Below are 71,897 nucleotides of genomic sequence, written 5' to 3'. Positions count from 1 at the left end.
ATTAAGATAACTCAATATCTTCATACTGTGGAACTTATCTTCAAAAGATTATCCATTAAAAAAGTAACAAAAAGGCGGAACAGAAAGTGAATAGGATTACGTTGGACGCTAGTCACACCATTCTTGAGCAGTTAAATACTGTCGCAATAGCGTGGAATTTCTCGAAAGAAATTTTCTACCTGTATTTTAAACGATTTTTAGTAGCATGTGCACACAGCCGTCGTTCCAAGTCGTTGCGCTGGCAGTGCCCGTGGGCAATCTGAAGCCCTTGGTTCTGATTGGTTACCCGAGCGGGCAAGATAGGCCCATCTTGCTCCCTTGGGATTGCCCGACTAATAAAGCTCGTAAATTTTAGTCAATGTCGGTGATGGAGTCGCAAAAAAGTGGCAGAACGTAATCAAAACAAAGGAAGTAAAAACGGCTGTAGTTTGTTTATTGTGCTGCAAACAGAGTTGGCTTCCTTCCCCACCTCTCGAAATCAACGAGTTATTCTTGATTTTTAGTAGACCCAAAGTTATCGCAAAAAAATGTGGAGCCCTTTGAGCATGGGTGCACTGGATAAGTTTTGAATTCTTTTTGTATCTCTATGGGTGGTAACAAACAAACTTATCATTCTAAACGTACCCATTAATTGTGCTATTTATTTTTATAACTTCTTGGTCTACTTGGTATTTCTGTAAGCTGAGCCCATCCAGCTAAACTTATCTTAACTTTGGGTTGTATTTTTTTAAATTTAAAATTGAATTTCATTGACTATTCGTTCAGTTTATAACTTGACACATTTCATTCGGTCAAGCTAAAGAATGTTATATGACATACCAATGTCATATAACATAGGTTTAACTATATCACAATAATGTTCCACTGATAAGTCGTTGAGCTATGTCATGATTAATAGATGCTCTCTATCACCCAAATTTGTATCAGTACTGAATAAGTTGCAAAAGTTATTCGAATCAATTACGGTAATGGCAGCCTTACTGGAACAACACAGAGAGTTGGTAAAATGCGGGGACTTAAGCAACTCTAAGAAGAGACTGTGTAGTTCGATATTGAACGATAGGATCGAAAAAGATAATGATCAAAACGTCCATATGTTGAAAATTGGATAAAAGGGCAATTTACTTTAACAGTCAATTTTCTTTTTCAACACTTATAACAAATATTTGTTTTTCCTTTTCTTTTACCGGCATTCTTCAAAATCAATCGATCTCCAGGCTGTAAGTAACATTCAATGTATTTAGTTACACATATGGCAGAAATTTTATGTATTTACAGGCCAGGAGGTATTTTGAATTGAGCTATAACTTTAAATCGTTAATTTCTTACTTCTTTTAACTTTTTTTTCCTCATTTGTTACCGGATAAATCAGTTGGTAAGTTTTTACTTTCATTATTCAAACGAGCTTTTATCGATAACACTTTTTACTCATTTACTCAGGCGCTCAAGGTTGGTGTCGGCTCAGTTCTAAATCGCCGTCAGAGCTCATAAGCATATGCGTAGGGCAAGTTTTTCACATATTTCACACAGAGGCTTAAAGAGCTAGTTATAAGCCATGTGAAAATGCTTTCTTAGATAGCTAGCAGTGCCCATGGGTGAGATTGAATCCTGTCAGTTGACAATGGAATCATTAAATAAAGAGCGATAGTGACCAGTCAAAACCAAGAAAACTTAATCGAGCACACGCCATTATTGTTGGCATTCTTGATTCTTGTTGAACTGAACATTTTTCTGTAAAATAAATACTTTATTGACTAAGCTTGTTCAGTAATGATGGCTGGATATTAACCTAGTTCTTGGCCTTATCAGCCCTGATGTCCTCCCGCTAGGTCAATAAAGCATGTGTGGAGTGGATAACATTTTTGCGTGCATTACAACTGCCTCTCATTTTCCCTATGTAATCCGTATGTTAAATACCGGTGAAAATTGTTGCAAGAAAGTGACTAGCATCATTACCATCGCCTGAACTCCCGAACTTTTGGACAGCCAGAGAAGAACGCAATTTTAATTTAGGCAATGCAATTCACCAGTAATTCAAAGAGAGTTATTAGAACTCCAGAAGTGGTTAGACTATACTTAAGGTCCATTCGATCATTGTTCGCCTGGCGGAGTTTTACACTTATTTAAAAATAAATTTGTTCCTGGCTGTTATTGCTACAACTTCGAGCTTGGTAATTTTACTTACCTCGATCGCATTAATTTACTTTTCTGAATGTCAGTCGCATTGTTAAAAACGAATTAAACTTACCAAGAACTTTTTGAGAGGAAATAATTTTCTTCGAATTATTTAAAGTGTACTCAGTACAAATGTCATAAAAGATTCAAATTATTTTGATTTGCACAACGATCAATCGAAAATGTGTCCAGCGGAAGTTTGATTAGTACTAGTAAACATAATCAGTCCCCCAAAATTGCCTTTTATTTATTATATTTTTTTCGGAGAGGGTGGGGGAGGGGGGTAAATTTTGAAAAAGAAAAAGATTGAATTATAAAATCGTTCTCTAAAGTAACAGTAACGATTTATGAATTGTTGTGCTCTTCATTGCCTATTATCATTAATGTCTTTAATACCATATCTGGTAAAATAATTAAACAAGCAGTGTTATCAACAGTAATGTTAGCGAAAATCAACATTTTTTTCCTTTGATCTTTGTTTCTCTAAAATCTGCGATGGATTAAAGAGCGTAAGTATTTTATCTTCTTTTTCATGTAGTCTTGCCCTATTTTGAGTATTTCTGTCAGAAAGCCCAGCTCATTACTCACCCACCAGCCTTCTCCTATGACCTTCCACGCCTGGCGTGGAAGTGGGATGGTTTAAGGTGTAGAGGAAAATTCGGTTGATCTTTATCATAATTTCTTTTAGCTGTATACACCTTAGCTTTGTCTTTTTACCTATGTTTGCCAACGCCTTGTGTGCGGTAATTTCCCTGCACGCGGTGGAGATATCATATTTTTGATCCCCTTACTGTGCTTATGAATTCAGCTGGCTTGCTTCTGTCAGTTGTTCCTGGCTCAAAAGGGACAAAATGAATGATCTTATTCAACCTCTGTGCGCCTGTCTGTGACTCCATCGCACAGCTATCACCACGATAAAGAGTAATGTTGAATGTAAACCATAAGCCAGAGAAAAGTATCAAAAAAGTTAAGCGTTTTGGCCTGAGAGAAAAAATTAAAATGCTTAGTTACATTCTTTTTGCGTTGTAAATGAGAACTGTGTCTTACGAGTTAATGGTGGTTTGTGTGTTAATCCATTTGCTTTTTTTCTCTTTTCAATTTTCTTTTAATCTGTTGCACTGACCCACATTTGACAAATCAGACTGTAAGTAACGTTTTCTTTGCTTAATAGCGATCAAACCACACTTTCTATCGGTTAATCGGCGTATTGAACCACTTACTATGTTGGGAGAACACGACAGTAGTTTGTAAACCATAAGTCAGAGAAAAGAAACAAATTATTTCAACGTTTTGACGTTACAAAAAAAGTTCAAATGTTAAGATGCATTCTTCTTGCGTTGTAAATGAGAACTGTGACTTATGACTTAATGGCAGTTTGTGTGTTAATCCATTTGCTTTTTTTCTCTTTTCAATTTTCTTTTAATCTGTTGCACTGACCCACATTTGACAAATCAGCACGTAAGTAACGTTTTCTTTGCTTAATAGCGATCAAACCACACTTTCTATCGGTTAATCGGCGTATTTAACCACTTAGTATGTTGGGAGAACACGACAGTACTTTGTAAACCATAAGCCAGAGAAAAGTAACAAATCATTTCAACGTTTTGAAGTAAGAGAAAAAGTTAAAATGTGAAGTTGCATTCTTCTTGCGTTGTAAATGAGAACGGTGTCTTATGAGTTAATGGTAGTTTGTGTGTTAATCCATTTGCTTTTTTTCTCTTTTCAATTTTCTTTTAATCTGTTGGACTGACCCACATTTGACAAATCAGGGTGTAAGTAACGTTTTCTTTGCTTAATAGCGATCAAACCACACTTTCCATCGGTTAATCGGCGTATTAAACCACTTAGTATGTTCGGAGAAGAAGACAGTAGTTTGTAAACTGTCAGCCAGAGAAGAAGTAACAAATTATTTCAACGGTATGACGTAAGAGAAAAAGCTTAACATGTTAAGTTGCATTCTTCTTGCGTTGTAAATGAGAACTGTGTCTTATGACTTAATGGTAGTTTGTGTGTTAATCCAGTTGCTTTTTTTCTCCTTTCAATTTTCTCTTAATCTGTTGCACTGACCCACATTTGACAAATCAGCACGTAAGTAACGTTTTCTTTGCTTAATAGCGATCAAACCACACTTTCTATCGGTTAATCGGCGTATTTAACCACTTAGTATGTTGAAAGAACACGACAGTAGTTTGTAAACCATAAGCCAGAGAAAAGTAACAAATTATTTCAACGTTTTGACGTAAGAGAAAAAGTTAAAATGTTAAGTTGCATTCTTTTTGTGATGTTAATGAGAACTGTAACTTATGAGTTAATGGTAGTTTGTGTGTTAATCCATTTGCTTTTTTTCTCTTTTCAATTTTCTTTTAATCTGTTGCACTGACCCACATTTGACAAATCAGCACGTAAGTAACGTTTTCTTTGCTTAATAGCGATCAAACCACACTTTCTATCGGTTAATCGGCGTATTAAACCACTTAGTATGTTGGGAGAACACGACAGTAGTTTGTAAACCATAAGCCAGAGACAAGTAACAAATTATTTCAACGTTTTCACGTAAGAGAAAAAGTTAAAATGTGCAGTTGCATTCTTCTTGCGTTGTAAATGAGAACGGTGTCTTTTGAGTTAATGGTAGTTTGTGTGTTAATCCATTTGCTTTTTTTCTCTTTTCAATTTTCTTATGATCTGTTGCACTGACTCACATTTGACAAATCAGTGGGTAAGTGACGTTTTCTTTGCTTAATGGCGATTAAACCACACTTTCTATCGGTTTATCGACGTATTAAACAACTTAGTATGTTGGGAGAACACGACAGTAGTTTGTAAACCATAAGCCAGAGAAAAGTAAAAAATTATTTCAACGTTTTGACGTAAAAGAAAAAGTTAAAATGTTAAGTTGCATTCTTCTTGCGTTGTAAATGAGAACTATGTCTTATGACTTATGGTAGTTTGTGTGTTAATCCATTTCCTTTTTTCCTCTTTTCAATTTTCTTTTAATCTGTTGCACTGACCCACATTTGACAAATCAGACTGTAAGTAACGTTTTCTTTGCTTAATAGCGATCAAACCACACTTTCTATCGGTTAATCGGCGTATTAAACCACTTGGTATGTTGGGAGAACACGACAGTAGTTTGTAAACCATAAGCCAGAGAAAAGTAACAAATTATTTTAACGTTTTGACGTAAGAGAAACGCCTTGAGCAACTCTTACGCATCTTTCGTGCTCTTCAACCTTCCTGCGTGCTTCATATCTCGATGAACGCAGCTGACGTATGAACTTATTGTTAAATTTAAGTTCTACAACAAATTTACGCTCTCGGTGAGTCTTTCCGAATCCATTCAATTTGGACATTTGTAACGTAAATTGCACAATAGAAACTGAAGGAGTTTAATGAGAAAAGTTCGCATTAAATCCCTGTGTGTTTCGTAGGAGTGTGCCATTCGAATTTAGTTTTTGTGGAGGAAAGACCAGAATTACACACGCCATTGCAGCAAACAAACGAACAAACTCCAAACTAGTTCCGTTGTTTTTCAAATGTTCTTGCGCTTTTTTTTCCTTACGCACTCCCTAATTGACAGGTGTCAGATTGTGACAGATACTTGTGAAAATAATGTTTCAAAGTTTCTTTGGAAGCCTTTTAAATCACCTTTATCGTTACGGAAATGAAAGTGTTTCGGTGAGACATATCTCTTCAATTTGCTTCACCTCTATTTTAAATACCATTTACTCGCTCAAAATATGTTTAGTTTATGAAAGATTTTGCCGTATTTACAGTCCTAAATCATTCGGGTTCTTTCGGAAAGAATTTCGTCAAGTTTAAAAAAAATAAATATTTATTTACCGGCTAAGGGTCGGTCCGTATGGTGAAAAACTGTGACCTCGGTCTTGAAATGTTTTTCATCATATGGACCTCCCAGCCGGCAAATAACATACATATATCATTTGTGTTTCTGGTTCAAAAGAAAAGGTTGGAAGTAAATGTGGGTGAAAAGTGAAATTTACTGACTATCATTGTAAATATTGGGAAATCAAGGCAATACTGTCTTAAAGAAAACATTAATGATTCCCTCTTTATCAAATGAGACAAACAGGAATGAGTTTTGAGTGACATAACTAAGCCAAGACTGCCACCGTCATTTTGGATATGCACTTGGGTAAATTTTGGTAACGTGCTAGGCAACGTATAATCAAGAACAAGATAGAATTTCATTTCAGGCCTATTTATCCATTTTGTGATGTATAACTTTCGCATTTTCGTACGTAATATCTATTTAGAATCTTCAAATTGTCTTGAAACTTAAAAGAAAATTGTTCTTTAATAATTCACTGGAAATCGGTAGCCAAAATTATTTGTTTAGGTGTTATTTGATTTTCGTGTTAACCTGTAATTTCGTCAGTAGCCGGGACCTTTTGTTGCTCCACACAGGAAAACATACGATACGATATGTAATGATCGATTTTGTCCCTAAAATCACGCTATAACAGAAAAAGCTTTTGAGCTCCTGTAAAACTCCGAGCGCTTCGGAGTTAGCGATATTTTTAATAAATCTTCGGGTTATTTTCAAGCTCAAGGATTGTAAATTACAATTTTATGGAAAACGAAGGTTGTTCTCTTATTTAATTGTGAATCCTCGCACGCCTGTCGCTAGCTCCGCTTGTTGAAACTAATACGAAAAAAAATAAACTCTTTTAAGATTATCATTGGCTTCTATTTCACCTCCCCACTATTCTTAGCAACAAAGGTCGCCATTTCGTTTCTTTATTACTCGCACAAAAACTATCAAATGGCCTCAAAAGCCTGAAATTGCATGCGCGCAATTCACGAGTTAAAAACGAAATGTTAAGTTACATTCTTCTTGTGTTGTAAATGAGAACTGTGTCTTATTAGTTAATGGTAGTTTGTGTGTTAATCCATTTGCTTTTATTTCTCTTTTCATTTTCCTTTTAATCTGTTGCACTGACCCACATTTGACAAATCAGGGTGTAAGTAACGTTTTCTTTGCTTAATAGCGATCAAACCACACTTTCTATCGGTTTATCGGCGTAATTAACCACTCAGTATGTTGGGAGAACACGAAAATAGTTTGTAAACTATAAGCCGGGGAAAAGTATCAAATAATTTAAACGTTTTAACGTTAGAGAAAAAGTTAATGTTAAGTTACATTTCTCTTGCGTTGTAAATAGGAACTGTTTTATGAGTTAATGGTAGTTGTGTGTTAATCTATTTGCTTTTTTTTCTCTCTTTTTTTTCTCTTTTCAATTTCCGTTTAATTTGTTGCACTAACCCACATTTGACAAATCAGGGAGTAAGTAACGTTTTCTATGCTTAATAGCGATCAAACTACACTTTCTGTCGGTTTATCAAATTAGTTAAACGTTTTGACGTAAGAGAAAAAATTAAAATGTTAAGGTACATTCTTCTTGCATTGTAAGTGAGAACTGTGTCTTATGAGTTAATGGTAGTTTGTGTGTTAATCCATTTGCTTTTATTTCTCTTTTCGTCTGCCTTTTACTCTGTTGCACTGACCCACACTTGACAAATCAGCTAGTAAGTAGCGTTTCCTTTGCTTAATGGCGATTACACCACACCTTGTATTGGTTTATCGGCGCAATGAACCAATTAGTATGTTGGGAGAACACGTCAAAAGTTTGTAAATCACAAGCCAAAGAAAGGATTAAATAAGTCATAAGTTTTTACGTCAGAAGAAAAATAGATTGTTGGGTTATATGTTACTTGCGTTGTAAATAAGAACCATCTCATGAATTAATGGTAGTTTATGAGCTAATTTATTCGTTATGGTTTTTCTCTTTTCATTTTCCTTTTGATGTTACACTGACCCACATTTGACAAACCAGGGCGTAAGTAACGTTTTCTTTGCTTCATAGCGATTAAACCACCACATTTTCTATCGGTTTATCGGCGTAACAAACCACTAAGTATGTTGAGAGGCACCGTCCCCCTCCCTCGAATTTGTGTCACACAATAGGCGCCCCTCTTGAGTAAGCACTCTCATTCCAATAAGCGCCCATATTTAGTTTCAGTGATAGCATGCTCATCTTCCTTGAAATTCTCAATTAAAGCCCCAGTACAAAAACAACCATCTGCATTTTCTCAAGAAATAAATAAGCGCTCTCTTTCAAATAAGCGGCCACTTCTGAGGTAACAAAGGTAAATACGCACCCGGGCGTTAAAATCGAATCCTTACGATACTTAACCTTAGCAACACGTGAGATAAGAAGCGATAAAACAAAACAAAAAATACATTTGTCTGTTAGCGATGACAACTTTAAGGAATGTGCATTTCTAACTGATACATATTTTTTTAGACATGGTTTAATGCTACCCTGGTTCAAAGATTTTATAAATGTAACCGAGAAATGACATTTCATAGACCCAAAGTTTCGACACTGCCGTCTCGTGCCTTCATCAGGGTTGATCTAATGGCTGCGACAAGAGGTCCTTTTATATTCTCACTAATTACCTGCCTGAATGAAGGCACTAGACTGGGGTGTCGAAACATAGGGTCTATGGATTGTAACTTCACGGTTACATTCATTAAATCTTTTAACCAGAGTAGCATCAAACCATGTCTGATTGTCCATCTGGTTGGCTTCTGAACTTTAATATAATATATGTTTTTTTTTTTTTTTTCTTGTTACCTACCTTAACTCGCAAACAGATCGTAAGTATGATTTTTTATAGTAATTTGGAAGGTTTCAGTTGTTATTTACCTGCCTACAACAGCAATAAAAATCATGTAGCACAACGTTATTTAGTCTTGGCAACAGTTTAAATTGCATTTTTTTTAGTATCATTATCAAGAATAAATATATGAATGTGAAATCATAATTGCAAATATACATGTCCTTTATATATATATATACATTTTTTTCGTCTTGCTTCCGAACCTATGATTGGAAATTGAATTACGTTGTCTTTAACTGGGCTCTAATAAAGATTAATATTCAAGGTGGAAGTTAAGCAATAAAAGATCCTGTATGATCCCGCTGTCCAATTTGGTTAAAGCTTTAATTCTATGTGTAGTAGACCACAAAACTGAGATTTCATCGCTTTGAAACTAAGAGTTAAGGTCATTATTAGATAAATGTTTTTGCACTAAACCAATCTGTTGATCAGAAGTTCTGGACGACTTACAAATGAATATAAACCCACTCGTTACTGAACTAATTTAATTCATTTGTTTTTCTGTTGACTTTTTCATTTCACTCCTTGGCCTTGGTATTTGACGAAAACGATTAGGACGTAAGTACAAATTTATATTTTAATCTGTAAGGATAATTTATTCCTGGTTTATGTCTTGATATGTTAATAGACTTTGACAGACAATTGTTACGTCGAAAGAGCATGTGTTCCGGGATCGTCCATTCACTGGTGTTCAAATAAACTCCTTGCTTTATGGGTTAATAAAGTAAATGGTTTGAACCCAGGAGTATCAGTAGTTCGTGTAGTGTGATCGTCCAGGTGAGTGTAGTTCTGAAAAGAACTGTTGTTGGTGACTGACGTTTCGACTATCTGTGCGGTAGTCACCTTCAGAGTCAAGTGTTGAGGCGGCTCTTTCTCGTCAACGAGACTTATCAGAACCTGCCAAGGACAACATCAGAAGTAGAATTGCTTCAACGATACAATCAGCCTCTATAACTGACAGCAACTTAACCAAAGACGAACAACAAGCACTAAAACGACTGAAAAACGACAAGAACATTGTTATACTACCAGCCGACAAAGGACGTGTTACTGTTGTTATGGACAAGACTGACTACTATGACAAAATGGACGCACTTGTTAACGACAAACAAACTTACGAATTACTTAAACGTGACCCGACGCCTGCACTACAACGCAAACTTAACAACAAACTACTTACGCTCAAAAAGACCGAAGCCTTTGACACTCAACGCTACTACCGGCTGAGGTGCTCTGTACCACAACCGCCTAAACTTTACGGACTACTGAAACTACACAAACCTGGGATACCTATGCGACCTATAGTCTCATTCTGTAGGTCCCCGACGTACCAACTGTCGAAATACCTTACGACGACACTGCAACCACTGACTGACAAATCGAGACGTAAACTACAATCAACTGAGAACTTTATTGACGCTATCAAAGACGTACAGATACCTGACGACTACAAACTTGTGTCTTTTGATGTGAAATCACTGTTCACCAGTTTTTCACTTCAATTGGCTCTACAGTGTACTGAAACCGCCATCCAACAGTCTACTGATGCACTACCATTACCGATAGAAAACATTATGGACCTACTTAACCTCTGCCTTACATCGACTTACTTTCAGTACAACGGGAAACACTACAAGCAGTTGCACGGAACAGCTATGGGGTCGCCGGTCTCCGTTGTTGTCGCAGAAATTGTGATGCAAAACATCGAGGAACGCGCCCTTGCAACTTGCCGACAAACCATACCGCTTTGGTTACACTACGTTGACGACACATTTACCGCCGTACACAAAGACGAAATTGACGCTTTTCACGATCACCTTAACAAACAAAACACCGATATTCAGTTTACCAGGGAGATCGAAGAAGACGGCAAACTTCCTTTTCTCGACTGTTTCGTAGGCCGAAACAACAACGAACTACGAACAACATTATACAGAAAACCGAGGCATACCGACTGACTTCTTGACGAATCATCCTACAACCCGAATTCCCACAAAGCTACGACTATCAAGACATTGACAAGACGAGCGCAACTTGTTTACAACACACCGGACAGTTTATCTGACGAAAACAAGTACCTTGACCGTGTTTTTGACAAAAACAACTACAACACTGACTTCATTAGACGAAACACTCACAGGGTGACCGACACTACAGAAACTAACAGGGACTCCACATCTATCACGACTACGGCTGCTATACCCTACATTAAAGGCACTTCTGAGGTTATCGCGCGGATCCTACAACCTTACAACATTCGCGTAGCTCACAGGCCTATTACTACTTTACGACATTTGCTGACCAACGTTAAAGACAAAGACGAACCCAACAACAGACAGGAAGCGATTTATAAGATCGAATGCTCCGACTGCCAGGCCTCCTACATTGGTGAGACTGGTAGAAACCTTAACACGCGACTAACTGAACACAAACGAGCAACTAGAAATGGCGATGTAAACAATCACATTTCTGAACATCACCGACAAACTAATCAAAGAATCGACTGGGACCCTGCTAAATGCTTAACATACAGTACAAACTATTTTCAACGACTGACTCTGGAAAGCTGGTTCACTAACGTAGAACAGAAGCCTCTCAACAGATGTCAACAATTACCAGTACCTTACAAACGACTCATTAACGACGTGAACAAACCGACAAACAGACCGCCAAACAACAGACGGATCGAAACCGACCAATGACTGTTAACAAACTCTACACGAGTCTTCCAGCCAATCACATCACGGCTAAACAGACCAATCACGTTCAACAGACCAGACTTTATAACATCATCGACTGATATCTACTGCTCACTTGACTCTGAAGATGACTATCGCACAGATAGTCAAAACGTCAGTCACCAACAACAGTTCTTTTCAGAACTACACTCACCCGGACGATCGCACTACACGAAATATTTATGGGTTAAGTTGCTGGACATTATTTGGCCATGTATCGGATAAACTAGACCCGTGGCTTGTGGTTAGCTGTGATATGAATAAACATCCAAACACAAAGGAGCCGGTAATACCCATGGGAATTGTAAATCGTATATTGGTTATAGTTTTGAGATTATTGAATGTGTATTTTAGCCTCATTTTCCGTTCTCTTGACCCGCTTATTTTAGAGTTTGTTGATCCTCCCACACATGTAACTAAAATCACTTATTTCTCTTTCTCTTCAATGCTGAAAACTTAGCGGGTAAGTTTCCTCGTTTGGTTGTAGAAATAGCTACAACATACATATATACATAATGCATTTCCCTTATACCATGCTGATAAACCGAAAAAAGGAGCAAAGTTTATAGACGTAGGCTCTGTCAGGAGATTTGAAAAGGATCATTTCCTACATTTTCCGGGACAAAATCAAAACAAATTTAGTTTCGCCAACGTTTATTTAAAACTGAATTAAGAAATGCACCCTTTCCTTAACAAAATGTAACGTTTATCTTTTGGACATTGTCTTATGTCGGATCCTGCTCTGGGAAATAGACGCTAATACTCTCCTCAAATGCGAAAATAGATTTCTTGAAACCGATTCTTTCTACGAAGAGAGTTAGAAATTTAGTTGTGGAACTGCAATTGGGCTATGCCATTTGTATCATTAACTGCACATCTTTTTTTATCTCGTCCTCTTTGCCTAGCAAAACCTGAAGGTAACTATCAATATCGTTCGTTCCTGTAACTAAAGTATACTCTAGTGTGTCAATATAAACTCAACAAGTGGTAATCTTATTATCAGGTAGGGAATCAGCAGGTGTATATCAATGACCGTTAGCGATCGCTGATACTATTGAAATATTTTCATTGAGAACGATGTTAGTTTTGTGGGTAGCTGTGTTAGCATAATATGTAATGACAGTAATTGATGTCTGCCCGCCAATACCAAGGTCCTATAATGAAAGACGTTTGTGTGATCATCATTAGATATCATTGATGTCGGTTGGAGCCCATTGTCTGTTTGATTTACAAAACCTGTTATCTGATAATTTACTTTAACAGAGAGCATTAACGTAGCAAACAAAGCGCAAAGTTCAAAATAAATAAGTAAATGATTAGATTAATAAATGTCTTTGTTTGAATTATTTTTCCCTTTCATGGTATTCTTTCCGGATTTATAAGCGGGTGAGTGCATGTTCAGTTGATTACACGTTTGAAGAGTATGGTGTGTGTAGCCTGTGGTGTGTATACATGGTTAAGCTGTTTATTTACTCATTAAATGTGCAAACTTTCTTTTCATGTTCGCCTTACATCCTCATCCTAACTATTAACAGATTGTAAGTAGGCATGTTTTAACTGTTATTTATCAGTAGGCATAGTAAAGATGGTTGATCAAACGAATAGTTCCCAATAGAAAAATGGAGGAAAGATAGAGTGTTTCTTTGTGGATCAGTATATCATTGTGCATAGGCCAGCATAGAAACAAACTTTTAAGTATTACAAGGATTAAATTCCAACGTCTCAGGCCTCAGCCATCTTCTGGTGGAGCTTTAACAGCAAAAGTTAAGAATTCAAAGCTGACGATATTGAAATCCTAGTTTGTTTCTTTAAAATATTTTTGCACAGCCATCTATTTGAGAAATAGAAAAAATTGGCATTTTCCCGGGTTAAATGAAAAATTCCTGCAGGATGTTGGGAGAACACGAATGAGGTGAGATTGGGAACGGCAAGGCATCAATCTTTTAAATTTGAAGGCTATAGTTTGAAGCCTCCTTGGACATTAGGAACTCACGTTATCAACGAAAATAAGTATTTATTTTAGTATCCTTTATGGCAAACTTCAGATTTATGAAACAAGGAAGCGATTTCACATATGACTCTTTTCCCACAACGTATCGTTTTCAAAGGTTGCATGGCCTGGTCATCGTGGAATGGAGGCTGCAAAGAGTGCGGCCAGTACAGGCAAAGAGTCGGTAAGTGACAAGACGAAAATTTCAGTATTTGTAACTCAAAGGCGTGTTTGTAGGTTTTCACTATTGTTTTACAGCTTCAAAAGACTGCATGCACATTAATAAGCTTTTATTGAAATGGATGACTTCTTTTGTATTGATGGCAAAATAGACTGCATTTAAAGTCATGGGCATTACGCATTGGCCAATGGATTCATAACCAAACATGTAGGTTTAAGTTGCATTGAAAAAATGCATTGTTTGTCAGTTTCTCTATTCCCTAGGTGGACAATTTGGCGGAAAGTTCAATACTTCTCCTAAATAAATAGTTTCTCTTTATTAAAAAAAGGGCTGACTTAGGCCCAATCATCATTACTTTAAAAAAAATTATATAAATAACCTTACTTCTAGAATTCAACTGTTCCAGAACTCAGGAATCACGGCCTTGTAAATGTAAGTGGTTTCATCCATGAGGATAAAGTAAAAGACTGAACTAATTTCCTGTTTTTGAAATTGCAAAATGTTGCTCGACTGTCCTTTCATTAAATACCTCACTCTTCAAAACAACACTTTTTCTGCCGGAGTTTTATTATTTCCGATTAGATGCTATATTTATATTTTCTCTCGCAAAACGAAGGAAATTTTGTTCAGTCGTAAAACGAAAAGACAACCATTGCACCTGCTGCACGGCAGGCGCGATTTTGGCGAGCGAATGCTTAACATTCTTAGTATTTTCTTATCGCTGCCGTTTTTATTTTTACAACATCAGGGAGTTGGGGATGAGAAGAAACTTTTACGGAGGGCGACGGTTAAAAGAAAGGATAGAGGAGGGAATGGGGCATTAGTTATACATTAATCATTGCTTTCCTTTTCAAAAATAAAGGTCCTCCTGAAATTAATTCTCGGCGAGAGAAGTCTGTCACATTTAATTCAACCCTTCAAGTGGATTGTCTTGTGAGGGGTTTTCCTCAACCAGAGGTGAATTGGACAAGAGATGGAAAGCTACTTAATACCACGAACAAGCTCACCATTGAACAAGTGACTTATGGAGACGCTGGTCAATATACATGCAGTGCGAAGAACAGTGAAGGGAAAAGTGAAGCAGCTTTTCAGGTTACTGTTACAGGTAAATGTTAAATTACTTATTCTCTTCCAGTTACTCTTTTCGTTTTCTGCTTTTTTTTCTTTTTTTTTCACCTTTTTTGCACTGTGCTTCTTAATTCTACGTCCAGGTCCTCCTGAAATTAATCCTTGGCTCATCAATCAGTCGGTTACATACAATTCGCCTCTTCAGTTCAATTGCTCTTTAAGCGGTTTCCCTACACCTGAGGTACTCTGGACTAGGGATGGGATTAATATTGGCAAAAAGAACACTCTCACGATTCGTCAAGCGAGGTTTGAAGACTCTGGCGAATACACATGTAGCGCTAAAAACCCCACTGGAAGCAAGAAATCAACCTTTTGGATTGAAGTGAAAGGAGGTACAGTTCTCATTCATATAAACGAAAAAGAGTTATGGTTCATGATTTGAACAAATGTTCAATTTCGTTACTGCAAAAATTCAAGAGTGAAGACGATGCTCATTTTTCGAATCAGATCTACGAGTTCAAACCACATAAAAGAGAAAACTGATTAAGGATAAAAAGATATTTTAATGATGCTTTGATGATATTTGAAAAACGGGTTTAGATTAACCGGTAAATCAAACATAATGACAGAACTTAGAGAAAACGTAGATTCTGATTGGTCAGAAAACCGAAAAATTTTCCTGTCCTGCGAAATAATGCCATACTAGACGATATCTCAGATTTTAAGTTATCGAAAGCCTTTAGTTTAATAGAATAGAGGGGGACGCTTTGAATGCCGCGATAAAACGAGAAAAATGTTATTTTCTTAACATTTATCAAGTTTTCTATTTATAAAATTTAGTTTTAGTTTGGTCGCGCCGTTTTAAGCTTTATATTTCGCTTTCACTGCATCCTAACAGGAATTTGCTCATTTTTTCACTGTATGAGCCAATGGAAAAGCATTTGAAATGTTTTTCGAGGCTTCCACTTGAGATTCATGACTTCCTGCCAAGCTATAACGCCTACTTTCTCTTCTCAATTTAACGTTGGGTCTCATATTTATGCTGAAATTTTTATTTTAATTACTGAGCAGCGCCCAAATCATGTCACTCGAGGTTTTCTAAGCCCGAGAATAAAGGTGAGAACAGACTAGCATGGACTCCATGTCAAACCCATTCATGCTCCCATTCACTGTGAACCCATTTCAAAGCTGGATGCAATCAAAGCGGCCCTTGATGCGTATGAAACCATTGGCCAGCTGGTAAGGGTATCTCTACCGAGAGCGAGAACCAACCCCCACCAAACCGGGAAAAATACGGAGCTGCTTAGACCCTTCTTAGACTCTCAATAAAGCCATTCGATGTCCGAAGTATATCATCCCCACCTTGGAAGAAAACATCCACTAGCTGCATGGAAGGAATAGATGTCAAAGAGGCAAAACATCCCCTTGTCCCTATGATCATCTCTGATTACCATAATGTTCACACCATGGGGTCGCTACAGATGGACTAGGCTATTATTTGTCATATCCTCTGCATCAAAAGAACGGCAGCGCCAAATTGATATGGTGCTTGATGGCCTCCTAAGCTTCGGTATTACTCACGGCATCTTAATCCCTGGCTGTGGCGCCAATGACATGGAAGCCAGAATCGACCACGACCGCAGCCTTATCGCTGTGCTTGAGGGATTTGATTGAAGGTGAATGTCAACAGGATGAAATTCCTTATTTGCAAAGCCACCTTCATGAGCCATGTTACCACTACGGATGGCCTCCAGCCCAGCCCTGTCACAGTTAAAGCTATGATCACCATGCCCACTCCAACCGAAAAGCAAGCAGTGCGCCGATTCCTGGGGAATATTAATTACCTGGCCAAATTCTGTTCCGAACTAAGCAGCGTCACCCAACTTCAATACAACCTCACCAAAGAGGACATGCCGTTCCTGTGGTCAACAAGGCACCAGCAAGCCTTTGATTCAGCAAAAGCCCTAGCCACCTCTGCAGCATGCCTGGCATACTTTGACGTAACTGCGCCACTGATCCTTCAAGTGGAGGCCTGAGACTATGGCCAAGGAGCTGTCCTCTTACAAACCATCAAACCACACAGTAGCAGCGCCCTTGACGAGTCTGCTCTACGACCCATTGCGTACTGCAAAAGGCCCAATCACTACCGAGGAGTGCTATGCGCAAATAGAAAAAGAGTGCCTGGCCATTGTTGAAGCCCTCAACACATTCGAGGAATTGCTTTCAGGGAAATCCATCAGAGTCTATACAGACCACCAACCCTTTCAGTCAATCTTCAAGAAGGACCTCGCCTCAGCACCTAAGTGTCTGCAAAAGATGTTGCTTTTCCTACAGCGTTTCAACTTTACTATTGTGTACAGAAAAGGTTCTCTCTTGAATTTAGCAGACAATCTATCCAGAACCCCATGTCAAGACGAAGCCGTCAACCCATCCATGTCGGACACCTTCCTAGTGTTTCACGTTCATCTTGCTCGCTTGGACCCCACCCCACTGGCCCTCACCAATACCACTCTCGAGCAACTACGCAATGCCGCATCATCATGCCCTGACATGCACTTGCTGCAGCATTACCCCCTTAACGGTTGGCCATCTGCTAAGAAGCTCCTACCCCATCAACTCCAAGCATCCTGGCACTTTCGTGAAGAACTCAGCATTGTAAATGGTATTCTTAAGTTCTTACTTGCGCCATCGTCCCTACTCTCTCAGACCTAGCATGCTGAGAAAAATCACTACTCGTTTTGCTCGAGATGCAATTTTCTGGCCTAACATGTCTAAAAACATAGGAGCATATTCTCAGTCATGCCCTACCTGCTTTCAGTGTGGAAAGCAGGCCCCCATCCTGTGCCTACACGACCTTGGCAGTTCATCTGGCGAGACATATTCGAGTTCCAACATACGCAGTACCTAGTCACCGTAGACCATTACAGTGATTTCTATGAGTTGGACCAGCTGATAAACACTGAATCCACCACTATCATCGTGCTCACCAAAGCCCACTTTGCCCGCCATGGCATCCCAGTAGGTTTTCTAACAGACAATGGCCCGAAAGCCAAAGGAGTTTAATGACTACGACCTTTACTATAACGAGGGCTAACAGAGTGCGACCTCACAAGAGCACTCCATATCCTCAGTGCCTCGCTTTTGGAACATTTTTCTTCTTTTCCTTGTTATTATCTTGCTATTATTGAACAATGGGTCACATTAATTTTTTATTGGACTTCGGAGACATTATTTGTTTGTATTTGTATATGTATATATATTTTTGTTTTCACAAGGGGGATGCCATGTCACCATTGGGTTACTCGCGCATGATTACATCACATTCTAAAGTTCCCGTATCAACGCGTGCTCGGGGGGTGTGAATAAATTAGTTCATAATGTCTGCCCACGTGTTTATTCATCGTCAATGAAGATAGTATACTGCTTAACAAACGCAGTTATATTTTCCATCTCCTTTATTTGCAAGTGTAAGAATAAGTTCTTTAAAGTCAGAAATCTCATTCCTTAATTTGACTATTTCATTATTGTTTTCTTTAATGTACGCCGAGTGCTTTCCTTTCAGCGGTTGCTTATTAAGTTGTCTCTTCTCGTGAGATATCGCTTTCGTCTTCTTCACGAAGACTTGGCTTAAGGTATTCCGCTTGAGAGTTGACAAACGCGGACATTTGTGCAACTGTTTATAGTGGCTACAACAATACCGGCGGTATCGACTCTTCACGAGTCTCTTCAGCTGTTGTTTGAAGATGGTGTTGCAATAGCAAGGTCTTTCAGGGAAAGGTAGAGTGGTATTCTTAATTTCGTTCCGAGTGGAAATTGCTTCTGTGACGTTGACCTTTTTATAAGTAGATCGTTAGGCTTGAGGATCGAGTTTCCATTATTCCTATTGGTCCTTTATGTTGGTTTGGAAACCAATCAGGTGCAGGGATTTGAATCCTACCCGATCTGAAGGTGAGAGTCTGTTTTTAAGAAGACCTTTCCTGCTGCATAATTCGCTTGAAAAGACTCATAATTGAAATTTGCAACGGTTTCCCGAAGTGTTTGTTTTCGCTCCCCTAAAAGGGAGAAGATTAAAATGTTATTTTTAAGCTATATTTTGTGTATTGTGCATTTGTATATTAACTGGTTATGCAGGCTAGTGTGTTCACACATAAAGGACGGGGTCTGTCTTGAAACTACCAAGATGAGAATAAAGGTAAAGACAGACCGGCACGGACTTCCCATCGCACTATCGCCTTCAAATTATGTTTTTTGCTCTCACAAGCGTGTCTCAATAAGTTGATTGCAAACCCTTCGGCATCGCGCCAAATACCAAATTAATGAGTTTACCGTAACCAAATGTTACCTTGAGCATTCGAAATAATTACAGAGAAAGGTAGAAATAGAGACTGCACCACTGCCTTACATACTTTATTTGGGTAAATGATCCGAACTCGTCGTCTGTGGTTGTTTATCAAATGTTTTTGTTTAAAACTTTGTTAGTGGATGGTGGCTGGAGTGAGTGGAACTCCTGGAGTATCTGTACCAAGCCAGTTAGTGGTATACAAACCAGACAGAGAGAATGCGCCAATCCAGAACCAGCATATGGTGGAAAACACTGCGATGGGACCGGAGCACTGCTGAGAGAATGTAGCCACATGTCCAGGTGCCAAGAAGGTAAAATACAAATTGCAGCTTTTCTGATTTCAGTGGATGAAAACTTCTTTGTTGAAACAAAAAAGAACAAATACAGGAATAAAAGTTAGAATAACAACAAACAAATGGAACTGCTGAGTTTGAACATTAATCACATAATCATCGCAAAGTTTGTGAAATACACAAATTATAAAAAGTCAGGAGTTCATTATAAGTCAGAAGTCCTTCATGAATGCACAAACTCTGTACCTGTACGGAATTCACCATGCTTTTCTTTAAAGAAATAAAACAAATCTCCACTATCATTTGTACTACAATAGGGTAATAAATTTTTGGTACAAGATTTCGCTGATATTCGTGGTCGCTCTGTAAGAAGTCTGCACTATATGCGCAATGGCGATTACGAATTTCTTTGGGTTGCCCGTGAGCAATACCTTTTTAGTCAAGCCAGTAAAGGTAACTATCATCTACTGGCAAGAAACATGTTTGACAATGCGAGGGCCTCAGTTTTGGCATTGACCAGCTGGCAAAGAAAATCATTTTAGCTAAACAGGAAATTCTTCCACCATAAACTGAAAAGAAATCTTTCAGCAATGCAAGGACTACTGTTACTAGGTAATTATATGGCGACATCATCGACACAAGAATTTACCTAAGCTTAATTAGTCCACGTTGTTTACTGTTATCCTTATTTATCTATTGTTGTTTTTTTAATATTTGAAGAATTTCCCCTGCGATTTGAAACAGAGAAGAACCCATCTGTCGGTACAATGAAGATATTCTCAAACAGCAGTTGGAAAAAGCTTTGTACCAGTCAATGGGATGAAGCAGATGAAAATTCAACCTGCATGGCCATGGGCTACTATGACAACGGCGTCTTTGCTAATTACACATGGTACGCAGAACGTGGCAATGCTTCAGAGAGGTCCACCGACTACAACTGTACCATTCCGACCAGATGTCAAAACAACTTGGAAAATAAACAACAAATTTGCAAAGGTAATAATAAATTGCACTCATTTAATATCCGCATGATCTCCAAAGATGGTAACTTGATAGATTTACTCACACTCCGGAGATTAAAACTTTCCCGAGATCAATGATTGCTCATCTTCGGGTATCTTTAGGTTCTAAAAAGGTATGTATCGCTAAAAATCTGGCGGGTTTGTTTACACCCTTAGACGATTATAGTTGAATTGCTGCCGAAAGAAGAACCTAACTGCGCAGTTATGCATTTCGGTTTCATGAACTTCACAACCTCTAGACCCTTCACTAAGTTTCCTTAAATTTTTTCCATCCTTCTAGTTTCCTTTTTTCTTTCTCTTTCGTGCAACTAAGGAATTTTACAATTTTCACCATACTTATACTTAACTAAATGCCTTTTTCTTGATAATTGCATGAGAAATGCTTTAAAAATGACGTTCTAATTTAAAATGTAAATCACCCTATTGTGTTCTCCGAAAGTAAACGCTTTTAGGCTAAGAAGACACGTCTTGAATGTTCCAACATTTATTTAAGAAAATCTTGTTTCACAATTTAAAGCACAGTCACGAAGCAACGTAAAAGAGGTTCGTCGTAAAACATCGCTGCAAGGAAACTATGTAAATGTCGTGAACTACATCGGACAAAGAACGATACATCCAACGTACGAATACTGAATAATTTACACCCAGAATTTCCCTTAAAACTAAACACTTAGACTGGCATGAACTATTTATTCTTTCGTGATTTAAAGGCATTCTTGATTCTTGATAACCAGTATTTTCCATCTTAATGGATTAAAATTTTTGTAATTCCATAAGTTCCTGTTCGCTTGAATGGCGCAAATGTGGAGTATGGAGGAAGAGTGGAAGTGTTTTACAAGGGGAAATGGGCAAAGATATGTAGGAATAAATGGGACTTTAACGATGTCAAAGTTATTTGTCGTCAACTTGGCTTTGAAGAGGCTTTAGCGGAATTTATTGGGTCAGACATAAAGGCGGAGCGAATACCTTTTGCAATGTCCGATGTCTCTTGCACTGGAGAGGAGTTTGAACTTGCATCATGCGATCGCATCGATGGAAAGTTAAATATTCCACCTCAATGTCAAGCGGATGACAAGGGTTCTCAAGCGTTGTGTCAACCAAGTAAGCAACTAAATTTTTAGGTCTGATTAGTTATTCTGATTTTCGTGATTGTCTTTCTTCTTGCCACTGACCTTCTAAAGTAGAGGGTTAGGGTTAAGGATGACATGACTTGGTTTAAGGGTAACATGAGTCGACTTAAAATGACTTAGATGATTTTTATTTTATCAACCGAGTTGATAATGTAAATTTGCCCCCGTAAAGAGTTTCAAAGCTATTTTTCGAGCGTTAGCCCTTCGTCATGGCGGGTGTTATACTCCCCCACCGACGCAACGCCATAGTTTCTCTAAGAACTTACCCTCCTTATAGATGATTCAACTTGGTCTTGAGGTGAAATGATGTTAGCTAGGGTGTACATGACTTTCATGAAGATGATATGACTGTTCATAAGATCACCTGACTTCAGTTGAGGGTTACCTAATGGCTAACATGATTTTGTTTGGAGTATTGTAACTTAGTTTAAAATACGACATTGTTAAAAAAATTTCTCAATTTAAGCTTTAGCACAGGTAAATATATTCAACTTTTCTATCTCTTCTTGTAGTGTTAAGTACAAAAAATTTGATTTATTTTGATAAAGTCTTCTAAACTGAACAATTTTTTTTGCAGAAAACCAGAAAGTGTTGAAAAGAGATGAACTCTATTTTGATATTGGTAGCAGAGAAAAGCTTCACTGTTCTATACACAATAAAACCACTTATTCTAGGTGGGTCATTAATAGGCAAAAGCTTGAAATAACAAACTCTACTTCTGAAAGGATCAGGGCTGAAGACAATGGTGATCTGTTCATTGATGACGTGCAGCTATCTGATGGAGGAATATATGAATGCCAGAGATTGGAATATGTTCAATATTACATTGTCTACATTAATGGTATGAAAACACATCTTTTTATATTGTAGAAATAGGCTTAACATGCAGGACATTGCCATGTAAGACAAGTACACTTCTGACTTTTCAACAGTATAGCTATGATATTGGTGCTTTTCATTACTTCTTTCAACAGCAAGATTTACTCAAAAGACGTTGGACCAACAAACCTTTATTGCGTACACGTCTGGCATTATAAGCTGTAGTGCTGATGGAACACCGAGTCCACAGATTTCTTGGAGTAAGAAAGGAGGAAAGTCCTTGGACCCGAAACGATTCACTCAAGTATCCAACGGCAGCCTGCGTATTGGTTTTGTAAAGCCTGAAGACAATGGAACATTCACCTGTACCATGAAACAAACTAAAGGACCACAGAGGGTCACAAGCAGAGATAAAAACATATTAGTGACAGTTATAAGTGAGTGACCAATGATATAATATATAGAAAGTCATAAAGTCAGTTCTTCAAATGTAATGAATTTAATTACTCAGTTTCAAAACGTTTTGGCTGTTCATATCCGCAGCCATGCGAAGCGACATTTTATCATGGATATTTTTGTTGATTACAGTTGTTTCAAAGTAGGGTGTCATGTTAAAAGAAATTATACTTAAGTTATTTATCAACAATGTAGTATCCTCGTCATAACTCAGAGTAAGTGCCCTTTGATGAAGCTTATAGTTTCTTTTCAAACTGGTAATGTGCTTAAAACGACTTCGGTTGGTCATGGTGACGAATTCAATTTCTGAATGCATTATAATCGTTTATCTCGCCATTAAGTTACTTTGGATGTGGATTGTGACTTTTTGACTGCATATTGTGTCTTCTTCGTGTTATAAGGTCGGTAGATATGCATGACCTTATGAACACTCTGTTTGACTGTGATTGGCTAGAATCCCACACAGGCCAGGCCTCGATTGCCACACTTTGATTAAATGTTCTTTCGGAGTCCACTGTCGCAAAGTTATTCTGTTTTTTGTTTCTTGTGGTCCGCATCCATGTTTCCGGGATGTCTACCCCAATGTCCAATTTATGTTGTAACATGCAAAGTCTTACGTGGATGAATAAAGGGGTAAGTTTCTAAAGAAACTGTGGTGCTGTGTCGGTGGGAGAGTATAGCAGGTAATTTAGTGTTAACAACTGGGTTGAAAACGTAAATTAGCCACCGTAAAGGGTAAAAAAGCTGACGTTTCGAGCGTTAGCCCTTCGTCAGAGCGACTAGCAGTCCTAGTCCTAGTCCAGTCCTAGTCGCTCTGACGAAGGGCTAACGCTCGAAACGTCAGCTTTTTTACCCTTTACGATGACTAATTTACGTTTTCTTACGTGGATGGCCTCTTTTACCCTGCGTGTATAATAATAGGATCACAATCAATGTACTCTACTGCAGTCCAGAGCAGGTGGTTTCCAGGTGTCTTCTGAAACTGCAGAGGCCTTTGTCTAAGCATGTCGTCTCTCGATCTGCCATATTACTCGTTTAACCACTACTTGCATAGGACTGCATGTCCCGCTGATGTAAACTTCGCATTACTCACAGCGAATCTTTTAACCTCGGGCTCTTGTTTTAAAGATGCAGTCCCATGGATGGCGAGTGACTTGTTACTATTTATAACATCAGTGAAGTGAATGGAATGCTTTCGGTTCTTCAAATGCTGTAGCAAACTATCAGCGTTTTCGCGAACCAAGATTATAGGGTGATAAGGTTATCGATTGCTCCTAAAACTCTATAGTAATAACAGGGTAGACCATACTCTCCATGGCTGCCCCTTCTGTCTTTCGTAAACTGGTCCGAGATAATAGGAGTATGTAGACTTCAATACGAAGTTATGTCCGCGATCTGACAAATGATTATATTTCATATAGAGCGCTAGTGTCATTATCAAATGTTCATTATGTTAAGTTATGGCGTTTAATGTGTTCTGTGTAAATGATATTGGAATACCTCCGATTTTCCAAGGACATGTTATTTATTTACCTCCTAGTTCGACCAAAAGTGGATATTTCTGGAGCAAGCAATCTCATCATAGAAGGAAACAGTGTGAACTTGACTTGTAAAGTTGTGGAGGGTCGGCCTGAACCTCAGATCACATGGCTCAAGAATAATACATTGCAAGGACAGAGTTTGTCTCTCTTCTTTTCTAAGATAACAAAAGAGGACGAAGGGTGGTACACTTGTAAGGCAGAGAATGCAGCAGGCTTTGACACCAAAGACATTGACATTTCTGTAAAAGGTGTGTTCGTCAAGTGTACAGTAATTCTTTACACAACTTGATTAGATATTTATTGCGAAGAACTGGAAAGTCTTTTCACTTGTTCGTTTGTTCCTGCTCTTAAAATATGATGGTTTCACGGCTAAGCTAGTAATATAGCCTGACTAACATGGTTTTTGGAAGCATTTGTTTGATATGATCAATAAATGGTTCATCGTTTTCTTCTTTTCAAATTTTTATTTATTAATTTGTTTAAACATATTATTTTTCTTTTTGTGGGTGTGGAGGGGGGGAGCGTTGGGTGGCTTCTTATTTTGCAATTTGTATTTATATGCTTACTTTGCAGTTCCACCCCATGTTAGTGATGAGTTTAGAAATCTCACCATTGCATTGAACTCCACATTTACAAAAAAGTGTTATTTGAGAGGTGACCCACAAGTATATGTCAACTGGACCAAGGATGGAGTGCTTCTTAGTAAAAACAACAGCCTGGTTATTAGACAAGTGACGTTTAAAGATAAAGGCTATTATGAATGTAGTGCTAGAAATGATTATGGAAAAGCAAACTTTTCCTTCTGGATCGATGTCACAGGTAAACTCTATATTGTAGTTTATGTCATTTATCAAACTTGCAACTTAACAAAGCGTTTGTTTTTAAGCTTAAGCCAAATTTAAATAGACCTATTTTTTTCTCTCTTTTCATCCATTTCCTTAAAAATATCGACGATCAAGGAACTAAGGTGTCATGATCTAATACTACATTTTCATTAGTGCTTAAGGTAGTTCATCAACTTGGCTTTGAATGTGTCATTACCTAAATATTAAGGATTGAAACTGGAAAGAGATTTTAAAGCAACATTCATATAACTTGCTTCAAATTACCAACATTAGTACTCGTTTTTTCTAGAAAAGGGTACCTGAACAAGTACAGTTGATTCTGACTTACACGCGCCCAGATTGTTATTGAGGCTAAATCCGTGACCAAAGAAATAATTAAAAACACCTCCCGCTCTTAAGAAATTGCAAATCCTGTGGTCCACGATAACATTTTTATCCGTGAACTCATATTAAAACACACAATTTAGAAACGACAAATAACAGATTTTCTTTCCTTTTTTTGATTTCAGATAACAAATGTTTTACATTGTTTTGATCATCATCGCCTAATAACTTTTCGAATTCAATATAAACTGTTAAAAAATGAAACTGATAGTCGTTGAACATATGTGTTTTTAACATCACACTCAACAACCAACAAGAAAAGGATGAATGTTATTGGGACAACTCGGACAACTGAAGGGCAAACAATGTCTTTTTATGCTGAACGCGAAGAAAACCTTTGAAAAAAATTGACCTTGGTCAAAAATAGGCTTGAACATTGCGTTTTTTGTTTTGATATTTTGTCGTTGTTGTTGTTTCCTCGTTTTATCAAAGATTGGATAAATGGGGCTAAACTGGACCACGCGAACCTTGCTAACTTTGGATTTTTTTCAATTGAAGTATCTCCCCAGATTATAGAGCCTCCAATAAACCAGTCTGTTACCGAGGGAAACTCTGTGAACTTCAGTTGCCGAGCCTCAGGTGTGCCAACACCAACATTAGTCTGGGTTTTTAATAATGTTGACCTGCCATCTGGTATCAATCAATTCAATCACGGAGAATCATTCCTGGAACTTTTAATCGTCACAAAAGGGATGGAAGGGACTTACAAGTGTAAAGCGAAAAATAAAGCAAATACCAGTATTTCCTTTGCAACACTGCGTGTTTACGGTAAGTTTGATGATAATGACAATAACGATGATGAAGACACTGACCGTGACGATGACGCCGACGATAACCATGGCGATGACGATGACATGACGCTGACACTGAACTGCTACTGACGGTAAGGGTGACAAATGTGGACCAGCATTTTAATCTATTTCCTTTTTCTTAACATAGGAAAAAGCTCTGCTCAAGTTGTTCCAGGTTGGTATCCACCACTCACAGTAACAAGCTCCCTCAAATTGACCTGCATCGTCAACGAAGAAACAACAAATGTAACTTGGAAAAAAGATAAAGACCCACCACCCGAAAGAGCAAAGATTGATACACGATTCGATGAAAAAATTAGTGAACTTACTATAACTGAAGTTAAGAAGACGGACAGTGGTGTGTATAATTGTGAGGCACGTAACAAGCTCGGTTTTGTTGCCAGGTCATCTGTAACAATAGATGTCAAAGGTAAGTTGGCGTTACCGTTGTGTCTTACAAAAATACTATACTGACTAAAAAATATATTTCCAAATAGATTGAAACTGTTTATCAGTTAAAGACGAAACAAACATAGGTCACCTGACCTATTTATATGAAATTACCTTGTATCACTCTATGAACTTCAGGTATTTCGTTTCAAAGAGCAGGTGTCAATCACGAGTTAAATAATGGGCAAAGCTATTCCAAACGACAACGGAAAATAAAGCAAATAAAACTAGTTCCTCTGTAACACTGCGTATTTAAGGTAAGTTTAATGATAATGACCATAACGATGACGATGACGATGACGATTATGATGATGCTGACGCTGACCGTGATGATGACGCCGACGATAACCATGGCGAAGCCAATTACGTGACGCTGACACTGAACTGCTGCTGACGGTGAGGGTGATAAATGTGGAGCAGGATTTTAATCAATTGCCTTTTTCTTAACGTAGGTAAAGCCTCTGCTCAAGTTGTTTCAAATCAGTATCGAGCACTCACAGTAGGAGACAACCTCACATTGTCCTGCAACGTCAACGAAGAAACAATAAATGTAACTTGGAAAAAAGATGGAGACTCACCACCCGAAAGAGCACAGATTAATACAAGACTCGATAAAAGGATGAGTGAACTTACTATAACTGAAGTTGTGAAGGAGGACAGTGGTGTCTATTCTTGTGAGGCACGTAACAAGCTCGATTTTGTCTCCCGTTCCTCTGAAAAAATAAACGTCAAAGGTAAGTTGGTGTTATACAACTTTACTGATTAAAAAATATATTTCCAAATAGATTAAAGCTGTTTGTCAGTTAAAGACGAAACAAATATGGGTCACCTGACCATTTACATGAAATTACCTTGCATTGCTCTCTAAACTTCAGGTATTTCGTTTCAAAGATCAGGTGTCAATCACGAGTTAAATAATGTGCCAAGCTATTCCAAAGCTTTTCCAAATAACTTGAATTTTATTAGTACTTTTACTACCGTCGATATTTGTCTAATGGTCATTTATCTATCTCACACAATTAGCGAAGCAAGTGCCACAAGCTATGCAAAGTTTCAACACTTTGTGGTATTACATTAGTGGATCAGTGGCGGCAGCGATTGCCATTTCGCTAATTGCCTGGCATTTCTGGAAGCGTCGAAGGACAGGTGACGTCCATTTTTCTGTGTTATTTCAGATTTCTTTGTCTGAAAGTAATAGAAGGAAATGTTTAAACCTATTAAACATGTCTACTGAGGGGCATGGGGAACACTGAGCTACGAGTCTAAGAGTAGAGATATTTTTACAAGAATTACTCTCCTGCGGCCAAAAAATGCTAATGTAGAGTTTTTTCACATCTGTATATGTATTGATAATAATTTTAAATTAAGCAAGTATCGCGTCACTCCTAATTTGTGCAAATTCAAAATATTCTGCCACTTCACAGAAATTTTATTAGAATATTCGATTTAATAAATTAATGCACAGTTTTACCTTTTCTATCTCCTTTTACTCATTATTTGGAATTGCAGCTATGGCTCTGTAAGTCAACTATTTTACCTTTTATTCATCAAATTCATCGGAAAAATTCCTCATTGCATGATGACGATAACAAAAATCATATCGCAGTGACTTTACCTTTATCGTGTTTATGATGCATTATTAACATTCATCTAGTGCTGATAGAGTCGGCTTCATTAATTCCTTTGTTTAATTTTTTTATCTCTTAAGTACCTTCCATCTATTTTCGGTTAGATTAATCAATGGATTTAGTACTTTGAAGTAAAAATTGGAATCCACGTAAAATTTTCTGATTTTAAAACCAACTGTTTCTTTATTGATTTTAACAAACGACGGGGCTATTGTTGACCTTCATCCGATTGACAAAGTGTACTTAAATAACAATAATTACTGATATATTTTGTGATAATTTATGGTCTTGGTTTAGTAACAATATTGTTTTCTTACTATCGGCAAGAGAGATTATTTCTCTTTTCTTTTTATCACTTTTCTTTGTTTTGAACCTGAAAGTATGCAATGTTAATTTCCAATATTTAGTCCTGACCAAGAGCAGGCAATTCAGATGGAGCCATTGAATGCACAGGTAGATGAGTGGGAGGTTGCGGTGAACCGTGTCTTGCTTCAAGACGTCATTGGACGAGGGGCGTTCGGAGCCGTGTGGAGAGCTCTCCTGAGTTCACCCAATGGACAACCTGGAAATCGGACAGTGGCTGCTAAATGTTTTACGCGTAAGTCTTCTTCTATTCGTTACATTGATACATATGTTGTTCTCAGGGGCGGTTATAAAAACGTTTTATTTGGGCAGAGGGGGAGGAAGGGGTGGTCCAAAATTTCTTCTCAACCAACGCACACCCCCCTCTTCCTCGCTTAAGGTTACGCGCGGGGGAAAATAAAGGAAGGCGGGGGGAGGAGCAAACAAACAAAGAAGATAATCAACCAGTTTGGTCATAAAAGTGATCCTGCAATAATAGTAGTGTAAAAGGTCACAGGCATAGGTTAGAAGGGGGTTAGTATGGGTTAGTATCCGCTACACCCCACTCCCCCCGGGGGGGGGGGGTGGGAAGGTGTTGCGGATACGCTGGATCCTCCCTCTAGACCCGCTGCTGAATCCAGTAGGGTTTTTTTTTCTCCCTTTGGACCTATTCCCATTTACCAGTGACTGATTATCCCGGGTTGGAGTGGGCAGTCCAACAGACTGACTACACGGCGCTTTTCGCTGGCAAAAGACTTTTATCGGACGAAAGATGTGAAGCATTTGCAGTGATGGTAAAACTAAAGAAAACAAGAACTATTGGTAGGATTTAAACCTCAACTGGTTCCAATTCGGCCTTTATACTCACAGTCAACTCAGCTGTGGCCGAGGTCAATGAATTGGACAATCTGCTAGCTGCAAAAATTATCATCCAAACGGTAATAAGAAGATGCGAGGTTTGTAATTCTAACGGATTCTTTCTGGCTTGAACTTGCATGGAACAAATGCATTAATCAGAACGTGTCTCCATTAATGTATACTTTTGCTGTAGCCACTGCTGGAGAGGAGGGAAGGAAATGTTTGATGAGAGAAATTGAGCTGGGGAAACTTATCGGTGAAAACGTTTCGCCAAACATTGTAAAGTTCATGGGCTGCGTTACCACACAAAGTAAGTACGAAGCGTAAAGCATCTTTTCTAGGTATATGTTATTAATGATACTGCAAATGCTGAATGAACCCTCTAAGTACCTCTTAACATGAGCTCCATAATTAGGATGTTAATGGAGCCAAGTTTGTCTTTTTTTTTTTTTTTTGTGGGAACCAGACTGTTTTTCTTCGAAAGCATATATCCCTCGACAGTTCATTAAGATCTCGGTCGGATAGCTTGAAATCTCGTCAACGGAGCTACTTGGCTTTCTCCCTTTAACCTATAGCAAATTTTTGAAAGTAAATTCTGATGAAGTTGGATCCTAAAAGAGTGAGTCCTTTGTGTGAGCTGAACTGCTTTATGGAGAAAGCCATAAGCAATTGTATCTTTGATATAGAGTAAGGAGACTTGACATGGGGTTTATTTGCTTTTTCTCTTGTTTTACGTCACCTAAGTTCACCCAATACTCATCATGGAGTACTTGCCATGTGGTGACCTACTTGGTTACCTGAGAAAATGCCGAGGAGTGAGGGATCGGTATTATCTTGGTGAGGGAAGAGCTCAGGATCTGAACAACTACGATCTCGTGTTGTTTGCCAAACAAATCGCCGCCGGCATGGTGTTCCTTGGAACGCGAGGGGTAAGTGGAATACTTGTCACATGTCAATTCTAACTCAGAAAAATCTTTCACAGATTTAAACATTTTATTTTTCAATAGCTCGGATTTGGCCAACATTTATGAGTGCTTTTGAAGTAGATAAACCTCTTTGTTGACATTAGCAGGTCACTGCAGATGTCAACAAAATGAGCCAAAAGACATTAGAATAAGGTTCATTATGCGGTTGCCGAGCCCCAAAAATTTCCAGCTATGATTATCTGGAATGGTAAAAAATTAAGCCAAAAAAAAAGACAAACTCAGGCAGCTGTCAAAGCTCGAGTATGCGCTGATGGTTCATTTTGGCTAGGGGCGAGTCGTGTAAATAATCTGCGCTATAAACATACATACATATATATGTATAATATATATATATATATATATATATATATATATATATAAATATATATATATATATAGCTCTTTGGCATACAAAGCTTCGCTTTCATGTCCAAATTGAGCACTCTACTAGGATGAGTCATTGCTGCTAGCATTATGCATGCTCACTAGTTTATCTAGTTTGAGCACTCTGGCATGGCTTAGATGATACCACACGTGTGAGATCACTTGGGGTGGCTATATAGCCTTACCTCCATCCTAGCATCAGCACTGCACTGATGAGGCCCAGAAGGCCGAAACAGTTAGTTATATATATATATATATATATATGTATGTATGTATGTATATATATAAAACCTTACTGCGACACTTAAAAAAAAAACAAAACAAAGGGAAAAATGGAACTCCCCAGAAATCTGTAAAAGGAAACAAAGGTAAAGAGAAAACCATCTCGTCTTTTCCTTTTTTGGAACACAAAGGGTCCTCTGTTGGTTTACCATTTCTAAATTTCATTTTATTATATCATAATTATTATGATTATTAGCATGGTTATGACTATAATCTTTATCATTGTCATCATTATCGTTATTTTCGCTGTTGTAAAAAAATCCAATTTTTTTTGATAAAGAAAGTAGAAATCTTGGTTTTGTCAGCATTACATTGAGCCCTTTTTTCGTTCGAACATACTTAGATGTTTGATTCGCCGCAGCAGTATAAAAACCTATGGTTCTTAGCTTTCATATTCTGACTCCTTATATTCTGGTAGATTATCCATCGTGACCTGGCGGCTCGAAACATTCTCCTCGATAACAACTATGTTTGCAAAGTGACGGACTTTGGTATGGCATATCAAAGCTTCAAGTATGGCCATGGAAATGCCAAAAAGGTAGAAAACATTTTTTTTGTCGCTTTAGTGCGGCGTTTTTTGGAAACAAGTTGTAAGCGTCAGCATGTTCTCTGCATAAAGTTAATGTACCTCGACTACCAACAGGGTTTCACAGCTCACTTCTACAAAAAAAGTCCCAAAAACTACAAAAAAAAGCAAAACAAAAAAGAGTTAGTATTTAACAGAATAAATACTCTGGCCCGGGCATCGAGATTTGTCAATTTCACTAACTTTTTTTCGTAGAAAGTCTCGCGAAAGAAGTTACATTTTCTGTTTTCCGTGACAGCTTTACGAATGCTAACATTGGATTGACTGATAAGGGAACGACAAACGTAGCTTTCTTTTCACATTTTAACATATTTACGTTACGTAGCTTCATATTTTTTAAAGATGGCTTTGAAAAAGAAGGGACATGTGTTTTGTACGGAAATCATTTATTGGTTGTTTTTCCAGGGATGTTTGCCAATCAAATGGACTGCGCCAGAGATTCTGCTAGGAGAGCTTGCTGGACTTTCCACCTTGAGTGATGTGTACGTATAGTAATGTATATTAATCTACCAACCTAAGAAACCGATCACCTTTGGATTTCTCTTTATCATTACAATTCCAAAATTCACTCAGCGACTAACTGAAGAATATTTCTGATATACTCTCGTCAGGTGGTCCTATGGAATCGTTCTGTATGAGATAGTTACCCTTGGTAAGCCAAGCTATGTTCAGTCAATACATTTAACGCTTAGAACAGCAATGCGCAAGCGCTATAGAAGTAATGCTATTTTTGTTACTATTATTTTAATAAAGATTTGTTTTAACATACTACTTGGCCATAAATAGAAATATACGTATATATAAAAGATATGTATATATATATATAGATTGATATGTAACAAGCTATTTTGATTGTTAATCTCAATAAATGCAAAGCAAACGGCAAGTCGATGGCTTAAGCATTATTCAATTATCAGAGACTAGCATCAACTCGGACCGAAAAAAGGAAACTTTAAACTACAGTACTGTATTCAATAAATTTTGATTTGGGCATCATCAAGCTATGTAAATGTACATGCAGATGGCTTCCCTCATACATAGAGGTCAAGAAGGAACAATGTGTCTCAGCCACAGTCATTGTAGAGTTGAGACATTCAGGAATGTGACATACACTCGTCCTTATGCATTGACAGGAGGAATTCCGTACGACGGATGGTCAGAAGACATGGTAGTTGCAGAGGTCACAAAAGGATATCAGATGCCAAAGCCCGATCATGTTGACAACAAACTGTGAGTCGCACTTTTCTAGTATAATACCATCGTGTTCCTAAAAATAACCTTAGATCGAAGACAATACATTTAGCGTTCTCATCGCTGAAATCTTGGCAATAAAACAATTAAGCTGCAATGAGAAGCTTTCTGTTATGTGAATGTGAACCAGGAGCATACCGCATTCAGCTGAAATACGGCGTGGACAATTATGACATCAAAATGTATTGAAAAAACATCAGAGCGAGTGAAGTAGTGCAGATATGTTCGACGTCTCAAAACAAGTCTGAAACATTGCCCATGCTATTCTCAAAAATAGTTTCCTGTAGGAGGACCTTATTGGTATTCTTCGCATAGTCCATTAGTAAGTAGTTAAGAGTAGATCATCATTTTTAAATTTCAGGTATGATATAATGAAAAGGTGCTGGAATCGAAACCCTGACTTCCGTCCTCCTTTTGAAAACCTGCGACAAAGAATGGACAAATACATTCGTGAGGAGGTTTGTTTCTAGAAATGACAACTTCCCAATATTTCATGCATTTCAGTTATAACTTTTCAAACTTCTTACCTTGTCCCCATATATTGGAAGCAATATTTCCTAGCATTGGTTTTATTTCCATTCAGTCTATGAAAGCTTCAACTGAGACCATTCATACTTCTGGCAAGAGACATTTTCCAGCCCGCAAGGCCATTTACGAGTAATTCAACTTGTTGGCTCCTTCTGATATTTACGTCGGTTGTGATCGTCCCCAGGGCATAAAACGGCTCAGTTCTATCCACCTACTTGCAACTCCTCTATTTTCCGAGAGGAAATAAGAAACTCGCAAAATTATACCCGCGATTTTAAAACACAGAGATTCTCAGTACGCTGGGGAAGTGATCGCACTTTTCAGCTTAACTTTACAGTGTTTTTACGCTCTGCGGCTAAAGTGTAACCCCATTTGTTACTTTCTTTTAAGACATATTTGGAACTTCTTGACATGGGCGCTTATGACAAGGCAAAATACTCCAGGGTTGAAGATCTGGGAAATGAAGATGCAGGACCAAGTGAGGAAGCTGCAAAGAAGGCCCCAGCTAAGAGATTGGGAAAATGGGCCAGTGACCGTCGTTAGGGTACATAATCGTCACTTCTCGGTGCTAAACTAAGTCTAGGTTTGTGTTAGTTAAATTTCTCTCAATATTAATATTAGAAGAATATGTGAAAGCTTTGTCCTTGATTCACGAAATAATAATAATAAAAGCACAAAAAACAATTAATAAATTCTTAAAGGATGCCAGTAATAAATAATTTAATCGGTTTCACAATAAGGAAATTTGAATAGATATGAATTAAACTTCCGTCATCGATTAAATCAGAAGAGAAAGAAAGAAAGAAACAAAAAACAACTAACTTGAAAAACGGCTCGTTTATGTCGATAGCTGGACTTGGCGAGCTTTTCATTGTTGTGTTGCAAAACCATTTAGTAAATTTGTCTATAGCAGACCTGGTAAGAGATCTCCTAATGGAGATATGAAATTTGGTAAAAAATTTTATAGTTTGGTAATGAATTAGTCGTGAGGTATTAACTAGCACTTATCCCTCGACGAAGTATCTTCTTTAAATTACATATTTCATCATTTCTAATGATTTGTTTAACTTTCAAGTTACCTTTATTTGAAAACAAGCGAGAGCATTGTTATTGACATTTACCGTTTTGCTGCTAGCATTAAATGCTTTTGTCATAAACGGAGAGAACCGTCTTAATAGAGTGTGAGTTAATTCAAATTAATAATTTTCTTTAGTGTTTTCGATTCGTATGAGAAAAATAAAACGCCATGTAAAGGGTTCATACTGTGGTAGATGGAAACAATTTTACCATGGTAAATGGAATGCTTGTTTAAAAACCGGACGAAATGAGAGCACGTATGAGCGTTTAATTTTGTACACTATCCAAACACAACAAGTTGTATTTAACATAATATAAAACACTCTACTTAATATCTGCAATAAAATGATTAGAGGCTTATCTTATGGCTATTTATTGATTAACAAGTCAGTTGAGATTGAAACCATTCTGTATCCTCATTAAGCTTTTGGATGACGTCCTCAGACTTAAGCGATGGCCGCATCTATGAAATAGCATCTTCATGTATATCACCAAATGAGACATCCACATTCTCAACTTTTCACACTTACGGACGAAGCTATAGCTGGTCGCGTCTTTGACGCATGCTTTATCGGTCTGTTTAGAACTGCGTGTTTGTCAAGGGGAACCTTCGAGTTTGTCATCATGATAACAAAGGAGTCAGTTAGGATTTGTCGATGTTTCGTTATTATAAAATACACCGGCGCTCGAGGAAACAACAATATTTTTTAACTGATTCGATAATTTTAAGATGTTACAGAAGGATAAGTTGTAAATGCCTCTGTTATCAATGTTCTGATCCACTGTATTGCTGAAGTGTTTCAATCCAGGTTGACTGACCATGGCAGCTTTCTCCCCGATTTATCTTACCTCTGATATAATACTATGCCGGCTAAAGACAATCGCAACTTTTTTATTATTTCTAATATATAGATTTATCCAAGCCTAAAAGGGGAGTTCTCGTTAGTTTATTTTCTAGCCCCTCATTATGATAAAAACTGTAATAAAACTCTTCAGCGCTGGCTGTAGAAGAGTTTTTTCAAGGGGATTAAGAGAACAGTCCGGGGGGGGAGGGGGGGGGGAGGAAAGGGAAGAATTGGCGAGGTCTGGAACCTGGGGACGACGTTCTCACAACTTGCGATAAAACGCATACTAGTCAGCGGTATCTTTAAGCAGCTGAGGACCTTCGTTGTTGTTCCTGACTGTTTTGAGCAAATTTTCGAAGATAGAGAATCTTTTCTTCTTCAGAGACAGTGCACGATTGTTAGAAGAATTACTCTCTAACACCCAGTTGAATTTCCTTTATTACTGGTTGAACTCTTAGTACAATTCTTACTCTCGGGAACCAGCCCAGTATTGATCTTATTCACCACAGTTCAACTTATTTCTTTCGACATAAGTCCACACTGTTCTACTTGGCTATATTCTCTGATTGAAAGATGCTGTGCATCACCTTATAAAGGTGACACCAAAGATAACACTTCTTACATCGCGATCGCTCCGTTTCAACCAGTGAATCACGTTAGAGTACTTACGAAAGTTCCTGCATACTAAGTATGCACCTTCAAATTGTTTACGCAATCAAAAAATGATCTTCTACCTTAAATTTCTTAATATTAGGGTTAAGACCGGCCAGAACGAAGGCAAGATTGATAATACGAAAATTATAATTAACCTATTGGCAGAATTGAAATTACGCTTGAAAAGATAGTTTACGAGAAAATAGCCTTAGAGGATTGTTATATAACAACAGAGTAAACAGAAAATTCGGAGAAGAAGGGGCGTACCCAAGGTACCGCCCCTAAGAAAACTACGTGCTATTCGCATAAGTTATATAATTACAAATTCAGTGCGGAGATGAAAAAGCATAAGCTATTTACAATCAGAATCACCTTTTTTAAAAAGAGGTGTTGAAGGTGTTAACTTAAAATTTGAGAAATATTCTGGAATCGTGAATTTGACTTAAAGAAAAAAAACCAGTCTGAAAGTAATCAATAGTATAAGAAGCAGGAGTTTCCAGGAATTCCTGTGCGAGGTTAACTTTTACCAGAGAGATTTACAACTAGAAAATTGACATAATTAAAAACATAGCTTATCACAAAATAGTACAACAAGATCTAATCACCGTAGAAACGGAGCAACCGTTTCCGTACCAAATTCACAACCGCAATAAGAAAAAAGGTGAAAGAAATTGTACTTAGATGAGATCGCCAAAAGGAATAAGAAATAATCAACCCGTCTTATTATAATTTTTGTATCGAATGGCTTAAAGTAATATAATATTTCCATTCTTTTTCCTAACACCCATATATGGAAACCCTTGCAGTATTTCAGATTAAATATAGTTCTATTTTTATCGTTTAACACGTGTCGGCATCAATTGAAATTATACTCTTTTGAGCGTGAGTGATAATTTTAACTACTTCGAGTTTAGACATCAGCAGTCGATTGGAGACTGTACACCTGATAACAGTGAGTTAGTAAATCAAGACGCCAGAATCGTATGGGCTTTGCTTATATCTTCTCTTGAAGTTACCAGGTATGACTGCTTGCCCCACCATTTTTTCCTTAACGTTTCAACCTCCTCTGTTTCGCGTAAAAATTAAAAAGAAAAGTCATTTTCAACTCGTGTTTGAACCCGTAATTTCTTAAAACTTTTCCTCTTTTGGCTATTATTCTTTCATGATTGTCCTCTGACTGGAAATACACGGCGTCTTTTTGAGATTCTTTCTGTTATTTGAAGCCCTCTACGGGCAAACGTCGTTGTAATTAAGTTATCATGCTTTAGCCATGTTAGCAGCCAAAGGGACGAGATGTAAACGTGGAATGCGAACTCTTGCATCTACGGGATTATAATTGAATCAATATATCTTTGAAGGTGAAAAACCACTTTCCCATTTTTTCTTTAGTCAATCTTGTAAATGTTTCTTTTCAAGCTAGAGTTGCAAATTCGATTCCCGGGTTGATACACGCGCATGCGATAAACACCAAACCAAATAAGATCTTTTCTTTCGTTATTCCTTTTCCTATTCCTTGGGGCGTTATTATATCGAAGCGGTAAACTGAAGTTATTACGTAAAGAAATCACCTAAGTATTGTGATCATAGCTTAAGAATAATTTCGATTTTGGAAACCAGCACGTGGCAGTGAAAGGAACCAAAAGAAAAGTAAAAACGAGCGATAAATTTCGCTTTGAGTAACGACTACGAGCTAGATAACATAATCACAAAACAAGTTATTGCTTACCAACGTTCGCGGGTCTTGATTACTTTATCGAGGATTACAGTCTAACTTGTCTTCTATTCAAAAACGATCTTGATCACGCGGGGTCTTATCTTGAACTGAAACGCTAACTGTAATTTTCTGTCTAAAAAGAACTAATCATGGATCGTCAACCTAACCAGAAAATATTACGCAGCTTTTCTCGGAAGCGATAACACCTAGCTTCAACGGAAGCAGTTACAAATCTTAGTTTTCTCTTTTAGGAACGAATTTCACCACGTCAAACTGGGTTTTCAATAGCACAAGGGAAGCTAAAGCATTGTGTTTTATTTGTCAATTTGATTATTTTTTAATTATTTTTATTGCCCAGGTGATTTTCATCATCTTTTTCTCTCGTTATGCGATAAATCCGCCGAAACCATCTTTCAAAATAGCTTAGATGACGAAAAAAAGGTTGACACAAAATTTGCGCTTCCATCATTCGATAATTTGGGTGGCAAATACCTTTCCTAGGAGTAAGGTTTCTTAGCTAAGTTTTTATTTTCCATTTTCATTTCTTTAACTGAGCTCGAATCTCAGATTTTTCCCCTCATGATCGAAATAACCGATTGACACAATTTTAGCAGGTAATTTAGTGTTAACAACTGAGTTGAAAACGTAAATTAGCCACCGTAAAGGGTAAAAAAGCTGACGTTTCGAGTGTTAGCCCTTCGTCAGAGCGATTAGAGGAATTGTGGGTTGTGTGTGGATTTATATGTAGAAAGTGGAGCTACGCCATTGGTGGGAATATGGTGACGAGAAAACAGGAATAAATTAGTTGAATGAAAAGCGCTCGTTGATTCCGTGGGGATTAAGGGTGCCAATTTGGAATATAAATTTTTGTTCTAGTGTTTTACGGCTATCCGAACTGCCTAGATGTAAGGAAAAGCCGCAAACTGCCATATGCTGTTTAGAATGATAAGGAAGATTAAAGTGTCTAGCGACTGGTTTGGATGCGTCCTTGTCATTTCTTTCCACATCGCGAAGGTGTTCTCGGAATCGGTCACCCAGTCGTCTTCCTGTTTCGCCGATGTATAACTTATTGCAATAAGTGCAAGTTATGCAGTAAATAATATTGGCGGAGGTACACGTAAAGTGATCAATGATCTTAATGGATCTTTTGGGTCCCGATATTTTCTCTACGTTATGAATGAAAGGACAAGTTTTGCATCGTGAGCGAGCGCATTTAAAAGTTCCAGATTGGTCATTGGTTTGAAATGAACTCCTGACTAAAAAGTTGCCTATGTTTTTGTCACGTTTGAATGAAATAAGTGGGGGTTGCGAAAAGATATTGTCAGTCTCTGAATCGTTTTGGAGTAATTTAAAATTTTTAAGAATGATAGATTTAACTGCGTGGTTGTGAGGGTGAAATTTAAGAGTAAATGGAATGCGGTCAGTGTTCTCCTTCTCGGCCGTTTGTAGTGCTGCCTGTCGATCGATTTGTTGGGCACGGTGGTGGCCCGCTTGAACGACAGAAACAGGATAGCCACGTTTATCGAAAAACTGGCACATTGCCTCTGATTTTTCGGAAAAATCAGAGTCGTCACTACATAAACGACGAAGTCTGAGAAACTGTGAAAAAGGTATGGAGTTCTTGACGTGTGATTGATGTGAGGATGAATACAACAAGTAACTATGTGAATCTGTAGGTTTGTAGTAAACACTAGTACATAAGCCGTTGCCTTCAATTGAAATTTTGATGTCTAGAAAAGCCAAAGAAGTGTCGAAAATTTCCCAGGTATATTTAAGAGCCGGATGAAAGGAATTGACGGCGGTTATAAATTGAGTGAGCTCCTCTTTGGTAAAGGAGGTAGCGCCGATGCAATCGTCAATGTAGCTGCCGTAGAGTTCAGGTTTTGGGCCGTGGTATTGGCTAAAAAATTGATGTTCGATAAAACCTACAAAAAGATTGGCGTAGCTGGGTCCTCATTACCACTCCTAGAACTTCGTGTATTTACTTTTTACCTAAAATCCACAAACCTAACAACCCAGGTCGACCCATCGTCTCTGCCTGCAGTTGTCCCACTGAACTTATTTCCAGCTATTTAGACAAAGTTATGGCACCTATCGTCAAAACTTTACCATCTTACATTAAGGATAGCCAACACGCACTTGAAATTTTTCGTGACTTTAGTTTCCTCGACCAAAACAAACTTATTTTCACCATGGATATAACATCTCTTTACACTGTCATTCCCAATGAAGAAGGTCTCCGGGCCCTCAAACATTTTTTCGATCAACGCACCGTTAAGGAACCTAGTTCTGAAACACTACTCCGTCTGGCCGAACTGGTACTCACACTCAATTGCTTTTCATTTGGTGGTAGCTACTACAAACAAACTAATGGCGTGGCCATGAGTACTAAAATGGGACCCAGCTACGCCAATCTTTTTGTAGGTTTTATCGAACATCAATTTTTTAGTAAAAAACAAAAACAAAACAAGACAAAAACAAACAACAAAAAAAAAAAGGAAAATGAAAGAGGCTGTTAAGCAAGCTGGCTGAACTGCGCCGTTTTGTGCTAAACATCTAGATTTTTTGTAATTTTGACAATGATAACCTGAAATTCACTTTTTTCCTGGCAGACCCAATATCCAAAGAACACAACGTTGCGTGAAATAAAGACTCAGCTTTTTTAGAGCTGAGGTTATCCCGTCAACCAAGTATTCAGATATTTTATGCTGACTTCTTCAAACAATAGAGACTAGGAAGCTACAGATCAAAAAATGTTGACGTCCTCGCAGGCTGATAACGGTAGGAAAGCCACCTTCACAAATGGCGCCTGGAAGTGTCCTAAAAATAGCTAACGCTACCATTGTTGCTGCTGCAATACTTGTGAAAAACACAAAGCACAAACAGCTTTGACATTTTCCATCAATTAAGTGCATATCCCCTTATGACAGAAGTGATGCACTCTTCAATGATGGAGAAAGCCTGGGTTTAATAGATGTTTTCCGATAATTATTATTGCATACTGTCACTATCTATGTCGCCTTTCGGTGTAGGCACGCGTTGCAGACCTATTTCCTCTATTTTTGCTTTACCCATGGCACTTCATTCTCTTTCAGGCTCCACGGCGCAGCCTCCATTCTCGTATCCATTAAGAATTAAACTCACCTTCGCCATCTTATACACTGCAATCATTTCAATGGCCTTAGTTGGAAACATTTTGGTGATCTATATTCTGTACAAGAGGCCAGAAACAAGAAGATTAGCAAGCTTCATGTACGTCAACCTCGCTGTGGCCGACCTACTCGTAACAGCTGTTGTCATGCCTCAGTCGATGGAACTAATCATTTTCGACAATCTGTGGATCGATGGAACATTTGGTGAATTACTTGCCAAGCTCATCATGTTTGTTTTCTTCGTGGCGGTCACAGCGTCCGTCTTCTCTTTAACAGCCGTGGCTTTTGATTTCTTCTTCGGGATTGACCTTCCCATGCAAAAGTTCCCTCGATTTAGGAACAAAAAGATCTTGGTTCCCACAATTTGGATCACTTCAATGTGTCTGATGACTCAATGGTTGATTACAATCAAAGTTAAGAACTCCAGGATAGAATTTAAGTTTACTCAGTTTGGCGAGACTCAAGAAGCTTTGAGAGGTATCTTTCTTTACATCGTAGTCACCATCTACTTGTTGCCCCTAGTTACCATGTGCATTCTCTATGTACACGTCTGTCACACACTGCACAAGCACAAACTGCTGGGCATTGCCATCAACAATCACGCAAGAACTCGGGCCCATGCTACCAAGCGTCAAGTTATTCATATGTCGATCGCTGTCGTTGTTGCCTTTGCACTTTGCTGGCTTCCAGCGCATGCGTATCATATGATTTTGGCCATTGACTTCAGTGTGCGGGAATCGCTGCCATATTATTTTATGCTGTTATGCTATTGGTGTGGCCATGCAAACAGCATTGTTAACCCGTGGCTCCTGATATACCTTAAGAAGAAATTCCGTGCCGCATTTAAGAGAATGATAACTTATCCATTATCGAGAATCTCATTTGCCAGCAAGAATAATGAGAGCGTAAGAAGTGTAACTAGACTGCCTATCAGAGACCCGATTGTCCAAGTAAGAGAACATTACCAGTTTGAAAGTTCTGTGTGGGGATTATTGTTAACTCTTCATAGGTTGACTTAACCTGTTTTGTCTCCATGCTGCATTTGGCTCGCATAATGGTGTAATACATATAATAATATAAAATATAATCATTATCATAGAAAATGTAGATTTTTACCGCCTTGATGTGCAAGTGTTAAAATGAAGAATTGTGTAGAGATCTAGTTGCCTCTCATTTTCGCACTTTTCTTTTCATTTCGGATGCCGTTTGTCAATCATGTCATAAAAAACCTTAGCGATACCCGGCATCTGTCTGGGAATTGAGATCTGGCCCGCACTCGACAGAGTGGAGGAAGTAGAGCCTTCAAAAGAAACAAAACAAAAAAAAAACAACACAAAAAGATTCACTTTACCGTGACAATGCAAATTGCGTTCGAAATGAAATAGCTCGTAAAGAAGGAAGGCAATGCAGCACAGCATCACGGCTCATAAAAGCGCACAGTGTAGACCGAGCCATAAGTTAAAACTGGTGCTTTGTGGATTAGTTTGTCCTAATGGAATTAAGATCACAAATGAAGCCACCTAACCACACCAGTCTTGGCTTACAGTTTGGGATGTTGATCGGTCATCAGGACCGAGAGAGACAAGGTAGAATCGGGTCATCAGATTTCACATACGACTAAGCCCTGCGCGTACTCACGTCAAATCGCCAATTTCACCCAATTTCACACATATTCTCATAGCATTGATACCAAAACAACATTCACGCAGAAACTAAACGGCAAATATTCGAGGGAAGTTTAGTGTGAACGAGTCTTAGAGCGAATTCTCAGCAAATGACTTATTTATTGGAAAAGGGTTATTCTTCACGTCTCCTCAAGTAACGTCATGCACACCTACGTGTAGTTTAGCCCTCTTAATATTAAAATCTTAGCACAGCCTTCCAACGATTTCTCTCACATTCTGGGGTCTCAGTACATTTAAGTAGCTGCCGATGATGTAATGAGCGAATGTGCCAGAAAAGGCGTAAGATGAAACCTAAACACGTGACCGTGCTCAACAAACGGCGGTAGATCGGCTTTTACTGAATCTCCTGCTTACTACACATCAACATATTTTTTTAAAATTTTTTTATATATATGAACTAGCGAAAGGTTTGTGGACAAAATTTGTCAAGCATGCGAAAAATAATTTCCCTTTAAAACAGCGTTTTCAGTTCCTTTCCGACCCATTCTTGAAATTTTCATATGACCAACGGCAATATGTGACTGAAACAATCCTAACTTTTAAATTCGGGCCACTGAGTTAAGAACAAAACATCTGTAAATCAATTCAAATCACAAATCAAGAAAATGCGCAAAGTGGACATGTGTTGTCAGACTGTGACTAGTTGCTTTGTCCAGTCGTATTATACCGCGAGTCAGAAGGGTGGTGGTGTCCCGAAGATATACGAACGCCATTGCTTCAAGTTACATTGTATCCATATAGCATCGGGGTCAAAGACTTTAAGACGAGATTTTAGTTTATTCTACCACTGACTAGTCAACCTTGCTCAAATCAACTCTTTCTCTTCCAGTCCAGTTGTTACAAGTAAGAATCTTTCTCCATTTCGTGTTTTTAATCTCCCTTCTTCTTTCACGATCAGTTGTCGACCTCGTTTGAAGAATGCAAGTTACGTTTTGCTTTTCTTGTTTCTTTTCTTTCTTCTTACATCTTCAACAGCCACTTTTTCATTATCTTCCAAATTCGTGTCGGCTGTGAATACCGAAATAAAACGAACATTTAAACAATTGGCACATGACTAGGAAAGGAAAAAAGCAGTTATCTCATTAAAAAAAAAAAAAACATACGGACCAGAAAACCAACGGATGGCAGCAGGAAAATAGAATATAAAAGACAAACAAACAAACAAACAAACAAAACAAAACAAAAGGAGCCTCAGTTGACACTAGCTCTGTTAAATCACTAATAATACTCTCACTAAAGATCACAAAACGATGTGTTTAGCAACACATCATTTTGTCCCTCAAAATACTCTTGTTTCTCTATTCACTTAATACCTTTGATCCCTGGCATTATAAGGGATCCAGTTTTAGTCGGGTACTTTCCACTAAAACCAGCAGGAATCAGAGGTGTCTTCAGCAAACCAGTAAGTTCCGCTGTAAAATAAAACGGCGCTGATATAGTTTGTATAAAAATTTCACCAATAAATGAAAGGAGCACCTGACACAGCCTAAGCTAACGCTAACCCACATAAGGCTGGAAATCAAGACTGTTTACTACCTTTTCATACTTTCACATAGAACTCACACGTAAGAACCATGGGAACAATAATCCTCACCCCACCCTACTACTACAAGCTAAATGTAACCCATTTTGATTTCACTAAGATATTTTCAGCCTGCAAGATCCATTATTTCTGGTGGGACTGTCAGTACAACCATTGTCTGCCTTAACTAAAGGTTGATTACCTTTCAATTGCTTCAGGCACATGTCGCTCTTTCCTTTCTCCCTGATCTCCGAGATCTTCCAGTCTGTAAAAAACTCTTTAAAGGAAAATAAACTGAACAGGACAGTTTACAAAATGTGACATCAAACCTTCAAGACAATAAAGTTCCAGAACACCAGTTCCGGTCGTTTCACTGAAATGTTTCTGACATTAAATGCATTCAAGCCCAAACCGCCTAAGACAAATGTTGAAGCTGCTAGTCTAGTTAGTCCCAGACCATACGCTCGCACACAGGAGCGTAACGATCAAGAATGTGCATCTAAATGAATGAATCATCTCATCAAAAAAGATACAAATCTTCGTCAACTTCAATGTCCATGGCTTTGGCAGAGGCAAGTATCCAGTCATTACTTGACTTTTTGCGCCTTAATCGGTGAATATGGTTCGATGGCTTTCATAAGAGGGGGAGTTTAGACAAATGGAAAGGGAGGGGGGGGAGAGGGGGGAAGGTTGGAAAGAAATGAGAATGAAGGAGAGAAGATCGGTAACCGCGTGAACAATTCTTTGTGCGAAAAATGTTGCGCTGTCAAGTTCGACTGTCATATTGGGCCTTTTTCTTATGAAAAAACAAAGGGCTACTCACAAGATAATTGCCATGTTTCTCTGTTTTTGTTTTTGTTTTTTTTTTTCATCTTCACCTACTTGCATGAATCCATGCACGTCAATAACTGTTTTATTTTGACAAGCTAAAAAAGCGAAGCTTGGGATCCTGCTTGGTTTTTACCTGACTAATGCACTCGAATGCTTCGCTATTAGCCATTTTGCCAAGGAAAACCCCAGGATAACCTCAACTACGAAAGAACGGAGCAACCATTACACATCATCAACCCAAAACGCATAGCGCAACCTAACAAGATGGCGAACGCGGGTAGTTCGAACTTGCCGTAAAGGCCAGTTTTGAAGGCCGCAAAGGTTAGAGGTATGATTTTAAGTACCAAATATCTTGAGTTGATATATTTAGAGTCTTTTTAGCAGTATTTGCTTTAAAAATGCAGGTTCCCTTTAAAGTCACGAGAACAGGAGAAATGATCACCAACTAGAGAAGCTCTTTGATTGTTTGACGAAATCTCCATGTTAACACCTTAAGAAATATATAGAGAACAGTATGCATGGAGAATATGCATACTAACGTTAGGGCGTAAAGATTTATCTAACTAAAAAGGAAATTTAGACACCTTAAAGGGGAATTTGCAAATAACCTTTTAGAATTTAACTGCTGTCACGGAGAAGCGTTACTCCGCGAGATTTAAGTAACACGGGATCCCCCGCGGGATTCCCGAAAACACGTGCAAAGAAACCGGGAGGCATGTTGAGAATAAAATCCGCCATGTTGAGTTTATGTTTGTGTGAATGTGGTCCTCACTCGCCCATCGCGACAACTGCTAAAGAGATATGTTGCACATAATAAAGACACATCACCTCCATTAAGCGTCTTCATAATTTTCTTGTATGATCCCATTTCTTCTGGGCCAACAAGAACGACACTCAGACCTTCCCTGCTCGCTCTAGCTGTCCGTCCACTACGGTGAATGTAAAGCTGTTAACGAACACAGAGAAAGAATTTAGGAACGCAGGATCACAAGAGATGGTTGCGCTAAAGTTAATACTTACATTGTGGTTACATCATTACACAACAGTTCATTATTAAATGAGATACAACTGAGGACGATAAACAATAACAAACTGATCCTTTCATATAAACTGCATTTGGAGAACAGAGTCAATTTTTTTCCTAAATCAAAACTCATTAACTTAAATGAATTATGTTTTGATTTCGATAGGTGAACGTCACACATTAACTCAAATTGGAAACAAAACAAAGATTTAGAAAATGAAGATTTAGAAATAAGAAAATAAATGCAATAAAATAAATTTAGAGGTAAAAAAAGAATTCAGGCGTCAACGGCGTTCGAACTTTGCTATCAACATTCTGGTTGAGCTTCTCTTACAGTTGAGACTTGTAGCCCACACCTCGGTCAACGCATGGTTGAAGCAGTGTGACTTCCGAAGCCTTTGCCAAGGTAGAGTTTCGCCGAGAACGAAAGCACTGCCACCAAAAAGCAATCGCTTCCGTTCCCGCCTGCCGCACAGGCTGACCAACTGCACAAGCTAACTAACCGTACACACATACTTACACGTACTTACATCAAGGTCCTTCGGAACTTGATAGTGACAGCTGGTATGTCCAAACCTCTCGTGGCCACATCTGTAGCCAGAAGTAAGCCATTCGCACTTTGCTTAAATCTAACAGGCAAGAAATAAATCAGCCAACATTTCATTTGCTGGTGTAAGTCCTATCTAGCTTTAAATATTCTCTGAGGGAGGAGAGGGGCGGGTTCAATCAGTCAAGGCGATCCAGTTATAGTCTATAAATAAAGGAAATTCCATTGGTCGGTCAATTTGTAAACTATACTCACTGTTTTGATGAAAAAAAAATAGTAATAAGATCAGGATGATTCTGAGCCTAGTGTTTTGCGCAAAGCAAGTTGCGGAGTAAAGAACGTGAAAGACGCAACAGGAAAAAAGCACGTTGTCTACAAAATTAGGTTCCTAATTGTTGCTTTGTTTTCTTTGAGTTTTTTGTTTGTTTATTTGTTTGTTTTTTGTTCTGGTTTTTGTTTTTGTTTGTTTCGTTTGTTTCATTGGTTTTTTGTATTTTTGTTTTTTTCCATCTCACTCAGTTTTCACCCGGTCTGTCTAAATTCTTTAATCTTTGCCTTTGTTGCATGCTGGCGGGCAGAACCCACGGGTTAAAGTCCAAGAGCCTAAACAAAGAGCCCAGTCTCCTCACACAGTCCATGGTGTTGGAGAAAACCAAAGTACGGCCTGGGTACCGTGAAAGGAAATAGTGGAGATAAAGTTCCTAGAAAGGAAAGCCAAAATAAATCTGAATGACGTGATTTTTACAACAAGTGTATGTTTCGTAGTTCTCCTTCGATTTCACTCGGTACACCTCTGTGGTTCCATGGATCATGTTTCCCAGACAATGTGGTGTACATGTAGATGCATTTGGCTCAAACCAACAATAAAAAGTAATAAAAATTGTATCCTGGATCTTGAAGAGTTTTGCTTCCTTGTTAGCCCAACTATTACAAACCTCTTCAATTGCACATGAGATCTTTGCTTCTGTCAGGGTTTCTACAGTTCCTCTCTTGTTGGTGTTACAACTGTTCTTCTGCAGCCCAACTTTGTCCATCAGCGACACTAAATATGTTGCAAAGGTAACAAAGGCAAAGATTAAAGAATTTAGACAGGCCGGGTGAAAACTGAGTGAGTTGGTCATTCTTTGTGCTTTTTCAAGTTGTGTGGATGGTGTGGTAACTGTTTGTTCCAGATTATCCTGAAGATTTAAATCAAAAGACAATACTATGTAGCTTTTTTTTTTTCCCCGTGAGCCAAACTTCTTGAGAAAAACCAAAAAGAAGCTTCTGTTCTTATATATACATAATTGTGCATGTATGGGTAAAGACTGAAAAAATGCATGAGCCCTTGGGACAATGCAGTCTGCTGTCTTCAAAAAATTTAGGACAAACTGCTCTCAAAATGATTTCAATCAATTCCTGTATTTCCATGTAGTTCTTGTGGTGAGTGTTGTTGTTGTTGTTGTTGTTGTCTTTTTGTTTGTTTGTTTCTTTTTTCATTTAAGGTATGACTGGCAGTTATCTTAGTTTTGATTCTCATGTCCAATACACCCAATCTGACTCAGGAGACAAGTCATTCCATTTGAGTCAGGTTGAGGATTATTATTAAGCGTCTCGAAAATCGACTTGTAGTAAGACATTTCCACCTAAAGAGGCACGGTTTATTCAGATTTCCAGTATCACAAGATGACTTAACAACTAATTAACTTCTGGTGGGTCGATTTGCGAACGACTCAACCCAATTTGGATGTATTGGACAACCCTCAACAATTAATAATTAAAGATAAGTTATAATAAAAAATAAATAAACAAAATAATTTAAAAAGATAATTTTTCCCAATTTCTCGTAAAAAATACAAGGGTAATTTCACCACGTGCTTGAAGTGAATCTTACATTTGTATCTTCTAAATTTAACTATGCGGTATGTTTTAAAGCACTTTAAGCAATTCACCTCCTACAGCGGCCATTCTTTTATTTTCTTCTTCTGAGCTGGTCCACCTGCACCAATTCCTGCTAGCTCTTCTGGATGATAATCTTCCATGACTTCAAGGGACATAAATCCATCCATTTCGCCCGCAAAGAACGAAGGATCGTCCAATTCTACTGGTTCCCATTTTCGCTTCTTCCCTTTCGAATTCTTCTCTGCCATTATGGAGCAATGAACAAAGAGCTTTAATTGAGAAACTGAATCTAAACGTTTTTTTTAAATAACAAACAACCGTTTTGGTTTATCCCTAGAGAATTAATAAAAACACTCTCACGTCGTCCGCCATTATGGATTACCCGCCAGAGAAGGACTGGATAAGAAATTGTACTGCGCGCATATTCAAACGAGAGTCATGCGCTGATTTATTGCTACATGACTTTTCTCCCTTCGCCGAGTTCACTGAAACCTTTGTGAAACGTGAATGATAAGACTAACATGGCGAAAGAACACCGTACATTCAAAGAGGAGTGCAGTTATATTGAGCGCTTAAACGAAAACTCGTTTCTTATCAAGAGAAAGGCTTTGTCCCAAACATGAAGGTAAGTGAACGCGCGCCAAAAATCAGATCGGAAGCTCAACTCCAGCTGAGTGGCGTGCGCGTCAAAATACACGTCTAACGATGTCATACTTGAGAATGTTGATAATAAGCTATGGTCATCGAAATTAATTCCCCTTACACCTGCCATATCCGTCAAAGTAATTTCCTTCTTTGAAATAAGTTTTGTCACAAGGAAAATTGTTTCTGGGACAACTGGGCCCAGGAATCTCTTCTGCCCACGTTATGATCAAATCCCTGTCCCCTGCCCCCCTCCACGTCTCTCATGTCAGAACTATTTTCTTTTGTTTGTTTGTTTGTTTGTTTCAATCAGTCAATTCGCGAACTACAGTCAAACCTGTCTTTGGTGGCACTGTATTGAGCACTTGCACTGTAGTAGACGCCATATTCCCGTGGGTCACTGCTTAATACAAGATTGACTGAACTGGACAAATAAATTTTGTCCTCACTTCCTCCATCAAACCCAGATTATATCCATTATTGTCCCCATCCCCCCTAATTTCTCTCCTTTTCCCCTAGTTGCAGACTGTGGTGTTTTACTGGAAATTGTTGATGCAAGAATGTCCTAATAAGTACTGGATTAGGATGTTCTGATTAATTAGTACCATGGACAAATTTTTACATACTGTTTCAGATTCAAGACTTGAGGTATACATTGCAAGTATTCAACTCTAAAGTTCAAACTATTCTTTTCTTTTTTTCCTTTAAAGGTTGAAGGTATCTTAGATATATAAACGAGCTGCTTGAAAAACTAATGTTTAATGAGCTGAAGCACTGGGCTGGAACTCAAGGTACAGTACTTTAAACATTTGAAATATAATACTGTTGTATTTGCTGCATTTGTCTTATTCCTTTTATGCAATTGAATTAAATTGCTCTCCAGGTATTGGTGGTTTCCTTCCTGATGTAAGGCAGATTGCAAATGTTGCAACTTTGCCTGGAATTGTTGTTGTAAAAAGGATCATAACTTTTTCTTGTTGAAATTACAACTTAGTTTAATTGAAACTCGTTCAATCCTGGGCCCAGTTGTTCAAAGGCTGATAAGTGCTAATACAGGGTTAAATTTTAATCAGGGTATGTTTAATCCTTTGTTTAAAAGCCTTTTAAAATAATTTACCATAGTTTTTTAGGGCATCCAATCATCAAATTGCAGACTAAAGGAATTGTACATGTAGACTGAATTTCATTTGAAAGGTTTCGGATATGAAATCAGATTTGACACTAGCTATCTAAACTCAGCTTTCAACAAACTGACCCTGTACTCTTGGTAAGCAGAGAAGGTATAAAGTGGAGATGACAAGAGAGTTTCTTGTTATACAGTTTGTGTTTCCAGAGTATTTTTACACAAAGATTTCACTTAAAGTGGTGCCAAATAGAGTATCCAGGTATCCAGTTAGATCCAGTTATCCCATGCACGATCTTGAGAACACGTGCAAATCAGTTTTTCCACTTTAAGCAAAAGCCCTTAGAACTGTTTTTCTAGGAGTTTTCTTAAGTTCCTGTTTATTTCCCTGAAAAAACAGGAAAACTGAAAGCGAAAAAAGGCAAATAGAATTAAAAGGCTACATTCATTATTTAAACTTTATGAGCTCTTATTTACCTCGTCAGTGGAGTTCCTAGGCCGCCCTCACAGATCACAACACAATGACTCAGTTTAATTCTAGCCATTCTAGAAATAACATTCCTTCACGTCTTCTTTGCTTATGGACTACAGTGCTTTTACTGTCACTTTGATACCTATTTTATGATGGTAAACCCTGTTTCACCAGGAAAAGAAAGCTGTTTAAAGGTGAAATCTGAGTGGAAGGAATCACTTTCCACCATCAGAACACTGTTGAAACACCATACAAACTTGTTTCCAATACCTCTAAATATGGTGCTGCAAGGCTGTCAACACTATTTTTGACAGCACCCTTGCAACTCAGGTAACAAAGTGATGTCAAATTGTTGGCATGACTGAAAACCCTGTTTCAACAGGAAAAGAAAGCTGTTTTAACAGTGAAATCTGACAAGTAAGAATCATTTTCCACCATAAATGAAATATGAAAGTGATAATCATAATGATTTGCATATTTAGTTCAGGGCATAAAATTGCGCCTAATACAGGCACCAATGTGACTAAACTTTTCACTTTGGCAACCAAATCCTGAAAATTAATCGCCAAATTGGCAACTAGCATGTTTCATCATAACTTCACAGAGAGATGTAGTGAATTAAAAGATTTGCAAAATATATCCATGGCAAACTTCCTTGTTAAGTGTGTGTAGTTCAGTGTAGTTTTGAATGGTACAGTGTACATATAAACAGTGTAGCATTGCGTGAGATGGCACAGTGTAATGTCGAATGGTACAGCGTACACACAAATGGTGTGGCATTGCATGAAATGGCTCAGTGTAATGTTGAATGGTATAGACACAGAAATGATGTAGCGTTGCGCGAAATGGCTGTTGTTATCAGTATCTGTTGTCTACATTGGCAATAGAAAACAGACAAACAGAGGAGTTTCTTGATCACAGTGCAAATTTCAGGAAGATAAAAATTACCTTATAATTAAAAAAATATGTGCAAAAGACATTATAGTTACCTAAAACAATTCTACTGTATAAAATAGTGGGAAATGTTTGTTTCCTGTGTTTACACAAAAACTAGCAACTGTACAGTGCAGAACCCAGCTAGTCTTGAACTCTCGAGGGAAGCAACAATTTGCTCATACAGCTGGGAGTTTGAGATAGTGGGGTAAATTTGTCTGTAAAACAGGAACAAGGGATGCTGCTCTTTATTTGAGATAGGGAGTTTGAGATAGCTGAGTTCGAGATAGCTGAGTTCGAGATAGCCAATAGTAAATGACTGAGAAAAGCAGGGCAAATCCAAGGGAAATGGGTTCGAGTTCAAGATAGCAGGGTTTAATTGTACCATATTTACCTGTGTATAATACACACTTTTTTCTATAAAAATAACCATCAAAATCACAATGTATTATACACAGATTCTATTGTTTATCAAGCAGGTCCTAATTTGCATACGTTAAAAAGACAACAAAGAAAGTAACAAAAGCCTAGTAGTAACTGGTCTTTATTAGCCCGAGTTAAATAATCTACCGATGAAACATTTTCAATTTTGATCCACAAACCAATGGTGCATAACCTTGAAGGTATCTCACAGTATTCGCAGCAAACGGTCACCAAATAAAGTATTAATGTGTCACGGCAATGCAATTTCTTAGATACACATTTACTTTGTTATTATTAGTAATAATTATTTTGCAAGGTGCAATTCCCAAGCGGCAGTTGTGACAGATTCTCTGGTGTCTATCTATCTACCTACCTATCTATCTATCTATCAGGTTCCAAGGGGGTTGGCAAGAGCACTCTCCTTTCACAATGGCACATGGCAGGTAACGCAACAATTGGGGAGGAGGATTGGAGAACAGCATATTTTGTGAGTATAACATATATTCTACTGTTATTTCAGGCTGTTCAAATATAGGTTATTTGTCACCTAGCAATGTAAACATTAATAAGAACCATATTTACATAATTCAGCCATTGGATAGCCCTTTTGTATACCTTTTTCCTGCAAAGAGACGGTGGTGCCAATCAAGTGTTAAGTTGCAAGTTCATGCTTTTCTTTGTCATGTTTTTTGAAAACACAACAAATCATTTCCATTTGAATTCCATATTAAAGATACATGTCTGCCCCAGCTATGTATGCCCTTAAAATATATGTTTAATATACTGTCTTTCATTTGACAATCTCTCCTGTGGGAAACCAGGGCTAAAAATTGGCAGTTGTACGGTCGCCAGTGGCGAGTTAAAACTGACCAGGGCCACCAAAAGTCAAGGGTTGAATGCCCAGTGTGCGACTATGCTACAGAATTTCATAATGTTGCAATGTAAATTATTTGAAGTACAAAGTTAAAAATAAACTCAATATGTAGTTCAATTGGACTACCCTTCTCTTCGTTTCTTTGCCTGGACTCTAAGATTATCCATTTTAGTTAATTTTTAGTACTAAAGTGGAAATTCTGAGCTGTTTTAACAGTGATTTCACAAGCAATCCACATTCTCAATATATAGACACCATTTTGATTTTGTGACTGCCACGTGACTCTGGACATACCCAGAGTTCTGTGCGGGATGGTTTCAAAGTACACATTTCCGCTTTGAGGAAGAATTTGTTGATAGGCTTATCCAGAAATACCTGTAACCACAGTCACTGCATGCAAGAGTGTCTTAAAAAAAAAAACCCAGCTTTTTCTACAATGATTTTTACAATAAGTGCAAATAAATTTTTGAAGTTATTTTATTGCAGTTTACATTATTTACTTAAATAAATAAAAACACTTAACACCTCTAATAATTTTATAGTGCTAAATGCTAACCAAAATGTTAAAGAAAAATGTCTCGTGGCATTACCAGGGGCATTGCCTTATTGTGTTCTTTCCTTTTAGTTAACACTCCGTTAAAAGCCATGGGGCGCTTATTTAAGTTTTTCATTTTAGACTAGAGGAAATTGAGGGCTACTTCATTTTGGGATGGGCTAACCTCTATTAAAGTGTCTATCACCCTTAAATAGATATTTTCATCATCATCATATGAACTCTATGCACATTGAATTGGTAAATGGTGAAATATTTCTTGTTTTTGAATTTACTAAATGCTAATTAGATGATGTCAACCTGGGAATTTGCCACTATTTCTATGCCAATTTACAATGTGCAGTATACAGCTTGAGGATAATTAATTTGATAAATACAAAAAATAAACTGTGGATAGTCAATTGATTGGTAAAAAATATTACTTGGAGGTGAAAACAAATAGTTGTATAATAAATGATTCCCAGGTTGGTGTCATCAATTAGCATTTTGTAAATTCAAATCTATATAGCTCAATAACGCGACGTTCAAAACAAATATGTCACCATTTAACTGTTCAATGTGCATAGAGTTGAAATAATTGTATTTAAGGGTGACAGGCGCTTTTAGTGGCCATACTTTAATCAGTTACAGCCACCAACTATAACAGTCATTGTTTAATTCTAGAACTGGAGTGTCATGGCAGCAACTTCCAGACATGGTCTGTTCTCGTTATTCAGTGATGACAAGCCTCTTCTCAGTTGCCATGATTTGAATATTGTGTATTGTGTCATCCCAGAAGAATCAGTGGGCAGAGCCTTATTCAAATAAATCATGGTGAGTTTGTTGTACTTCCTTAGTGATCACCCAACTATTCATTTCAGTAAAGCTGTTCAGATGGCGTATGACAGCTAAAATTTGTGTTAGTGGTTTCTATGCTTTGCATTGTTTAATTTAAAGGGGTGAGTGGAATAAAGCCGTGAGTGACTTCTGATAAACTGCTAGATTCTCCTTCCAGTTTGTTTTGTATATGCTCATGTAACGAAGGGAGAATTTGGCTGTAGATCAGGAGTCACCTAAGGCCTTATTCTAAACATTATTTTGAATAAGGCCCTAAGTGACTCCTGATCTGAAGCCAAATTGTTACATGAGCATATACAAGACAAACTGGAAGGAGAATCTAGCAGTTGATCAGAAGTCACTTAGGGCTTTATTCCAATCACCCCTTCATTTCGCACCGTAAAATTTTCGAACACTACAAACACATGAAATTTGCCAAATTTTCGGTCATTTTTACTAAAAAAAGGTCACTTAGAAATTTTTGGACAGCAATTTTCAGCTGGCATTTTTCGGAAAAATCACATTTTATTCCAAAGAATTTTCGGCTTAGTAAATTTTCAGCTAGAACATGTGAACAGGTAATATTTTTTCTAACGATCTGTAGGTTTGGATATGTTTGATAAATACATGTGGCGCAATAATTTTTCCCATGTACAGTACCGACAAGAACTATCCCCCACTAAAACTGCACCAAAAGCAGACCTGAGCAGAACATACTTTCTGAAGTGAACCCAACCAAACTTCAAGCCCATATATAAGCTATATAGGTATGTGTCGCCTAATAGGGTCGGGGTTTTGAGCCTCTGGATACATAAATAGGGTGTCTTATTCGCGATTCTCTGTCTGCTCATGTTTGCACTGATGTTTGCATGTGAAGTGGGGGTTAGTTCCAGTCGCTACTGTAACTGCATAACAATCCAATCGAAGGGTACAATCGACGGTGAGGAAAGATGCCTCACTACTCTATGTACAGTACCGCTCGCGTATACGTTAGCTGCGCAGGCGAATTTCATACGCTCCGACGCAGGGTAGTCAGACGCGTATATACGATTTTTTTGCACGCTCGGTCGAAAAAAATGCGCGATTCATGTGCCTTTGTTATTCAGTGCTATAAGTTTCCTTTGTATTTCATTGTTGTATGAAACAAAGAACTTCTAAGTTTGAAAAAGCGGTGAGTAGACAACGGAAAATTTACATAATGAAATAAAAGCTATCGTGTTACACTCTCGAATGTCGCGTCGCTTCGCGAATTTTTCGGGTAACGAGTAGTAGCAGTAGATTGATGTTAAGCCTTCTGATCACCAACTACATTTATGATTTGTAACGTTCATATTTGTCATATTACAGGATATCCAAACTGAGCAGGAATTGTCCCCGGGCCACCGACGTGCTGGCACACATTGGCTATATTCCTCGAACAGTCATTCAGTACGCTAAGTACCTTCTAAGAGGCAACAGTAACGTTGAACTTTTCATGGTCAAGGCAATTACTAATATTCTACAAGTACTAGAAGACGAAGCACTCTAGATTCCTGATAGGTGCAAACGTGTGCGCATCAGGTCACTAGCGATGATAAGTACTTGCAAGACTAGTGGTATGTTTGAAATGAGGTGGTCACCATCAACCTTTTCCTGGTCTTGTTTGAAACCACCAGGATTCGATTTGAAAGAAGTGTCTGTCGTTAGCCCTCTGGTTGAAGAAGCTATTGTGCAGTTTACGTTGGAAAATTCTAATTATTTGTTGGATGTAGTAAGTATTGATTTTTTTTTACTCTGGCGATCAAATCCTGGGGTGGGGGGCCGATACTGAACTGACAGGGGGGCTCGGCCGTACCATTTTGTGTGTAAAATTCCAGATATGGTACCATTTAGGGGGGCTGTTAAAAAAACAATTTTATAATTAACTCGGTACCATTTAGGGTGTCAATTGATTACTAATTGGAATCTGGTTACCGGTTACCGATTTCAGACTTTCAGTTACCAGTTACCGATTTCAGACTTTCAGTTACAGGTTACCGATTCCCCGTTTGGTAAACAAACAACATTTTTTCCATGCAAAACATTATAGTAAATGTGCTCGACTAGTACCTCGTCTATTAACAACAAATTAAGCGCTAGAATGAGCAGACAACCAAAACATGTCGAATTCTTCATGACACATCTGAAATGGGTAACCGATAACCAGATGCCAATAAGTCAGTCAACTGATTTGTCATGTAAAGCAGAGTACAAAAATATCATTCTCGATCAGCTTTTCAGTCAACCTACAGTGCCTTTTAGGGGTCATTTTTAGGGCCACAGCCGAGCCCCCCTAGTGTCAGTTCAGTATGGGAGCCGAACTCCCCCCCACCCCCCCCACCCCGCCCCACGGGAAACAAATCTGCGGGTTTATAAGCTGGTTAACCGCGGTCAAACGAGAGAAATTTGCAAAGGTTAAGCAAAGTACTTAAAGGTTAAGGTAGTCGTTTTCACTGTTTATTAAAGTTTAATATATTGCCAATATATTTACCAAAATTTACCAAACGTTTTGAAAGTTTACCAAAAAAGTTCTAAATACTGTGAACCGCAGAATCGTCGACGCCATTTGTCAACATAATTTGGATCAGGCGCAAAGAGTTTTGGTCAGTTTTTCACGGAAAAAAGCTCATCATTTTGAGAAAAATTAAAAGATAATAACGTGAACTAATTTTTTTACTCATCCTTGCTTACATTAAATAAAATCTCACTGAATAAAACGAAAACCGCGTAGGACGTTTGACCGCGGTGGACTAGGCTGGATACATCCCTGCGTTTGGTAAATGAAAGAGATAATTATGGCTCCATTCACCATTCATTCAGCGTGTCACGCCCCAAAGCATAAAGTATAATGAGGCTCCATCTCTTCATCAGGTGGATACCATAAAAGGCCTATCTGCAGGGAGACCTGGCAACTTAGTTGGCAAATATTGGGAGAAGCTGATATTTAGCAATCTCAAGGAATGTGTGAAAAATGAGTATTCCTTCAAGGAAGAGGCATGTGGTTCCACTGCTGCTAGCTCCTACTTAAATTTGTGTGGACATCAAAGCAAAACAGATACGAGAAAATCGATAGAACAGATAATTAGAGATAGATATAGTGCAATGATAGTCTATTGTCCTAATACCAGCGCCTTTGACTTTGTCATCGTTGATAAATGCAACAAAATTCATGCCATTCAGGTAACCGTTCAAACCGCTGCGAAGAAATGTAACGACAGTGACTTTTTCAAGACTGAAATTATTCATTTTACGTATTTACTAGCGCCTTATAAGGTCGACGTCAACGCTATTAAATTGAAATCAAAGTTATATGATGCATATATGCCTAACTCAGAAATAATTGAGTACTTATTGAGTAATCGTCTTTGTTTATGCAAAGTTTCAAAACTTTTCTATAAGTCCCAAACTACCTTAAAATATATGCATTAATATATATATAGTAATAAGACTATTATAGATTACTTACGCGCATATAACGAGACGAGATTATACAAACAATGACATGTGTCAAGAACTACAAATTAAAGTAGTTCAAATTTTCTACCGCCATAGCGAACAAAACAAAACGAGGTCTGAATTGCCCTTCTTCATAATGACGTCACATCAAAACAGTCTATTGTTTAAACGCAAAGAATCATGGTCGCGGGAGGGGGACAAAACAGCAACAACACAAAAAAATTGATATAAAATTCGTTTTATAGAACAAAGAAAAGCGGTGACAGCCATCAAGTGCAATAAATATTGCTTATTAAACATTAGTGCATCTCATATTTTAGTACCAGGCCATTTGAGTTCAAACTTTTCTTACCAGAGCGAGTTTTAAACGAATTTCTATCGTTCTAGACGATTCTTTCCCCCTCATAAACAAGCCCTGACGTCATCATGAATAAGAGCAATTAAAAACATTAAACGGAATATTTATTGGACGCTAAAAAAATTGACTGTGAAATGAAGAACTTTCTTAATTAAGCATTGTAATAAAACATTTGTAGCATAGATTTCTTAATTCCAAAAAAATATCCATCCCACTCCCGCCCTCACGGATGGATTTTTCTTTATACAGCCCTTTGGAAACAACTTTTATAGATTAGAGAGTTACTCTAAACCTCACCCTGAATGGATAATTTGGGAGGGGAAGCTCTTGATCTTTTGAGTTCCTGTTTGTAATTTTCATAATAAAAAAAAATCCAGCGACCCTCTAATACACGAACTACTTTTCATGTCATACACTTAAAGGCATAAATAAAGAATTCGCGAAAGGAGAGTCGACTTGTGTACCATCAGTTGCTTTACGTTTCCCTTTGTGTATACAGTATGTAATTACTGTTTCGTTTAATAAATAGGCGTTGCCTCGTGTTGACAGATTTATTCGATGACAAGAATCGTGATTGATATTAATTCAATAGATTGATTTAAAAGCGTTAGATTATTATGTTTAAGTCAGTTTTTCAGCAGAATCGAAGTGAGAAAGAAGTTATTTTGTTATCGTTTTTCTGTCTCTAAATCCGCTTACCTGGAGAATCTGCTAACCCGTAAAGTGAGACTGTTGTAACGACCCGCCACAGAAGTAAGTTTATATTGAAGTTTTTTTAATTTAGTTACAAGATAAAGACTTGATTTGCGTTTTTTCTAATTGCGAATTATAAATGTATTTCTTTTAGATCGAATAATTATTAAAGCTTGGCTTAATATTATACGGTTTGTGGTGGTCACTTGATCTAATCAGTTCCGAGTAAGGAAACAATTACTAAATTTATCTATCTTACTTTTGTCATTCATCTTATTAGACGAGATCACGAAATTTCCGTTCCTTAGCCCTTAACTTAGCAGCTTATGGAATTCACAAGCGCTCTTGCAATTTTAACGTCTATACCTTTACTATATAAAATAATTAGCAAACGATTTCGAAGAGGAATCCATATTCTCGCATCGAGCAAAAGCACTGCTTTACTTGTAATATGGGAAAGATGGGAAAGCGCAAATATCGATTTTATCTGTTTCGCGAACAAAGGACGGAGTTAACACACACCGGAAATAGCGACCAGGCATTCCTCGCGACTCCCGTACGCTTGTTTTCCAATTTGCCTGGGCCGCTGCCAATCACTTCTTGTGTAAAAACCTACGTAATCTGCCAAGTGGAAGTACAGTGGCTACTGTTGCTTACCGATATTTTCCGTCGGCAAAACGTAGAAGTCAGTAAATGTGACCGATTCTGCCCGGAAAATTTTATTGTCTGGAGCTTGGATATGTCAGGAGAGTTTCATTGACAGCTGGATTAATTACACCCCATGTTGTGAAACCATTATGAAAACATCGCGCTTTCCTTCGCTTTTTTTGTCACATACAAAAAAGGAAACGTGAGGCAACTGAAAGATGATTCATGCTAACCCGTCGGTACACTTAGCACTGGCACAAGTCGACCTAACAGGCACACGTATAACTTAATAGTGGAGGATCGAAAACAGGAATGGAAAGAAACGCTACGGCCTAGCGCAAAAATTTTGACATACAAATAGTCAGTCGAAAAGCCGCTCAAAATAATTTGTATGATTCAATGAACACTCCATAAATCAGTAGCAGTTACCAGTATGTCAACTTCCCACCCCTCCCTGCGTACTAGTACTTCTTTCTCCACTAGTAGCAACAGTCTGCCTTTGGGTATACAGTATGTAATTATCAAATTTATCTATCTTCCTTTTGTCATTCATCTTATCAGACAAGATCACGAAATTTCCGTTCCTTAGCACTTAACTTAGCAGCACATAGAATTCACGAGCGCTCTTGCAATTTTAAGGTTTATACCTTTACTACATAAAATCACTGTTGGTACAATCGTACAAAGCAATCTTTTCTCTTTGCAGAGACACAGTTTTCTCTTTTCAGATACAATGAACACACACTTGAGTTTGATGTCACGCATTCCAATTCGTACATTGATGATCAAAACAGCACAACTTCAGCACTGGGTAATTTTTCAAATAACATTTTCGCCTTTAATACATTCTCTTTCATATGGCCCCTGCATTGATTCATTAAATTAACACAAGTGCAAATTACAGAATTAACTTTTTGGGAAAATAACATATCTCTAATTTACAAAGGAATCATTTCCCTTTCGCAAATTACCGATCCGATTAAATTAATCTCACAAATAACACGTTTTCATTTTGTTCCGTTTCGCAAATATTACAGTAAGCCCTCTCAGAGACAATGACAAAACGACTTCGACATTTCGCAAAGACTCGAGAGAAAACTTTCCAATTTCTGAAACAGTCAGAGTTCAATAAATGTTTGCTAACTGCAGGCCAAATCAAAATATTATGCACTAATAGGAAAAACCAAATTGTACAAATAAAGTTTTAAGTGTGCGGGCTGTGCGGAAATGGGCCACGGTAACTTTTCTGTCTACACATGTTATAGCACCTTTTGTTGTGATTGTATGTCATCAAACAAAACAGTGACCGTCACATATTAATAAATGGTGAGAATTTATCATTTCCTGAATTTGGCATTTTTTTCCCCCATATGTACTCTAGAGACCTAGCTCTTTCTGTATATGATTTCGATGAACTTCGAGTAATTCACGCTTAACTGCCGCCGAAATGATCACCAAGAAGGGAATAAATTGGGGCTGCAGTTTTTGGACGCACTCAACCTTACAGTGAAAGTATACGTTTCCTAATCGTCCAGTCTTTTGCTCTCCATTCTGCCAGTAGGCCCGTCTAGCGCTTGATATTATGACGAGGTCTTCTGGTGGGTTGGGAATAAAAAAGTCTTCACCACGCCTTAGTTTCAAGACACCCTTACACCCGTAACACCTTCTCACCAGAGGGCTGCATCTTTTAAGAAGGCTCAACTGGAAACTACCTTCTTGAACTGCCGGCGTTGATGTGTTGGGGCTATTAATCTGCAGATAGAATAAAATTAATGGCATTTTAGTTAACAGCCAAGATTAGTCGGTGGCTGCGTGGGAATTATGCAACGAGCCGACGGTCTCGCCAGATGCTAAATCCTTATAAACCTTATGTCCTGCAGGCCATTTCTACGAATGAAAGGTTCTGTGATTTAGGAGAACTGTTTTTTTCGACTTGCCGCGCATTATCACGACAAGCTTTATTTGATAGAGTTTTTATTTCGTTCAACCCAATTAGCTCACCAGTTAGTGAAATAGAACGACTTGCACAGAGCTAACATATAGCGGGACTTTACCATGATCATAGACGATATAAAAAATCAAACGGTTGGCAGCATAATCACACAAAAAAATTTGAAACCTTTCACCGATCTAAAACCCGAGATAACAGAATCACGCATTACACCTTGTATTAACTGTGAATGATCCTTACAATATATACATACCTGAGGCTCTTCTGTGTCTTTTTGTGTTGTTGTCTTCTCTGCTTCCTTCTCTGTGCCTCTGTTTCCTGAGGAGCTTACTAAAGTCGACGCCGGATTCGATGCTGATTGGTCAGTTGGAGAGGTGTTAATGTAACTCTCCACAACTTCCTTTCTTTTTTTATTTGTAGCACCTGTCCTTCTTTGTGTTGCCTTGGTCTTTTTTGACCCACGTCCAGGAGGGAGGTCCATGTGAATCAAGGCATCCACGTTAGGAGGTCTTTGGTTCGTTGTCTTGTAACAATGAACGAACTCAGTCAATGAACGACCCATTTCAGCCACAGCTAAGGTATGAGCACAAATGTCATACGCTTTAAAATCGATACAAGTGCCGCTGCACACATAATATGTTCCACGTCGCACGGTACGTTTCTTGCAAACTGCATACGATGGAGCATCAATTGCCTCGTTTGCCACATAACGTGGCAAATTGTCCCCTCTTCCAGGATCGGGATGGATATTTTCTTCTTTGCGCGCCAAAATCAACGATGCACGATGGTACATACGTGCTAGAATACTGAAGGGAACCCGGATAATGCCAAAATCTTCTAGAGGCAAACTCAATGGTGACATTGTGTCCGCTTCATTTGTGTTTTCCAGGTCGATAGGAATTATGTCAACTGTCTTTACTGGGAGATTGTAAAATTTTTTGAGCGCCGCTTCTTGTTGCGCTCTCGTCTTCCTGTAAAAGACAGACTCCTTCATTCCCTCTTCCTCGTAATTTTTGTCCATTTTTAGCTCTCCGAGCCAATAAATGCTAAATCCTCTTCTGTTCTCTGTCTTTTCACCATCGTCTGCAGCAACCTGGCAAATTCGGGAATAGAAAGCTTCCTTTTCCTTGTAAGTTGTTTCTCTCTTTGTAGAACCGAGTTCATATATTCATTTCCGTTCTGATCGTATACACCTGGTGGCCAGCCTAGACCAGCCATGGATCTCAATTCAGCTGTCATCGTTTGCCTTATAATTTCCGCTTTGTACTTACAAAAGTAAGTAACAAAGCGCTCTGAGAGTGGGTGTAAGGAAAGCCACTCCTCCTTCATTTTTTTCCAGATTGGTCACGAACTGGGCGTGGCTTTCCGAGTCTATAAGACCAGGAACCCTCTTACAACCAATATCTCCTCCGAAGATGTCACTTAGAATGACTTCTGATGGTTTGCCCCGTATTCCAAGTTCGTTCATTTTTGACACTATGTTTTCTTTCATATGCAGGTCACAGAGTAAATGCTGGGCATAAGGGAGAGGTCTACCGAAACCCTCACCCAATGCCTTTTCTCCGTCAGTACCATATACTCGAACATTTTGGGTTTTTGCATTTAGCTTTATCATGGTAGACGAGAGCTCGTAATATCTGGATGGTTCTTTTTTGTGGTGAACTAGGGTTGGTCCAATCCGGACTGGATTCTTGTCTTCTTTGGTTCGGAGAAGGAGATGCCTGTATGTAGTAAGAGTCACATAATAGTCTCCAAAAATTGAAAATGGGATCGACTCCTAAAATACTGAACTGGCTAGGATTTCTGCAAATTCTTTCCACGTCCTTAAGTTGCTGGTCAGTGGTAAGGACAACACAAGGATCTGAAGAGGTCTCTACTTTACGGACGAAGGCGTTCTCTTTGTCTCTGTTTCCTTGCTTCGCATGTCTATCAGCTCGAGTGTAGAATCCCCAGGTTGCTCTTCCATGGTTTTTTTAATGTTCTTTATCTGTTGTACATTTCTGGCATGGCTAGCTGCGTTTATAAAGTTTTAAATTGTTCCCTTTTCTTCGATACTCTTGAAAAACACCGTCTTGGGAGGGTCAGATTTCGCGGGCTCTTTTAACCGCTCCATGGTAGTATGCGAAGTGCGGTAATATTCTTTGGAAAGACTTTTAGAATTTCCATGTGGTTTAACTTTAACTTCGTGTTCATTATCATCAAAAACATATTGCAGAAGAGCAAAACCGTGAATCGTTCCGTTGGAATCTGAAAAAGGAGGAGAAGAAAATTAATAAAGGTTTTGATATTTGAATGCACTTGGTAACCAGATGTTGTGCACTGGTGTGATATGCTGTATTGATTAAAACCCCCTTTTGCTGGTCAGATTTGTTACATTATGACTAATGAGGACGTAAAGATGGACGTTTTTCACTAGAATATAGAAAAATTTTGCTTTGTTTTGTTTTTGTCAATAATTTTGTTTCCTATATTTGGCCACACACCACTTTTCGGAGAACGCCATAGTTTACTTATTTCACTGGAGCAGTTTGACCTTTGGTTTGAATTGACTTTCTCTTTCTTCGGGAGCTTTTTTCATGATCCATGTTACAAATGTCTTACTAACCTCAACTGTTTATTCATTGTAGCAGGAACCTCTCAAACTGAGGACTTGTCGTAATGACCTCGCTATCGCTAGGTTAATACCGCTAGGCCTCCACTCAAAGTTTGAGATTTTTCTATAAGGACCTCACTGTTATTTATTTGTTAAAATAGTCTTACCTGTCAGATAAATGAAAATCCTTTGCAAATCGGGGGAGGATTCATTCCTGTAGAAGCTTCTCGTACATTTATAGACCTGTGCCTCATGATCATCATATTCTGATTGGGAAGCCTTACGAACAGGATTCCTCTTGTTGGAAGCACGGTAGTATCATACTATATACTATATAGTATATGATACTATAATACATCGCTGTTTCGTTCCAGTTGGATTCCATGCACCAAGGTCGTCGCCAGAACATTTTTAAAGTGCTTTATGTGTGGGGCACATATTTCCACCACAAAGACAGAATTTTCGGAGACAGCGGAAGGAACAGCACGTGCAATAAGTTCTCGAGGCGGATGGAAGAGGATATCTACCACTTTCCTGGAAGCCAAACCCGTAAGCAATCCCTGTCGGTAGATGGGAAACATTGGGTCGTCGTTCAAGTAATCAGTTCCTTGTTCGTCTTCACTGCTATCGCTGGAGTCGTTCAACTGGTGTGTCAGCACTTTCTTATTTACCTTTTCAGCCACATTTCTATGGAAGACAGTAAAAGAATTTCATAGGTTTCTCAAACGCCACAGCGGGAGAGCAAAATTCTCTAACGTTTCGTGCAAGGTGTGGTGATCGCTCACCGACATCGTTTTGAAATAATCAGACAATTAAAATATACCCTTCAGAGTTAATTGTTCGTAAACGCGTTCAATGACTTCACTGTTACTACGGAAATTTTATGATATATATATTTGAGTGACTCACTTTTCTGATGTAGAGACTGGTTTGAAAAGGCACTCATCGCTGTCGCTCGTCTCAATATCCACACACACCCTTGATAAGAAAAAAAAATCAGGCTGATTTATTATTAGGTATGATTGTTTGAATTGTATGAAATAATTTAAATACTCCAGTCGAAAGTCGAGAGCAGTATTCTTGATTGTAACTTTTGTTAATTGAAAGTTCAGGTCGCATTCGTCACCGGAAAACTTGCTCGAGCAAACGACCGTCGAGTTTCGATTAATACAAGCACAAAAAGCCCATTCTCTTGATAATAAAATATATTGTACGGAAACGTAAAGGAGGGCACCAATAATATTGGCAACCAGTGTTACCTTTTGACTGGCGAATCAATGAGCGTCAAGTTTACTTTCTCAACCACAGCGGTTTTCTCATGAGGTATTTTGCCTGTAGTCTTGTCACTGTTGTCATCATGCAAGAAGAAAATATGACGTCAAATTCAGGAAACAAGCACTAGCAGAGGACCCAACCAATTTTCTTTTTTGCAAGAGGCCTACTTCTCTATACGGGAAGAGATTACTGAACAGAGTTATGAAAAAGAGTTTGATGCGCATCCTAGCATTCAGGCGATTTTCAACAACAATGAACAGCTCGCTGTGAGAAACAAATTTGCTTTTCAATATACTAATAAAACCGAAGTGGAAGCTTTGTTACTCGAAATCAACTCCCGCAAATCCTGTGGTCATGACGGAATACCACCGCGACTGGTAAAAGAGTCTGCCAACGCGATTGCTGGTCCTATTGCTGCAATAATGAATCACTCGATCAGGACAGGACAGTATCCGTCGCGCTGGAAATTAGGTCAAGTTACTCCTTTATTTAAAAGGCACGATGAACTGAACAAAAGCAATTATCGACCAGTGACCGTTTTACCTGCGCTCAATAATGTTTTCGAGAGGCTGCTTTCAGCTCAAATGGGCGACTTTTACCAAAACATATTGTCCGAATACGTATCTGCCTACAGAAGGCACCATAGCTGTGAGACATCTTTGCTTAGGCTGACTGAGGACTGGAGGCGTAGTCTAGATAATAAAGAGATCGTGGCGGTTATATCAATGGATTTGTCAAAAGCTTTCGACACCGTACCTCATGCTTTGCTACTAGCGAAACTGAAAGCGTATGGTTTGCATGAATCCAGCTGTGCCCTTATCGGTGACTACTTGACGGATAGAATGCAGCGAGTGAAAATTGGTGATACTTATTCGGATTGGATGAGCGTGAAGCGTGGCGTGCCTCAAGGCAGTGTCCTGGGACCCATGTTTTTCAACATGTTCCTCAATGACCTCATCTTTCACATTAAGTCTGTAAAACTAAACACTTATGCTGATGACTGCCAACTGTACACATCTGACGTAGACCCAGTAGCCTTGGAACAGCGGATCAATCATGATGTACAAATAGCAAGCAAATGGTTCGAAGACAATGGGATGAAAGCCAACCCCGCTAAACACCAAGGGATGGTTCTTGGCAAAACCGATTACCCTTTCTCCTTCTCAACCACAAGATGCCTGGAACTTTTTGGAATAATTCTTGATAATGAACTTAATTTCAAGGAACACATATCCTCTGTATGTAAAAAAATAAATAATCAGTTCAGTGTCTTCAAAAGATTTGGCAAACTTATTTCTACCGAAATTACGCTTCGCCTTTATAAAACGTTTATGTTACCCCATTTTCACTACTGTTCAGTGATATGGCACTTTTGTAATTCAGAGGACTCTGTTAAACTGGACACCTTAAATAGAGGTATTTTAAGATTTGTTTTGAAGGACTGGGACTCGAACTATGATGATCTTTTAGACAAGGCAGGTGTGTGTGGTTTAGCCAACAGGAGGATACAAAATATGATGATTTGTATATTCAACTGCCTCCATCTTGGTAAATATCCGTGCTATTTGAAACAACTAATCAAGCTAAGATCTGCTGCTTACTCCCCAAGGGGCACCAATATTTTATCACTTCCTGAGCCGTTTACAACCACATATGGTCTAAATTATTTTAGCTATTCATCTGTTAAGTACTGGAACTCCCTCCCTGACCACTTTAGAAAGACTGTAGATTATAGTGAATTTAAGCGCAAACTGTTAGTGCACGGTTTCTGTTACTATTACATTAATATTACACTATATTATTATGTTAATGATTATAATATTAATATATTATGAATTATTTTTTTCTCTTTTTAGCCTTGTTCTTGCTGTAACTTTTAAAATTAGTAATTAGGATCGGAGATACTAGCTTGTAAGCTACACTGAAATCTGAGGATAAATAAAGCTTATGTATGTATGTATGTATGTACCAAGGACTTCCCAAGTACTAATATCTACCATGGGCTCTGAAGTTTAGTTCATTCAAAATAAATGATTTAGCTATAAAATATGACTGCATCTTAAACTCATAGTGTTGGTGGGAAATATCATTTTATTACAGTTGAACATAATAAGTTATTTGTACCTGCATAGATATGAAATATGTTTATAAAGGTTACATAATCTAAATTAATAAACACTTAATTAATAAATAACAATACAGTAATAAAAAACTTATCAGTAAAATTACATTATTTATTACACCCATTTTGAAATCACTGGTGGTCCCTGTAATCTGATTGGCTCTAATTGATGCAATTTATTCACAAATCACATCATTTTCGCCTTAAATCACATCTTTTTTCCAGCCAATGAGGTGGCTACACTAAAAACAAAACAACTAATCAGATTTCAAGGCTTGTTTAAAGTAACTGATCAAATTGCAGGAAAATGAAAGACAAAGAGTATCACGTGGCAAATTTTGCAACTTTTGTTTCCAAAACTCTTACTTCCCCCCCCCCCCCCAAAAAAAAAAAATGGATGAATTTCATTTCAGACCAGCTCAGTACTGCAGCAATAAAATATTTGAACTTGCCAAGTCCTGTATTTGGGTGATTTCAAAATGGATGTAATAAAGTGGTAATTGAACCTCGTGTCATGTCTGAAATCATACTTGTGATTTCAAATCTAACTCACGCTGTGCACTTGTTTGATTTTGAAATCACGCATATGATTTCAGCCCAAATTGCACTCCACTTTGTTCAATTACCATTACTTATAGAAAATCATGTCTTTTCCAAGATAACATTATCTACACAAAATGTGTTTGATTCTCTTCTTAATAATAAAATTCAAGGACAATCATTAGAGTAAAATTGTACTTTGTTTTGTGCATTTCCCATCCATAATTCCTAAAATTAAATCTTACCTGGAGGATCTTCCACCAGTCTATTGTCAGTGACCATTTCTACTCTGTTTTGCTCTTCTGACTGGGCTTTACTTTGGGCCTTGTTTTTCTTTTTCCTCTTCTTTTTTCCCTTTGTCTGTTGGAATTATGTTTTGATTTCGGTAGGTGAACCTCACACATTAATTCAAATTGGAAACAAAACAAAGATTTAGGAAATGAAGTTTTAGGAATAAGTAAATAAATGCATGGTCGGTTGAAGCAGCGTGACTTCCGAAGCCTTTTGTCAAGGTAGAGTTTCGCGGATGATGAAAGCACTGCCGCCAAAAAGCAATCGCTTTCGTTCCCGCCTGCCGCACAGGCTAACCACCGACACAAGCTAACCAACCGTACACACATACTTACACGTACTTACATCAAGGTCCTTCGGGACTTGATAGTGAATTACATGCTCAACAGCTGGTATGTCCAAACCTCTCGCGGCCACATCTGTAGCCAGAAGTAAGCCACTCGCACTTTTCTTAAATCTAACAGGCAAGAAAAAAAATCAGCTAAAATTTTATTTGCTGGTGTAAGTCCTATCTAGCTTTAAATATTCTCCGAGGGAGGAGGGGCGGGTTTTAATCAGTCAAGGCGATCCAGTTATAGTCTATACATAGAGGAAATTCCATTGGTCGGTTAGTTCGTAAACTATACTCACTGTTTTCATGAAAAAAAAATAGTAAGAAGATCAGGATGATTCTGATCTAAGGCCACATAACACGCGTGTCGCCTAGTGTTTTGTGCAAAGCAAGTTGCGCAGTAAAGAACGTGAAAGACGCAACAGGAAAAAAGCACGTTGTCTACAAAATTAGGTTCCTAATTGTTGCTTTGTTTCGTTTGTTTGTTTTTTTTCTGGTTTTTGTTTTTGTTTGTTTCGTTTGTTTCATTGTTTTTTTGTATTTTTATTTTTTTTCCATCTCACTCAGTTTTCACCCGGCCTGTCTAAATTCTTTAATCTTTGCCTTTGTTGCATGCGGGCGTGCAGAACCCACGGGTTAAAGTCCAGGAGCCTACACAAGGAGCCCAGTCTCCTCACGCAGTCTACAATGTTTGAGAAAACCAAAGTACGGCCTGGGTACCGGGAAAGGAAATAGTGGAGATACAGGTCTTAGAGAGTAAATTCAAAATAAATCTTAATGAGGTGATTTTTACAACAACTGTATGTTTCGTAGTTCTCCTTCGATTTGGAACCTTGTGGTTCCGTGGATCATGTTTCCTAGACAATGTGGTGTACATGTAGATGCATTTGGCTCAAACCAACAATAAAAAGTAATAAAAATTGTATCCTGGATCTTGAAGAGTTTCGCTTCCTTGTCAGCTCAACTATTACAAACCTTCTCTTCAATTACACATGAGATCTTTGCTTCTGTCAGGCTTTCTACGGTTCCTTACAGCTGTACTTATCATTTTTTGCGGCGTTTTACAAACGGAAAAACTTACACTGGAAAAACTTACATTGGAAATCCAAATTCATGCTGAAAACTACACAGGACAACCGATCTCATGAGAAACATGCCTACATGTACAAGTGTGTGTCAACTATTTCAGATCTCAAAAAGAAAGTGAATCAGTACAACTTATGATACATGAGGTACTTACATCAGAAATCAAATCCCACAGTCTTCCCAGGGTGGCTACTATTATCTCAGGACACTTGTTCAAAAGCCTCTGTTGTTTTTGAGGTGCCATTCCTCCAACCACAACAATCTTGAAAAAAAGGAGTTGTTTATTGATTCAAATAATTTTGAGGGACTTTGTTTGGTGGGTATTTCTCTGATAAAAGATACAAGTTGAAACAGGACTAGAAGGGGAGGCAAGGGAGGGGAGGGTAGGGGGTAAATGGTACATCATAAGGGGTAGGATTGTAATTCTCTGAACAAAAGGGTTTTTATATACTTTGCTGGTGAAGGGGTGAAGCTAAAATATATATTTAAGTCCAGAATATGGTACCAAAAAACAATAGAGTTAATGTTTGAGGGAATAACAATGTTTTCAGCTCTAACTCATCATTATTTAAAATGCTTAAGCCTATTGTGGCCACAAATTCATGTTTCTCCCAAAAAAATTTAAAAAATGCTTTCCAAACAAGAGATAGGTTTGCATTCTGCTCCACTTAAAAGAGGAGTATTGAAGGCTCAGGAGACAAAATTGACTTGGGCCAATAAAAATAAAGTAATAATTGAGTTTCTGACAATGGGAAAACAGAATCTAACTGTGGAGATGACTTCCAAATTGTCAATTTAAGTACATGATGTTACCTCTAAAGATGTGTGTTTTGTAGCCTGTTTGAGATGATTTTTTATTTGCATAACCAATTCTCAGGTTGGTGTCATTATCAACGCCAGAAGGGGTTTCTTGAGCTTGGAAATTCCATAACCAGTTTCTGTGGCATTTGTGGTATTATTTTTGGTAGTATGTTCTGTAGTTTCACCTGCTTCTTGACTGGACTTGTGGCCAAGGATGTGGGTGAGAATTGGAATCCCAAAGGCTAGTGTTTTACCTGAACCCTAGTAAATACATAAAATTGTTTAATTAATACCCTTAAATAATAACCTCCTCAAAAACCAGCCATTCCTGGAAGCTAAACTTCTCCCAAGTGATTTTATCATAACTTCAACAGACAATTTCAAGGCATTCCCTGGTGAAAATCTTTCAAGGATCTTTAAGGATCTTACAAGATCTTCATGAGGACCTTTGAGGATCCTCTTGAGGATCTTCATGAGGATCTTCAAAATTCTTGTTAAGATCTTCAAGGATCCTTCATTTTCTTGCCAAGATCTTCAAGGATCTTTCATTTTCTTGCCAAGATCTTCAAGGATCTTTCATTTTCTTGCCAAGATCTTCAAGGATCCTTCATTTTCTTGCCAAGATCTTCAAGGATCTTTCATTTTCTTGCCAAGATCTTCAAGGATCTTTCATTTTCTTGCCAAGATCTTCAAGGATCCTTCATTTTCTTGCCAAGATCTTCAAGGATCTTTCATTTTCTTGCCAAGATCTTTGAGGATCTTTGACTTTCTTGACAAGATCTTTAAGGATCTTTCATTTTCCTGTCAAGATCTTGTCTGGATCTTCAAAGATCTTTACATGAACTTTGAAGATCCTTTAAAGATCTTTGAAAATTCTTTGAGGATCTTCCAAATTCTTGTTAAGATCTTTGAGGATCTCTCATTTTCTTGCCAAGATCTTCAAGGATCTTTTTGAAAATTTTGAAGATCCTTAAAGATCTTGGAAAGAAAATAAAAAACCCTTAAAGATCTTGGCAATAAATTGAAAGATCTTTGAAGATCTTGGCATAAAAAAGAAAGATCCTTGAAGATTTTGACAGCCAAATTAAAGATCTTTGTAAGAGTTTTGAAGATCCTTAAAGATCTTGACAAGAATGTCAGTGAACCTTGAAGATCCTGGCAAGGAAATGGAAGATCGTTGAAGATCTTAGCAAGAATGTTATAGAACCTTCG

At 38.0% G+C, this 71,897-nt stretch overlaps 3 protein-coding genes, 2 long non-coding RNA genes and 1 pseudogene across 6 annotated transcripts; 4 read left to right on the top strand and 2 right to left on the bottom strand.

Annotated features, from left to right (window-relative positions):
• Positions 1-9,724: 9,724 nt before the first annotated feature.
• LOC149045416 (uncharacterized) lies at positions 9,725-11,703 on the top strand (annotated as a pseudogene).
• Positions 11,704-14,684: 2,981 nt separating this feature from the next.
• On the top strand, positions 14,685-34,446 carry LOC149045415 (muscle, skeletal receptor tyrosine-protein kinase-like). The gene is made up of 22 exons (XM_089207723.1): positions 14,685-15,249; positions 19,337-19,510; positions 20,213-20,488; positions 21,292-21,615; positions 22,222-22,485; positions 22,619-22,900; positions 24,460-24,708; positions 25,034-25,279; positions 26,188-26,457; positions 26,629-26,910; positions 27,383-27,664; positions 27,954-28,076; positions 28,440-28,449; positions 28,966-29,156; positions 29,952-30,068; positions 30,503-30,687; positions 31,808-31,927; positions 32,381-32,457; positions 32,587-32,627; positions 33,109-33,205; positions 33,588-33,684; positions 34,145-34,446. Exons 1-22 carry the CDS (start codon positions 14,814-14,816, stop codon positions 34,295-34,297), a joined length of 4,296 nt encoding a protein of 1,431 aa, XP_089063849.1. The 5' UTR covers positions 14,685-14,813; the 3' UTR covers positions 34,298-34,446.
• A 5,025-nt stretch (positions 34,447-39,471) lies between these two features.
• On the top strand, positions 39,472-42,215 carry LOC149045414 (QRFP-like peptide receptor). The gene is made up of 2 exons (XM_089207722.1): positions 39,472-40,825; positions 41,140-42,215. The coding sequence occupies exons 1-2, from the start codon at positions 40,798-40,800 to the stop codon at positions 42,213-42,215; spliced, it is 1,104 nt and encodes a 367-aa protein (XP_089063848.1). The 5' UTR covers positions 39,472-40,797.
• Positions 42,216-42,960: 745 nt separating this feature from the next.
• Positions 42,961-44,367, bottom strand: LOC149045413 (uncharacterized). Its single transcript, XR_016187226.1, has 2 exons — positions 44,195-44,367; positions 42,961-43,889 (listed from the first exon to the last, which is right to left on the bottom strand). It is a non-coding gene; the product is annotated as an uncharacterized LOC149045413 (long non-coding RNA).
• Positions 44,368-52,235: 7,868 nt separating this feature from the next.
• On the top strand, positions 52,236-56,328 carry LOC149045412 (uncharacterized). Its single transcript, XR_016187225.1, has 3 exons — positions 52,236-52,766; positions 54,370-54,519; positions 55,870-56,328. It is a non-coding gene; the product is annotated as an uncharacterized LOC149045412 (long non-coding RNA).
• Positions 56,329-60,507: 4,179 nt separating this feature from the next.
• Positions 60,508-65,655, bottom strand: LOC149045411 (uncharacterized). Of its 2 annotated transcripts, XM_089208186.1 has the most exons (5): positions 65,499-65,655; positions 65,149-65,217; positions 64,407-64,926; positions 61,900-63,893; positions 60,508-61,447 (listed from the first exon to the last, which is right to left on the bottom strand). In XM_089208186.1, the coding sequence occupies exons 4-5, from the start codon at positions 62,665-62,667 to the stop codon at positions 61,073-61,075; spliced, it is 1,143 nt and encodes a 380-aa protein (XP_089064312.1). In that variant the 5' UTR covers positions 62,668-63,893; positions 64,407-64,926; positions 65,149-65,217; positions 65,499-65,655; the 3' UTR covers positions 60,508-61,072. The 2 variants fall into 2 exon arrangements, with proteins under 2 accessions (XP_089064312.1, XP_089064313.1); XM_089208187.1 differs by lacking the exons at positions 65,149-65,217; positions 65,499-65,655 and having other exon boundaries at positions 64,407-65,077.
• Between the last annotated feature and the right edge of the window lie 6,242 nt (positions 65,656-71,897).

The sequence above is a fragment of the Pocillopora damicornis genome, chromosome 5 (assembly GCF_964200805.1).
Source record: "Pocillopora damicornis chromosome 5, jaPocDami1.2, whole genome shotgun sequence".
NCBI classification, from domain to species: domain Eukaryota; kingdom Metazoa; phylum Cnidaria; class Anthozoa; order Scleractinia; family Pocilloporidae; genus Pocillopora; species Pocillopora damicornis.
The sequence above is the reverse complement of the archived record's forward strand: the minus strand, read 5'-3'. Positions and strand labels throughout refer to the sequence as shown.

What these genes read in the sequence shown, in the direction of transcription:
- LOC149045415 (XM_089207723.1), top strand. Translation starts at nt 14,814, where the DNA reads ATGGAGACGCTGGTCAATATACATGCAGTGCGAAGAACAGTGAAGGGA. An exon ending in GGCTGCTAAATGTTTTACGC is followed by an intron (nt 29,157 to 29,951) that starts GTAAGTCTTCTT and finishes CTTTTGCTGTAG; the next exon opens with CCACTGCTGGAGAGGAGGGA. An exon ending in GGGCTGCGTTACCACACAAA is followed by an intron (nt 30,069 to 30,502) that starts GTAAGTACGAAG and finishes ACGTCACCTAAG; the next exon opens with TTCACCCAATACTCATCATG.
- LOC149045414 (XM_089207722.1), top strand. Translation starts at nt 40,798, where the DNA reads ATGTTGACGTCCTCGCAGGCTGATAACG. An exon ending in GTCCTCGCAGGCTGATAACG is followed by an intron (nt 40,826 to 41,139) that starts GTAGGAAAGCCA and finishes ATTCTCTTTCAG; the next exon opens with GCTCCACGGCGCAGCCTCCA.
- LOC149045411 (XM_089208186.1), bottom strand. Translation starts at nt 62,667, where the DNA reads ATGGACAAAAATTACGAGGAAGAGGGAATGAAGGAGTCTGTCTTTTAC. An exon ending in AAGACACAGAAGAGCCTCAG is followed by an intron (nt 61,448 to 61,899) that starts GTATGTATATAT and finishes TTCTATCTGCAG; the next exon opens with ATTAATAGCCCCAACACATC.